This window comes from Mustelus asterias, chromosome 9 (assembly GCF_964213995.1).
Source record: "Mustelus asterias chromosome 9, sMusAst1.hap1.1, whole genome shotgun sequence".
Lineage (NCBI taxonomy): Eukaryota > Metazoa > Chordata > Chondrichthyes > Carcharhiniformes > Triakidae > Mustelus > Mustelus asterias.
The window spans coordinates 87378585-87439532 of NC_135809.1; the positions used below are offsets into that span (position 1 = coordinate 87378585).

The window sequence follows — 60948 nt, forward strand, 5'->3', positions numbered from 1 at the left end:
GTACACAAGAGCTGCACAGCGCACAAAATGGTGCCGTTTACCAGTTAGAGCAGGAGCCTGCAGCCAGCCATGGTGCCAAAACTGCCGAAGCAGCTGCAAAGTGTGAATCAATTTCAGCCACCAACAAAACAAAAAAGGTACAGAATAGGCAAACAGTTAGTAACTTAAAGTGGAATGTTACTGATGGGAAAGTAACTACACTCCTGAATCATAGCAGTTTAAGGTAGTTTAGTGCTTTTGTCACAAAAAAGGACATTTGATAAAGCAGTGCAGAGCGAAGTCAAAATCACTGAGTAATCAATCCACCAGATGTTCCAAGTACACAATGTGGAAGAGCCTAGCACCCATCACTCTGACTAATCTAAAAACAGGCAATCTAAAAATAGACCTATTGCTGCAATGCTCCAGGTAAATGGGAAGCCTTTAAAGATGGAGGTAAATACAGGGGCATCGGCCACTGTGATGGGATGGATTTATGTGGATCCAGAGGGGCTTTCCGATTTTTTAGGGCAAGGCTGGTACCATATGCTTTGCAAAAGAAAGCAGGTACTGAGTTAAACAGGTTGAAAGAACGAGGCATTATCCAGCCAGTTCAGTTCTTGGAATGGGCAGCACCTATAGTACCCGTATTGAAACCGGACAATCTGCATTTGCAGCTATTATAAGCTAACAGCTAATCAGGTCACCAAGCTGGATAAATATCCAATCCCAAGAATTGATGACTTGTATGCAAAGCTGGTAGGAGGTCAATCTTACACAAAGCTGGATACGAGTCATATGTGCTAGCAACTCAAATTAGATGATGCTTCCCAGTGGTATGTCACAATAAACATAGACAACAGCCTATTCCAGTAGGCACACCTGCCTTTTTGACATGTGCAATATTCCAAAGAACAATAGAGAAACTGTTACAGGGACTACCACGGATTGTAGCATACCATGATGAAGTCCTTATAACTGGATCAATTGCAGCCGAGCATCTAGCAGACTTAGAGGAGGTGTTAAAGAGATTTCAGAGGGTTAAAGTTTGCTTCAAGAAAGAGAAATGCACCTTTCAAGCCACTGAGATGACCTACCTGGTACGCCATGTAGATGCACAAGGAATAGACCCTGTGGTAAAGGTCAAAGCACTAAAGGAGGCACCTGCCCCACAAACACAACTGAATTCAAATTCATGCCACAGATTAACCTATCCTGTAACATGCCATTTCGGCTCCAAGATCACATGCAACGTTGGGAGTTCACCAGCAGCACTACTAATGAGACGTCATCTCAGAACAAGACTGAGCCTCACATTTCCAAACTTGACAGGGACGGTAGATACTAGCCAAAGTAATCAGAAAGCAAGCCATGATTCACATCATACAGCATGATCATTTATGGTAAATAAAGCCGTATACATGAGAAACTTCGGTAGTGGATCAAGTTGGATTCTTGGAATTATTGTCTCTAAGACCGGGCCCCTTTCATACCAAGTGGACGTGGAGGGATGGATCATTCATAAACACGAGGACCACTTGAGGAGTAGAGAGAGGCTCCAGCAGTCAGTGTTGCTATCAAGAAATATTTTCGAACACATAAACACCAAAGTACCTGATCAACCTGTTATTGACGTAACTAATGTCTCCGTGGAAACAAATAGTGATGAATCGCCTGTGCCAGAAGAGGTACCCATTATTGTAGTTCCTGTTAACGCCGATCCTGCGGAAACATCTCTGACAACAGAATTACTCCACTCTACAATCAACAGAACACCACCTCAAAAACTCAGTTTATAATTGTCCAACTCATGTGCGTAATTTTTAGTTAATATTTAGGACTGAGTGGATTAGTTATTGAAGATTGTATAAAGGACTTAAATGGGGAGAGATGTGGGGATTGTCCCTTTCAGAGCAACACAGCTGAGTAAGGGTCTCATGGCCTGTGCAACCAATGAGGACCCAGAATGTGGTACCACTCCATGGTGATAGAGGCTCCTCGGCAGAGATATTTTGGGAACTAGCTACAGCCATGAGACTGCTGTACAATTCTTATTCATAAATACCTTTTGTGTGTTCACCAATGAAGTTTGTGAAAGTGCATCTTTACAGTCTGGACTGACACTCAAGTTACAAGCGAATGAAATATAAAGCTTAGCCTGTCCTCTCAGGTGGATGCTGAAGATTCTGGGGGTAAAAGCTAAATTAAACATTCCCATTTGTTGCAACAAACTAAACATGAATAATTCAGTCTACACCCTGATGGGTCAGCAATTTTATCCAGAGAGCAGTTAAGCAATATGGAACCAGGAAGTGCCCCGGTTTGATCCCTAGATCCTACTGAATTCGTGGATTTTGACTAGCCCAACTTAAGGGATGTTAAAATTAGTCTAAGTTAGGAAGAGGAAGACATTCCAGCTTCTGAACGCTAAAAGCAAGCCCTGCAGAACATGCACCCCAGTTAAGTCAAGCAATCAGACTTGGCTGTGATGCCTCTTGTAGTCAATTGGACCATTGGCATTCATTGCCACCTGGCTAGGTGGTGCAAGCTGATAGGTGCCTGTGGAACCTGGGCAAGCAGTTAGAATCTTTGAGAGGTGATGAGAAAGTTTGGAAGAAACAGAAACTTAGCTGAATATCTTTTTATGTTTTAAATGCGCTCACAGCATTAGATTTTTGAATTTTACATAAGCAACCCATACAGTGACCAAAATCCATACAGTTACAAACATCGTATAGGAATAAATAGCATTTTACTTCAAATTAAAATTTTAAAATTTAAATTGGTGTGAGGCACCATACAGTCAGAGGTATAAGATTCTGCAGTGCAGAGAAAAGCTCAGAGTGCAAGTGGAGGTGATGTAAAATGACAAAATAGAAAGGACAATCACTTTTGTTTTTGTTATGGTTAAATATATCAGATAAGGGCAGGTTATTTCACAATCTCTGCCTAGACTTGTTTTGACTTGAAGGAGTTTAACAATCCTGAGACCATTATTTTCCTTTCTTGCTATGGGTGAATATGGTTGTGGCACATTCCATCACTTCAAGGACCAGTGCACTGAATCCTGTGCACAGCTATGTATCAGGTTATCCTATTTAATAACTGGGGAGAGGCAATCGCTCCAGGCTGTGCTGTTTAGTCTCAGTGTAAGTTTATGTAAATATAGCCAAGCGTCAGCTAGAGAGGGGAAGTGTTTTTTGCATCTCCAGCAAGCTGCAGCTTGCCGAGGCAGCTTTTCACGCAAGGATTAAGGGAGCGAAAGTACAAAGACAGCCATCTTTTACAAAACATTTCGGGTTTTTTTCGCTCGCCGGCTGAGATACTTACTTATACTCCGGGTTACAAGGTGCAGTGTTGTTTCAGTGCTACATTGTGTCAAAGGTCTTTGGTCTTTGACCTTTTTAGCATATATTAAATAGTGGTTATTACTAAGTACTGTGTTGTTTTTCTCCCAAAAATATGCGCTCTGCATAATTCCTGAAAACATTAGCAAGTATATCCAGTGATCCCAGGATCAAGTTTCTTTTAGGATGGTGAGTTGGAGTTGAGGCTAGAACATCCTCTTGCCTATTTTCTGATAACATAAGAACATAGAAAATAGGTACTGAGTTGCTCTATGAGGCACCCAAGACTGCTCTGCCATTTATAATTCCGTCACATCTGATGATGGCCTTAACTTCACGCTCCTGTGGTCTCCTCCCCCATCACCCTTCATTCCCTTGTAGATCGAAAATCTGTCTAACATAGTGTTGCCTATTTTCAATGACCCAGCCTCCACTGCTCTCTGTGGAAGAGAATTCTCAACACTAACAATCCACAGTCCTCCCCTGGGAATGTGTGGATTATTGAATTTATCCACAAGTCGCATTCTTCGAAGGACAGGAGAGTCCCCCTGGCCAATGTTTATCGCTCAACCAACACGTAAAGCAGGCAATCTGGTCACTAATTTTGCTGTTGTTTGTGGGGCCTTGCTATGTGCAAGTTGGCAACTGCATTTCTTACATTACCAAAGAAATACACTTCAAAAATACTTCATTAGTTGTAAAGCATTTTGTGACATCCTGAAGCCATGAAAGAAACAACAGAAATGAAAGTCTTTCTTTGATTCTTCTTTTTCTTGATGATCTTCTTCCTTTAGACAAGCTATAACACACTTACCCCCAGCCAAACAATGTGCCGAGCCACAGAAACCAAGCATCAATTACTGGTATGTATTGACATAGCTGATCCCAGTCAGGAAAGTGATGGGGGTGCAATAATTTGTCTCAGCACTCCCAGTGAAGGAAAGGAAATTCAATCAAGTTTGGACATTTGCTGAGGACTGAATCAGGGTCAGATGTGATAGAAACATAGAAACTAGAAGCAGGAGTAGGCCATTTGGCCCTTTGAAACTGTTCCACCAATCATTTTGATCATGGCTGATCATCAAATTCGAAATCCTGATCCTGCCCCCCCCACTCCCCCCCCCACCCCCCCCCCCCCTCCCCCCGATATCCCTTGATCCTTTCAGCTCCAAGAGCTATATCTAATTTCTTCTTGAAATCAGACAATGTTTTGGCCTCAACTACCTTCATGGTAATGAATTCCACTCATTCACCACCCTCCTCACCTCAGTTCTAAAAGGTTTACCCTTTATCCTCAAACTATGACCTCAAGTTCTGGACTCCCCTGCCATTGGGAACATTCTTTCTGAATCTCCCTTGTATAACCCTGTTAGAATTTTATAAGTTTCAATGAGATCACCTCTCACTCTTACATACTCCAGTGAATATAATCCTAACCGACTTAATCTCCCCTCATATGTCAGACCTGCCATCCCAGGAATCAGCCTGGTAAACCTTCGCTGCACTCCCTCTATAGCAAGGACATCCTTCCTCAGATAAGGACACCAAAACTGCACACAATACTCCAGGTGTGGCCTCACCAACGCCCTATACAATTGCAGCAAAACATCTCTATCTCTATACTCAAATCCTCTCGCTATGAAGGCCAACATACCATTTGCCTTCTTTACTGCCTGCTGAACCTGCGTGCTTACTTTCAGCGACTGATGCACGAGGTCACCAAGGTCTCGCTGAGTATCCACCTCTTTCAATTTACATCCATTCAAATTTATCCACATTATACTGCATCCATCATGCATTTGCCCACACACTCAGCCTGTCCAAATCATACTGAAGCATCTTTGCATCCTCCTCAAAGCACACCCTCCCACCCAACTTTATATCATCAGCAAATTTGGAGATAATACATTCAGTTCCCTCTTCCAAATCATTAATATATAATCTGAACAGCTGGGGTTCTAGCACAGATCCCTGCAGAATTCCACTAGTCACTGACTGCCAATCAGAAAAAGACCCAATCATGCCAACTCTTTGCTTCCTATCTGCTCACCAGCTTTCTGTCCATCTCAAGACATTACCCACAATCCCATGTGCTTTAACTTTGCATAGTAGTCTGTTATGTGAGACCTTGTTGAAAGCCATCTGAAAGTCTAAATAAACTACATCCACTGGTTCTCCTCAGTCAATTCTACTAGTTACATCCTCAAAGAATTCCAGTAGATTCGTCAAGCATGATTTCCCCTTTGTAAATCTATGCTGGCTTCATCTAATTATACCACTGCCTTTCAAACGCTGAGTAATGAAATCCTTGATAATGTACTCTAGCAACTTCCTCAGTACCAACATTAGGCTCACTGGTCTATAGTTCCTTGATTACTCTCTACTTCCCTTTTGAATAGTGGGCTTACATTAGCTACCCTCCAATCTGTAGGAACCAGTCCAGAGTCCAAAGAATTATGGAAAATGACCACCAATGGATCTACTATTTCCAGGGCCACTTCCTTAAGTGCTCTGGGATGAAGATTATCAGGACCTGGAGATTTATCCACCTTCAATCCCATCAATTTCCCCAAAACCATTTCTCTACTAATACTGATTTCCTTCGGCTACTCATTAAAACTTGTTTCTCTCAGAACGCCTGGTACATTATTCTAGTCTTCCTTTGTGAAGACTGAAGCAAAGTAAGAATTTAATTCCTTGGCCATTTCTTTATTCCCTGTTATGAATTCTCCCTTTTCTGACTGTAAAGGGACCTACATTCATTTTTGTCAATCTTTTTCTCTTACATACCGATATAAATTTTTATAGTCAATGTTTATGTTCCCCGCTAGCTTACTTTCATACTCTATTTTCCCCTTCTTAATCAATCCCTTGGTCCTCCTTTGCTGAATTTTAAACTGCTCCCAATCCTCAGGCCTATTGCTTTTCTTGCCAATTCGTATGCTTCTTCCTTGAATCCGATAGAATCTCTAATTTCCCTTGTGAGCCATGGTTTGGCCACAATTTCCTCACCACTCTTGTGCTAAACAGGAATAAACAACTTCTAGAGTTCACCTATTCACTCTTTAAATGCCTGCCATTGCCTGTCCACGTCTTTCCTTTCAGTAATGTTTCCCAGTCCATCATGGCCAATTCATGCCTCATACCATCATCTCCCACATCTGACTTTCCCATAAAACCTCACTGTTTTGGCCAGACTCTTGAAGAATGGCCACCATGGACAAAGTTCAAGAGTATTTGGAGCAGACCCTCAGGCCTGTGCCTTGCCCTGTGAGCCCCACCCAAAATTTAGATCCACAACAGTTCGCCTATCGCCGCAACAGACCCACCGCAGACGCCATCTCTCTGGCCTTATACTTAACCCTGGAATACCTGGATAACAAAGACATTTATGTCAGACTCCTATTTATTGACTGCAGCTCAGCCTTCAACACCATTATTCCTCCAAAACTCATCTCCGAACTCCATGACCTGGGGCTCGGCTCCTCTCTCTGCGACTGGATCCTGAACGTCCTAACCCACAGATCACAATCAGTAAGGATAGGCAACAACATCTCCTCCAGAATCATCCTCATCATTGGTGCCCCACAAGGCTGTGTCCTCAGCCCTTTAGTATACATGAGACGGCATACAGGAAGGAGATAGAGAATCTTGTGAACTAATGCGACGAAAATAATCTGTCCCTCAATGTTAGCAAAACAAAGGTGATAGTCATCGACTACAGGAAACGTAGTGGAGGACATGCCCCTGTCTACATCAATGGGGACGAAGTGAAAATGATCGAGAGCTTCAAGTTTCTAGGTGTCCAGATCACCAACAACCTGTCCTGGTCCCTCCATTGCGACGCTATAATTAAGAAAGCTCACCAATGCCTCTACTTTCTCAGGAGGCTAAGGAAATTTCGCATGTCCACTACAACTCTCACCAAATTTTACAGATGCAACATAGAAAGCATTCTTTCTGGTTGTATCACAGCTTGGTATGGCTCCTGCTCTGTCCAAGACCACAAGAAACTACAAAGAGTCGTGAACGAAGCCTAGTCCATCATTCAAACTAGCCTCCCATCCACTGACTCTATCCACACTTCCCACTATCTCAGAAAAGCAGCCAGCATTATCAATTACCCCATGCACTCTGGACATACTTCCTTCCATCTTCTTCCGTCAGGGAAAAGATAGAAAAGTCTGAGGTCATGTCCCAACCGACTCAAGAACAGCTTCTTCCCTGCTGTCATCAGACTTTTGAATGGACCTACCTCGCACTAAGTTGATCTTAGTGCCAAAGTTTTGATCTTAAATGCCAAAGCATTTTTAAGCATCTGTAACTGAGGGAGCCTTTTTTCAATTTATTTCCCATGTTACTTTCTTTCTTTTAACAATCTCTGAGAATCTCTTCTCTCATCCTGCTTCTCCATTCTCAGGTACTCTGCTCTTTCAATTCCCTATCCCAATCCTTCAATACTCCTTAACCTTGCTGTTCTTTTGCTGCCATCCCAGGCTTTGCTTCCTGTTAAATAATCTTCCAGCTTCCCTCTGTGCCTTTCTTGGCACCTTTGACAAAATGTGGAGATGCCAGCGTTGGACTGGGGTAAGCACAGTAAAAAGTCTCACAACACCAGGTTAAAGTCCAACAGGTTTATTTGGTAGCAAATACCATAAGCTTTCAGAGCAATGCTCCTTCGTCAGATGGAGTGGTCTCTCCATCTGACCACTCCATCTGACGAAGGAGCATTGCTCCGAAAGCTTATGGTATTTGCTACCAAATAAACCTGTTGGACTTTAACCTGGTGTTGTGAGACTTTTTACTGTACTTACCTTTGACAAACCCATTGAGGCATTCAGCACTGGCTCACTACAAACAGCAACTCCAATGCTCCATCCCAATTTCTTCTTGACTATCCTGTCCATTGTACCCTCTGGGGGTGAATCTTGTTGATCTTCTTCCTGTCCTACTCACCCTTTCCACTACTGGAGTTCTCCTAATGGAGAGCCCATTGCCCCTCAAAGAACAAAGAACAAAGAACAATACAGCACAGGAACAGGCCCTTCGGCCCTCCAAGCCCGCGCCGCTCCCCGGTCCAGGATTGAATCCTGAATCCAGGATCCCCGCCCAATTTTCCAGCCTATCTACATACCAATATCCTATCCACCGAGCTGTCCCCCACAGCTACGATGCTTTGTTCATTACAACCTATTAACTCACCCCCACCCCCCCATTCCAGACCATGTGATCTCCAGGGAGAGGCGAAAACCCAGAGTGAAAAACCCCAGGGCCAATATGGGGAAAAAAAAATCTGGGAAATTCCTCTCCGACCCCCTGAGGCGATCGAAACGAGTCCAGGAGATCACAATGGCCCTGATCGGAAAATGCTTCCCAACCCTAGTCATTTCCACTTCCACGAGAAACAAGGAACAATTAGCCCGCGCCGCTCCCTGGTCCAAACTAGACCACTCTTTTGTATCCCTCCATTCCCACTCCGTTCATATAGCTGTCTAGATAAGTCTTAAACGTTCCCAGTGTGTCCGCCTCCACCACCTTGCCCGGCAACACATTCCAGGCCCCCACGACCCTCTGTGTGAAATATGTCCTTCTGATATCTGTGTTAAACCTCCCCCCCTTCACCTTGAACCTATGACCCCTCGTGAACGGCACCACCGACCCAGGGAAAAGCTACCCACCGTTCACCCTATCTATGCCTTTCATAATTTTATACACCTCTATTAAGTCTCCCCTCATCCTCGACACATCTTCCCATATATCAGTTTGTTTGTGACAAAGCGCATGTCATCCATGAACATATTGTGGATGATTGCATCATGGCCTTAACAAAAATCTGGCTGAGTGATTCACCTTCAATTAAACTGCCAAGCCTGGCTATATCTACCACCATTTGCCCCATCAAAACTGTCAAAGCGGCAATGTGGTACTTATCACAAGGTCACAACTTGGTCAAACCCGCCTACTCCTCTGGCACATTCTCCTTTTCCAGGCATCTCATCTTGATCTACCCCTTTTTCAGAATCCTCAATCTGTGTGGGAGAAGGAGAATGGTGCCCATCAGTTTGAAGGAGGGAGAAGAGTTTAGAGTCAGGAGAGACAGGGAGGAGTGCCAACATGAACTGGCTCATTCATTCTTCCTCTAATAAATCTCCTTCGAACCCAAGCTTGGCATCTCCTAGTCAATTCATCCTCATTGATCTTGTCTTCAGTCCTACCCTTTCCCACATTTGTCACATCCTCAAACAATTTGAACAAATGTCATAAAATCTGCTGCATTGGTCCCATCTTGGCATCGATATTTGCAACGTGGACACTAAGGGAGATAACTTATGCAGTGGTCAGTTACTGAGCAGTCAGTTTGTCATCCTGCAAACAATACCATTGATTTTGTGGGATATTCTCATCCACTCTTTTGCCAACTGGGGAATTCATCCGTGCATATGTTGCTTCACTCCAAACTACACATCTTTCTAAGCCTCCAATGTTCCCTCTCTTTATTCTTTCTTGGTCCTATTCTTGAGGGTTTCTTGGAAATCCATTAAGCACAAAGGTAATTTACCTTCTACTAAAGTAATTAAGTTGCACTAGCTTGATTACACTGGGTGTTAAACTCTTAAAACCTTACCCTTGGTTTAATTAACACTAACATACATCACCAGGTTGCACCATTTAATCCCACAAGGTTACTAACATTCTTATTATGTACTAGTATTCATGTTTATGACAGGAAAAGAGATAAATCACCAGAGTATACCCCAGATCAAAGGCAGATGTTGAGATAAGCCAGTCTCATTATCTTCCATTCCAATGAGTCGCTACCCTTCTCATGTTTTTTACAACCTCTTTCTATTGTTTGATCTCCTAACTCCTAATATGTCAATGATATCAAAGTATTTTAACTCCTAATATTATCTTAACTATATTACTTGGCCATTTCTGATATCCATTCAATGGGGCAGTTTTTTGCAGTTGCTCAGCATAGAACAACGGGAAGAAGAAGTCATAGAAGAACATCACAACAACAATATTAGTAGCTCCTTGTTAAATATGCCATGCTGTTCAAACCTGCCCACGTCAGCAAGGATGAACCACAGCCAGAAAATGTAAGCTCCAATTAGAACTTTTAAACAACCACATAAACTTGAGAATTACTTCCTAGGCTACTGCAGCACAGTAGCACAGTGGTTAACACTGCTGCCTCACAGTGCCAGGGACCCAGATTCAATTCTGGCCTTGGGTAATTGTCTGTGTAGAGATTGTGTGTTGCCTGCGTGGGTTTCCTCCGGGTGCTCCGGTTTCCTCCTACAGTCCAAAGATGTGCAAATTAGATGGATTGGTCATGGTAAATTGCCCCTTATTGGCCAATGAAATGTAGGACAGGTGGATTAGCCATGGTAAAATACGTGGGGTTACAGTGATAGGGTGGAGGGCAGAGCCTGGTGAGGGTCAGGGGCACTACGTGCAGTCCAATGCCCCAGGTGGGGGAGGGCGCAGGAAGAGGTGGGCCAAGCCTAGTGTCAGATAGGTGATGAGGTTGCCATCCCAGGCTGCTGGTCCATGTAACGTTCATGCCCCTCACTTCTGGGACTGCTTGAGGGCCTGGTGGGAATTGCACCAGAGTATTACAATACCTCAATAACCTCTCTAGTGTGGCTGCACTAGAGGGGGTATTGAGTGGGCCACCAGGCTGTGGCCTGGTGGAGTATTTGTGCTGTCAGGGGAGATGGGATAGGTTTGAATTGTTTTCCATAGAGCAGAGAAGGCTGAGAGAGACATGGTTGAAAAGTAGTTGTTTGAGGACTGACCAGTGGAGGCAGAGCGGAAAGAGTGAAAAACCAGAAATAGACTAGTGCTGGAGCAGCCAAAGATAGACAAAAGACCATATAGTTACATTCTGACATTGGGATAGGCAAAGCCTGAGAGATTTGACAATGAGAATGAGGATTTTAGTGTCAATTCACTAAGGTACCGGGTACAGTCACTGGAGCTTAGGGATGGGAATGATGAGGATATGCTCTTTGCACGAGTGGGATCACAGGTTTCGCCCTCCTGGATGACTCACAATTTAAGGCGAGAGATTGTGGGAAGACTAACAAGGGAATCATTAAATAAATCCAATTTCAATATAATAAATGCATGGATTAATGTTTCAGCACTAAAGGCGAAGAGATACAGCTGGAGGTGGACAATGATTTAAGGATGGAGGAAAATGCTATGGTTAAAGAGTTGCAGGTGGAAGAGGACGCTGAACTCAACACTGAGAATTACAACAAGAGGCCATGCTTGTGGTTTTAACACAAGGTGGTGGAAGGGGTTAGGGGAACATGGATAGAACTAGGTCTGGAAATGATTAGATGCTTGCAGAAACCAAAGGGATAGTTTCATTTTTACTGGCCTTTAGCTGAAGGCAGATTTAGCTCATAGAACCATAGAATCAGAGAATCTCTACAATGCAGGACGTCTTAATGTCAGATGAATAGTTAGAAGAATATTAACAACAGGAGAAGGTGAAATGGAATATCTGGGTGTCATTGATGCAAAATATTTAGAACGTAAAATACAGGCTATGTGATAAATCAGAAAAGCAAAATATGAATATTCTTGTATTCCAGGACTGGATCATTTTAATCCACAAGGGATATCATTGATATCAATGGCTAAACCTTGGGATGTGCCCACCAGTTCCCTACAGTTTTTTTCTAAGAATTTGGGAGCCATACCAGACCCTGAATTTATCATCTATTCTTAATTGCCCTTGGGAAGGTGGTGGCGAGTCTTCTTCAATCACTGTTGTCCATGTGGTGAAGGTTTATATTTTGCCAACATTATCATATGTCCCAAGTTGAGATGAATCAGTCCTTCCTTGCAATGCCTCTCAGGTTCTATGGCTGGGATCTTGAGCCTGCACTCTTCGCCTGCAAGATTGCCGGTAGAGGCTCCACATCTGGCAAATATAGGAAATCACGAATCTTGCTGGCAAGATAATGGGCATGAACCTGATTTTAATACATTTCAATAAATTTAAAAGTAATTAAATAATTAAACACCTCCCTTGCCAGATCTTCCCCTCACTAAATTTTCATACTTTGCCGATGTGATGTCACATTGACGAGGTTTACAACAGATTCACCCAGTTATGAACCCATCATGGGGATTCCGCAAGGATGCAAAGGTCACTCTAGCCCCTCCCCCCACCCCCCCGCCCCAGGGAAGAGGGACATAGCCGGCAGTGCCCTGGCACTGCTCTACTGCACAACCCAGTTCTGCCAACCTGCAGGGACCCATTTATCTGTGGTATCAGGGAGGAGCAGACATGCGAGTGATGGGGATGCCAGCGATGTTCGGGGGAAAGGTGCCAATGCCAGGATGATCGAAGATCGAAACGACAAATATCAATCCTTATGTGTTCTGAATGTAGTGACGCAACAGTGGTCAGATTTTGTCCTGGCAACCAACATCTCACACAGTGAAACTGACATTTTTATATTGGTGGTGAGTGTATGGAACAAGTTTCAGAGGTAGTAGTAGAGGCGGGTACAATTTTATCTTTTAAAAAGCATTTAGATAGTTACATGGGTACGATGGGTATAGAGGGATATGGGCCAAATGCGGGCAATTGGGATTAGTTTAGGGTTTTTTTTTAAAAAGGGCGGCATGGGCAAGTTGGGCCGAAGGGCCTGTTTGCATGCTGTAAACCTCTATGACTCTATATTCCACAGTTGGCTGATGCCAGGATGATCAGGGCGAAAGGGGCTGATACTGGCATTGATCAGAGGGGGTGGGGGGAAATGCCAGCAATGATCGGGGAGACTGGGGAGGTGGTGGAGGGTGGGGAGGACCACAGATATCTCTGCAGTGGAGAGGCAAGGGTGAAGATTAGTTTTTGTTTCAGTGATTCCCCCTTGAAAAGAGCACCCCGATCTCAATGGGGCCTGTTCTGGTCTCTAAGCATGCCCGCCTAGCCAAAATAACAGAGCAAACACCGCCCACTCTTTTTTCTTTTGGCAGTTAAAGTGACAAAATCTGGAGAGGAAACTGGCCAGGGGAACTGGAGAGTTCCACGTTTTTTTTTCACAGAACCTACACACTGCCAAATTTTGGTTAGATTTCCTCCAATATTTTTTGCTGTCCTGAGCCTGAGGTTGCTTTGTCCCCACAACCACACTGTGCACCACCCCAGCCCCCGAATAAACATTCATTTCTGTTCTACAATTTAGGGTTGTTCAATAGGGAGTTCCATTGGCCCAGCAATTAAAAAGGAACAGCATTACATGTCCAAGTCTGGATGTGTAGTATGACTTGGAGCAAAATTGGAGTCTTAACCTTCTTGCGCATTTACTCTTGTCCTCATTGGTGTAGAGGTGGCAGACAAATATATTGTAAATTTGGCTGTATTTTCTTTGTTCTTTAGACAGAGTGGATAGTCAAAGCTTTTTCCCAGGGTGGAAGAGTCAATTACTAGGGGGCATAGGTTTAAGGTGCGAGGGGCAAGGTTTAAAGGAGATGTAAGAGGCAAGTTTTTTTACACAGAGGGTGGTGGGTGCCTGGAACTCGTTGCCAGGGGAGGTGGTGGAAGCGGATACGGTAGTGACTTTTAAGGGGTGTCTTGACAAATACATGATTGGATGGGAATAGAGGGATATGGTCCCCGGAAGGGTAGGGGGTTTTAGTTCAGATGGGCAACATGGTCAGTGCAGGCTTGGAGGGCCAAAGGGCCTGTTCCTGTGGAGTTGTCGGCGTTGGACTGGGGTAGGCACAATAAGTAGACTCACAACACCAGGTTAAAGTCCAACAGGTTTATTTGGTAGCACGAGCTTTCGGAGCGCTGCTCACCTGCTCACCAGGTGAGTCACCTGATGAAGGGGCAACACTCCGAGAGCTCGTGCTACTAAATAAATCTGTTGGACTTTAACCTGGTATTGTGAGTCTACTTACTGTTCCTGTGCTGTAATTTTCTTTGTCCTTTGTTTTTTGTACTAATTGGGGGCAATTTTCACCTTGCCAACCCATCAGAATACTGATGAAATTAGATGTAATTCTGATTTTAAACCCATTTGATGTTACTCTCCATTCAGCACAATGTAGGACAATAGTGGCCAGATTTCCAACCAATCCAGTTGGTTTTCTATCCACTGAGTTGGGTTCAAATTCTCCAGCTTGGTTTTCTATTTCAGACTACTTGTCCCTTTTTACATACATGATTCGTAAATCTTAGCCTGAGTTTCCTAGGATCAATTTATATTCTTCGGCTATTGGAGAAGCAAGGCTGAGAAGCATGGCCGATTTTAGCTTTTCCAGTAAGCTTATCACAGTTCTGAGGAAACACGACAGTACTGGATATTGTAAAGTTAGCATTACATTTCAATTTGTAAGGAGCTTTGAGTTTACTTGTGTGAGGTGACTTTGATGCAAGGCTACGCCAAAAATGTCACAATAATGGGGATAAAACTGGCACAGCAATTGATCATCCCATCTACAATGTTCTCGATTTTTATTTCTACTGAAATCATTGGAGATTGAGGTGTTTCTACAATGAAGGGCCAATCAGCAATATTGGTTTTAAGCCCAGATGACCAGCTCAGATCACTTCCATTATTTGGAGATGAGGTGTGAGAACATGCTTCCATTTATCCAGGATTCAGGAACTACTGTAATTGGGCTTTCCAGACGTAAACATCTGTTTTTTTGAGTTACATTCCTTCAAAAGTGGAGCCACTTTTCCACAGGCTACGTGATTGACATCATGATAATGGTGGCAATTGACTTACATATTTTGCCATGAACTCTACTTCTGATCATGTCACTTGTGAGATACAACTTGGACCTCATGAATGTAGCCCAGTCCATCACGCAAACCTGCCTCCCATCCATTAACTCTGTCTACACTTCCCGCTACCTCGGAAAAGCAGCCAGCATAGTCAAGGACCCCACGCACCCCGGACATACTCTCTTCCACCTTCTTCAGGTGGGAAAAAGACACAAACGTCTGAAGTCACATACCAACCGACTCAAGAACAGCTTCTTCCCTGTTGCCATCAGACTTTTGAATGGACCGCACTAAGTTGATCTTTCTCTACATCTAAGCAATGACTGTAACACTACATTCTGCACTCTCTCCTTTCCTTCTCTATGAACGGTATGCCTTGTCTGTATAACATGCAAGAAACAATACTTTTCACTATATACTAATACATGTGACAATAATAAATCAAATAAATCAAATCAAAATCAAATTCTCATTTTGTCACATGTCTAATCCTCAACTAGTGACCAGCTTCCTTCAAAATAAAGTGGGTATTCGCTGAGGCGAAGTGGCCCTAAGACAACACAGTGATGGAATTTTGGAACTAAAATACTGTAGTGTGGAAGACTCGGAGACCTGATACCTGAACCAGAGGGGTCCACACTAGTCCAGGGCACTGTTAACAGTAAATCAGCCAAGTTGGCTGATTAATGAATGCTGAAACATTGACTCTGTCACTGAGAGTTGGGATTCTTCTCCCTCAGTTCCAGATAATCGTTCACCGCAGTAGCCTAAAGAATAACTTGGAGCGGGAGCCAGACAATGCTTTATACTGGTAGGCTGCCCAGTTTTAGCTGACTAAACTCCAGCATTACTGCAGTGTACCTTTGATAACAGAACCATGACTCCGTCAGCATGAGCCCAAACCTTTTGCTTGTAGTTCTATCTCAAAGGGGAGATAATATTCATTTATATTGAGAAAAGAAAAATTCCACAGGTATAGATTCCCCAGTAGCTTGATTGATAGATACATTAATTATCTCTGCACATTAGTTTAGTTTATTTATTAGTGTCACAAGTAGGCTTTCATTAACACTGCAATGAAGTTACTGTGAAAATTCCCTGGCACATGTTGGATGGCTGAACAAAAGTAAATGTCCTGTGAACTTTCTCTCGATTGCCTGAGATTCAAATCTCATTCAAGGTACTTGTTATATTTTGACAGTCTTGTTTTGTAATATATGTACTGTATTGGAAATCATTTGAGTTGCCTTTTTGTATTCTTTTTTTATTCCTGTTACCACTAGATGGCATTCACTTATCCAGTAAGTCTGGTTTCTCATAAGTGCAGCAACCTGTACAATATCTAAATATTAATATAAGTTTGGCATGTAACATTTACTTCCTGTCAGCATCACAGTCACTTCCTACAGATTCTTCTATCATTTTATTGCCATCAGATGATTTCCATCACACCTGGTTATAACACCTGCTTGCAACACCTGTCTGTAACAACTGCTTGCACCACCTGTCTGGAACTCCTGCTTACAAAACCTGCCTGTAACTTTGTGCTCACCTATCCTTAAGAGGCACTGTCTCCCAGTTTTCCATGGTTTATGGCACTTTGATGCCATTGTCTATGGTATTACATGTCCCAGGCCGAGATAAATCAGTACTATGGCTCTCACATTTTATAACCTCTAGTGTCCTGAGCCTGAGGTCGATCTTTCCTCATAATTACACTCTGTGCACTGTCTCACCACACTATCCCCCAACTCCCACATATACACTAATTCCTATTCCACTAATTAGTCTACTCTCATTCAGAATCCCCAGGCTCTTCATGTTGATGCAAATGTGAAAATAATGTATAAGCAGCATTCGGCACAACAGGAAGCCAGGTTTATGGAACACTAATCATAGAATTTACAGCACAGAAACAGGCCATTCAGCCCAACTGGTCTATGCTGGTGGTATCCTACATGCAGGCTTCCTCCTACCCTAATTCATCTCAGCTTACCAACATAAATTTCTAACCCCTTCTCCCATACATACCTATTTTGTTCCCCCTTAAATACATCATCAGCAACTTCCACATTCTCACCACTCACTGGATAACAAGGGCCAGAATCTTACAGCCCTGCTATAGCGTGTCTGACCCCCAGCGATGCGACAAGCCATTTCAATCTCAATCCAGTTCGACAGGACTATAATATCTCAGGGGGCGGGAGAGGCTGAAAATTCCTGGCCAAGATTTCTCCTGAATTCTCGATGGGAATTATTAGAGATTGCCTGATGATCCTGAGTTTTGGATTTTTTGTTTAGAATCTGAAAGCATACACAGTGGAAATCTTGCAGTATTGGCAAAGTGCATCCTTGCTGCATTCAGAACTGAACCCTGTTATAGCCAGGTCTGGAGGAGTCAAATTTTACCCTTCCTCACTTGGCTGTAATAATTGCAGGTGAAATTTTGGAGACAGTGGGCCTATTTTACCATTTTAATTCTAAGTGCTGAGCAGACTTGAACTGGGAGTGTTTCAGATCCAACTTTTAGGCCCGTTCTGAGGCACTCTGCCTGCAAAACCATCAGTGATTCCGAATCGCGCTGTGGAAGCCTGTGGGTGGGGCTCATCGCGCCCAAAATCCTGCAGCTCTGATTGGAGCCTTCAAATGTGCATGTGCAGTAAAAAAATAGAAAAACACTCTCCTGCCACATCACTGGGGGCTGGATAATGCCTCCCCCTGGCCCCCACAGACATTGCCCCACCCCCACAACATTACTGTCCCCCTTATCCCTCCATCCCTCCAGTACCCAGATCGATCGCAGCCCCCTGCCCCCCTTCCCCCCCATGGATTGCACGGAGAGTGACTGCGGACCCCCCCTGCCCCCCTCACCACCCCTCACCAGAGAGCCATCTGACCCATCTTCCTCCCCCCCACCAGAGAATGATCTGACCCGCCTCCCTCCCCCCCACCAGAGAATGATCTGACCCACCTCCCTCCCCCCCCACCAGAGAGCGATCTGACCCGCTTCCTTCTCCCCCCACCAGAGAGCGATCTGACCCACCTCCCTCCCCCCCCACCAGAGAGCGATCTGACCCGCTTCCTTCTCCCCCCACCAGAGAATGATCTGACCCACCTCCCTCCCCCCCACCAGAGAGCGATCTGTCCCACCTCCCTCCCCCCCACCAGAGAATGATCTGACCCACCTCCCTCCCCCCCACCAGAGAGCGATCTGACCCACCTCCCTCCCCCCCACCAGAGAGCGATCTGACCCGCCTCCCTCCCCCCCACCAGAGAGCGATCTGACCCACCTCCCTCCCCCCCACCAGAGAGCGATCTGACCCGCCTCCCTCCCCCCCACCAGAGAATGATCTGACCCACCTCCCTCCCCCCCACCAGAGAGCGATCTGACCCACCTCCCTCCCCCCCACCAGAGAGCGATCTGACCCACCTCCCTCCCCCCCACCAGAGAGCGATCTGACCCGCCTCCCTCCCCCCCACCAGAGAGCGATCTGACCCACCTCCCTCCCCCCCACCAGAGAGCGATCTGACCCGCCTCCCTCCCCCCCACCAGAGAGCGATCTGACCCACCTCCCTCCCCCCCACCAGAGAGCCTTCTACTCGCCTCACGCCCGATTTAACCAAGTTTTCGCACCCAAAAACAGGTGCAACCTGATGGTAAAATTGGGCCCCGTGATTCTAAATAGACTCTACAATAGTTGAAGAAAGCTCCACAAAGTCAATGTGGATTCAGACCCAATAGGGGAACTACAGACATCGTACTGAGGCAGATCCACGAGAAATTTAGAGAACAGAACATGGACCAGTATGCTATTTTTATAGATCTCACCAAGGTGTTCAATGTAGTCAACTGGGACAGAATTTGAATGATACTATCTAGATTGTAATGTCCTCCACAGTTAATTCCTCCCCATTCTCCATCACCAGCAACAACATCAGAACAGTCAGGTCAAGGAGAATGGAGCCCTTTCAGAAAGCTTCCCTCTCCAATGGACTTAAGTAACATTGACCCTTTTCTCTATTTTCTTCAAGAGGCAAAGGCGGGTTTGACAACAAGCACATATATCTGCTACCAAACAGGTGGCAGTTCTCCTCAACCTGTGACAACTACTGGCACATAACAAAACCAAAGGAAGCTTATTGTGTAGCTTCTGTTTGCTGGCGATTGTGGCCTTCTGGTACTCATGGCAGAGGCAATGCAGCCCTTGCAAAAAGTTTCTCTAAGGCAGCAACTGCTATTGGCCTTATTATTAGCCAAAAGGAAAGAGAAGTGCTGTGCCAACCGGAGCCCTGGGGAATTTGCAATGCACTGCAGATCAGCATTGATAGTAGCAAGCTCAATGTAGTAGAACAATTTAGCTATCTAGATGGTAGTATCTCAAATGTCACTGTCAAGAAGGACACTGACAATTGACCGTCCAAGGCCAACCACATTTTTAACCGCCTCTCGAAGCGTGCCTGTTGAAACCATCCATGCATCTCTTCCAAAATTCAAGTATAATGTCATCACCATCTTCTCGTATGGTTCACAATCATGGATTCTGTACAGAAAACAATTGTGAGAGCTGGACTGCTCCTATCAATGCTGTCTTCAATCTTTCATGAACATCAGGTAGCAAAACTACATCACAAACAATGAAGTCTTCAACAGAGCCCAACTGCCCAGCATTGAATGCATTCTCTTACAACATCAATTACTCTGGGCAGGACATGTGTCATGGACAGAGGATTGCAGAATGGCAGACACAGTGCTCTATGGTGAACTATTCCAGAGTAAGCGAGGCAAAAGTGCACATTCAAAGACCAGCTGAAAAGACAGCTCTCTGTTGCTGATGTTGACCAATGAGTTTAGGAGCAGGAAATTGCCGCCAGAGATGACTAACGCACAAAAACCCATGAAGCGATCTGCAAGTTTGAAACAAGCAGTCACAATACAGCTGACAAGAAATGACAGCTGTTTTTCTAGAGCCTCCCCAAACCAGGAGTTGCTGTTTCCCAACTGCTCAAGAGCCCGCAGATCTAGAATTGACTATTTCACTCACCAGTAATCATGCCAAATGGTACAGAGACAGATCTTCTCATATTGTTTACCTGCAAAGAATTTGCCACCATCATCACCACCCTGCAACTTGAGCAATGAATGTCACTCCCAGTGCTGCTGTTGAGGCTGCTGAGTTGTCAGCCCTTTAAAATTTAAGTTTAAAGTTTATTTATTAGTCACAAGTAGACTTACATTAATACTGCAATGAAGTTACTGTGAAAATCCCCGAGTTGCCACACTGCGGCGCCTGTTCAGGTACACTGAGGGAGAATTTAGCATAGCCAATCCACCTAACCAGCATGTCTTGGACTGTGGGAGGAAACCGGAGCACCCAGAGGAACCCACGCAGACACAGGGAGAACGTGCAGACTCCACACAGACACTGACCCAAGCCAGGAATCGAACCAGAGTTCTTGGCGCTGTGAGGCAGCAGTGCTAATCACTGTGCCACCGTGCTGCCCCACTGGACATTAACTGGACAGCTTAGTGTCCTTAACTAAACAGCGGCCCCAGATGTGGCCACCTAAATGGTTGCCGCTGGCAATATGCCTCCCTAGGTTCTGCTATCTCCTGTTTAAGCTCCAGTGATAGGACTTCTACTACCTCCACAAATTTCAGCCCATTTACTTCTGTGTCAGAAGTGTATGGGTTGAAGCCTAGCCCTAGGTTTGGAGTATAAGATATAGGTTCGCATGGCAATTAGATTCCTGAGAGTGTGCTCCGCAGTCAGAAGTGCGAGCTAACCATGGGAACATTAGCAATGATGGTAATATTAAAGGTCTAGTAATCGTGAAGTCTGGATCCGGGTTCAATTTTGGCCTTGAGTCACTGCCTGTGTGGTGTTTGCACGTTCTCTCTGTGTCTGTGTGGTTTTCCTCCAGGTGCTCCAGTTTCCTCCCACAGTCCAAAGATGTGTGGGATAGATTGATTGGCCATGCTAAATTGCCTCTTAGTGTCAGGGAGACTAGCAGGGTAAATACGTAGGGTTAAAGGGAGAGGGCCTGGGTGGGATTATTGTCGGTGCAGGCTCGATGGGCCAAATGGCTTCTGTACTGTTGGGATTCTATGATTCTGTGATTCTACGATCAATGCTCTGGAGAAATGAGTTTATATTCCACTGTGGCAGAGAAAGAAATTTAAATGCAATTCATTATTAAAAATCTGGAATTTAAAAGCAAGTCTCAGATGGGCAGGAAGTTACCAGATTGTTGTAAAGCCTACCTGGTTCACTAATATCCAGTCGAGCCTATATGTGACTCTAGACCCACAGCAATCTGCTTAACTCTTATCTGCTCTTTAATATAGACTAGTGAGTGCTAGTGTTGAACCTAACTGCGACAAAAAAATTGGACATGAATAAAACCAGACAGACCACCAGGCATCAAGCTAAGTATCGAAAGTGATAGAACTCCCTGCACAGTTGGCCATGCAAAGTCCCCCTCAATAACATGTGCGATCTTGTGCCAAAGTTGGGAGCACTTCCCCACTGACTGGTCAAGAACTGACGAAAGGTCATTAGCTCTAAACATTAATTCTGTCTCTTTCTCCACAGATGCTGCCAAATCTGCTGAGTGTTTCCAGCTTTTCTTGAAGAATCCATACCTCTGCCTGAAGAAAAGCAAATGTTCCTGGGGCCTTGATGTTCCTGGTGTCTTGATTTTACTGGTATCCTGATGTTCCTGGTGTCCTGATGTCCCTGATGTCCTAATGTTCCTGGAGTCTGATGGTCCTCCGTCAACCAAAACCACCAAACGCAGATTGACGGGTCATTCAACTCATTGTTGACTGTGGAATTGTAACTGCACCAAATACCTGCCACATACTGCACTTCACAGTAATTATTCTGCTCAAAATACATGTGAGGCATTGCAATAAGGTGTTTTTTTATATTCATTCATCGGATGTGGATGTCACTGGTTGGCCAGCATTTATTGTCCATCCCTGAGAGCATTTAAAAGTGAACCACATTGCTGTGGATCTGGAATGACATATAGGCTAGACCAGGTAAGGACAACAGATTTCCTACCCTAAAGGGCATTAATGAACCATATATTATTCCAGATTCTCTTCTTCCATCTGTCTGAAAAACATATGAAAGGTTTTAGCTGAAATAGACACAGAAGATGCAGAAAATTAACAGGTTATTCTGCACATGATAGAGAAAGATAGGTAAACATTTCAGGTGGGAACGCCATCATAGCTCAGCTATCCCTGAATGTTCATCTGTTCTGATTTTACTGTAATTACTTTCTAATTAAAGTATGTAATGAACAATGTTATTACTGTATAAAAGTACATTCCCTATGGAAAAATGAGATATTGCTCAGAAAGTTCATTCTCTCCCTTTAGCATTGAACTATTTGCTTTATGCTTATCCCATCACCCTTATTCAAAATAATTAATTATCCTCCACAAAGCATGGGGCACGATAAGGGTCTAATGACTAATGTTATAAAAGGCAAAGAAAGACCAGTGCTATATTTAATTTAGCTGTTTATCGTTAGCACCCTAGAGTATGCATTTGCAAAAGAAAAAACTGATCTTGGCAGGAATAAAATCATTCTTTTACTTTAAAAGCCTGAACTTCAAGGTGGGTGTTTAGGACACAATATGAAATTAACATGATATCATGTACATTACAGTGGTACATGTCTAAACTTCATCACCACTTTATGATTATTGTAAATATGTTTTAATGTACAGTTTTAAGTGGTACGTATTATTGAAAGGTCTGAATTTATCACAAGTTGTATGAAGTAATTCCACAAAATCAGTGGGTGAGCTCGCTTGTAGAGGGAAATTAAACTTATATTCTGTGAAAAACAAGGAAAACTTATCTTATTCACAGATGAAAATAGTTGAATACATTGATGAATTTCCACAAATGGTGAAAAATCTGGGATATTTTGCCAGTATTATTGGGTTTACATGTTGAATGAGAAAGTCAGTGATCACCACAAAATTATTAAATTGTGAAGAGCTTCCATTTATAGATTCACAAAGGTCATTGGAGACAGGTAAGGCCATTCGGCCCATTCATCTCATGCTCTAGAACCTACAATTTCTGTATCATTTTATTAAACTGTCATGGAATGGTTCCAGAATTTATGCCTCCATCAAAAATATTGCAGACTCTAATCTGTTAACTGTAATTATCCATGTGATTTTATTTCAGCATTCTTATATGGAATGAAATAGCACATTTTAGATGTGTTATTTTCAGTTCATTTGTAGATTTGTATTCAGTGTTTCAGTTTTGAAAAGAGCACACTATATTACAATTCTCTTCAGTTATCTGTCTGTTAAGTCACCATTTTGTAACACACAGCAGCTGTTTACATGTCACTAGGACTTGTATTATGGAGCAGACCAATGGATGTTTTACTGAATGTAAAGGATTTTTAAACTTAGATCCTTGTCCTAAACATCCCTGGGCCTGAATTTTGCACATACCATCAGCGGGCCCAGAAACATCCCGCTCAGCCTAGCTGGCTTGCTCTATCTGGTAATGAATGAACGTGCAGACCCACAGTATGTCAGTTGCAAGCTTGACGCTACTATGGACAGCTGGTTGGGACTCTCCGTACTGATCTCTCATGGACCCGTGGAATGATCTAGATGAGTAAAAATTGAGGGAAACTGTGATCTTCAGAGCCACTGGCATTGGGTGCCTGCCCACACAGCTGGAGGCGATCTTTGGCCCAATCATGTGACACAATTATGTCGTGGTATGCCTAGAAAGATGGAACCTCCAGCGGCACTGGACCTCGGACGTATTGAGATGGCTGGACCACTGCCTGTACTCTTTGGCAGCAGGATAATGGTGTCTTCTGCAGTGCTGTCTGCCTTGCTCTCCATGCTGGCCCTGCACCCCCAATGCCTGCACCTCTCCTCCCACAAGTCTCTCCCTGTGAAGTTGCCTGCGGGCACCTGGTCTCCGCTCCCTTCGGCTCCTCTCTTCCTCCTCAGAGGAGGTGCCTCCAGTGGAGTATTCAATCCCCATCTGCTGAAATACCACTGGCACTGCCCTGTCCACTGGAGGCTGCAATGGGCAGAAATGCTCCAACCGAGTTGACAAAACAAAAGAGTTCTCAGAACAAGGTCAACAAAGCAATTACTTCAGGAGAAAACAAGAGAAAAAGGTTTGAAATCGCAACGCAAAAGCAACAGCAAACTCACAACTGAACTCTTGGCAACTCACACAGCCAATGTTCCTGGTGCCTCTTATCCCAGCCTTGGATGAGAAAAGTGAAAAAATGGGATCGTTACCTGCCCATGTCACCTGCTCGCCACTCTAAAACTCACATGGGCAACATAAAGTTCCAATCAGTTGTCAATGTACTATTAATCACAGTGTATGGCAATTACCCTGTTAAGTGAATTGCTGCTTAAACATGTGACATTGATTATCCTATAAATAGAGACAGCTGGAACACTTTGGGTAGAGAGAGCTTCTTGTAGGGTAATAGTACTAAGGAAGTGTCTGACAATAAACCAGCTTGAACCTTAAAAAACCAGTCTGGATTGATTCTTCCATCACTGCCACTTATTGTGAATAACATCACTTACCCTTTTAATTGCCTTAACTGCTGATTAATTGTCGGTGGACATGCTGCAGACTCCCGCGCATGCCCACCAACCAAATTATCTTGCGAGTGCGCAATGGCATAGGAACACATGCCCGACGTCTTCATGCACAATTTCACATTCTGTCAGGTTGGCTGCGCGCCTAAAAATAATGCATAAAATTCTGATCCTAGAGTCGAAAGTAGAAAATTCTACGAGGATTCACACACCTGATTACTAACCAATGATTGCTGTGTGAAAATACTGTGTGGTAAGGACAAGATCAGGCTAAACATTGATGTCTTCCAGAGCTAAACAGCTTTCCAATACTCACCACCCAAGCACAGATGGAAAGAATGATCATCTAGATTACCTAAGCAACCAAACCCCCCACCCCACCACAACACCCAGGTCTCGGCCTCTCCACGAACTTGGGTGATGTCATCGTCTGCAAGAAGAGATATTAGAGAACAATGAGTTACAATGACTTGTGTAGATAGGAGGGAAGGACAACATTTATGGAGGGTAACTGTGAGGCATGGGTCAAGATGACAATAAGATGAGGGTAAATGTACGTGGGTGGCTCGAGGGAGAGGAGTGAGTGGAGCTGCAAGATGTGCTGTTCTGGGGTGTGCTATCTAGGAGAAAATCAGAGTATGGGGCTTGGCATCTGATATTGTTATGCCACTCACCTTTACTGCTCTCTTGAGGTACACCTGTACACGGTGCACTTGGAGATTGGGGCACCTGCACAATGGTGCCCATAGAGTTCAACAGCCGGCTTCCCAGCATGAATAGGCTCCTCTTGGTGTATTGTCTCCAGTTTGGAGAGAGGACCACAAATATGCTGCTGACATCTTCGGCCACTTCCATGCCTGTTTGATTGGAGAGGTCATGTTCTTCCTCCTATCGTGAGAGCTCTCACTTCATTATCGCCCCTCAGATCCCACAGCAGGGCCTCCAGCCAAGTGCGAGAGAAACAGGAAGCAGTCTTCCCCAGGTCCTCCTTCCTTTCTGTGGTGGCTGCAGCCACTCGGGCCCTTGAGCCAACTCCACCATGCAGTAAGATCATGGCTAATCTGATTGTAGCTTCAAGTGCGCATTACTGCATATCCCCCGATAACCTTTCATCCCCTTGCTTATCAAGAATCCATTTACGTCTGCTTTAATGATGTCCAAGGATTCTGCCTCAACCACCCTTTGAAGAAGAGAATTCCAAAATCTCACAACCTCCTGAGAAAAAAAAATGTTTCCTCAAATCTGTCCTAAATGGGGACTCCTTATTTTGAAACATTGGCTCTCAGTTCTAGAATGGGTGGTTACATAGAGCAGGAGGGGAAAATAGTTTCAGGTTGGATAACTGATCTATGTCACATTAACAGATATTACCCAGGTCAGTGCTCAGGCGATGTTACGGGCCTCACCTACCCTGGATAAGGACAGTAAAATTGGCTAATGCTCCTGCTGTGAATTGCTGTCCAGTGGTCCCTGCTGACAGTAATGTCTGTGAGTATCAGGGGATTACAGGTTCAGAATTGACTGTGATGAGCCTTCATGATCAAGTATCCTGTCCACACTCACTGTCAAGGCTGACAATGAATACCGCACTAGCCACTTGGGAGAGGTATATATGGAAACATAACAGAATAGGATTCAATGCCTTCAGAAAAGGGTGAGAGGCGAGGGTAAGAAATTACTGCCTGGTAAACTTCAGAAATAGGTAAGGTGAATTTGCAAAATAGCAATTACATGGCATCATATTACTTTTGGTGAAAGTTCTATCAACTTGGCAGCTTTACAAAATACGTTATAATTAGCCCTGGTTTGCGACCTGTTCATCAATGCAGACAGATATAAGCAAATTTTCATTGGAAACACTGGCCCGCCTTTCTTTCAGCAATAAAGATAAACAGCCTTATTGTGCAGTAACCCTGACTGGAGATTGCTAAACACCATCCTTGCTGATGGATAACATTGTAATGATGATTAATGACAATAATGAGTTCTGCCTTTATGCATAATGGCCTCTTTAATTTGACTGGTACCTTTAATAATTTAAGCTGCTGTAAGAATTCATCTTCTTCATTTTTCTATTTCATTCTGCATCAATTTGTGACATATGCAAATCGCTTTTCCCAAAGGCAAAATATTACATTTCAGTGTGCAGAATAATAATCATACATCACAGATCCAAAAAGATGAAAATAGTTTGATCTCTTCGCTGATAACCCCAGGTTGTGTAGAGATCACATACGTAGTATTGTATTGAGATTGAGCTTCATGTACAAATAAAATATATATGCGTGTTTTATATATATATAAATGGTAAAGGAAATTCAAAGATAGGTGCTCCTGCATTGCAATCGTTTCAAGAAGTACTTAATTGGCTGTAAATCACTTTGACAATCCTAAGATTGTCAAAGGTGCTACTTAAATACAAACTTTTCTTTTTCTGTGCTGGCGTTAAGTCACTTTTTTAATGCTGAGCCATACCTGGATGAATTTTCACTTTTAGCTTTAGTTATGTAGGTCAGACAACTCCTACTTATGCTGATGGCTGCTTCTGGGAGGTTATGAAATTGTGCTGTGGCGATTTATAGCGTTGCAGCAGCCAGTTTAGAGGAGAGCACAGCCTATACCAAAAAGTCTATTGTGGAAGCAAAAGAAATGCCAGATTTGCTGATGGGAGTTGTGAAGGATGCGGCTTGCAGGAAGTAGGCACAGGAAGTGCTGTCATATGGTAGTGTTTGGCATTCCAAGCCTTCTCAAGGGTACCTCGGAATGGGAAATATAAGCTGACCTAACAGCAATGCCTACATCTCATGAACAAATATAAAAATAAGATGGCCAAAGAATGCAAGCCACAGGTTTTTCCCCTTCAGCCTGAGTTTACAGCTGCCCCAGAATGGAAACAATTACTTCTTTATCTTCTTAGTTATAGCCAAAGCAGTAGCAAAGTCAACTCAGCACGACACAGGGAGATGCGGAGCCATTTCAATCCTAAGGAATTCTCCACAGAGACACAACAGCTAACACTTACTCCTTTCATTAGGAAATCAATTAAATGAAGTATTAACTTAGCTTTCATCATACTTATGTCCTTCTCTATCATCATCTAAAAGTATATATTATGGTCACTATTGCCTAAATGTTCCCCTACTTTTACTTTGCATACCTGTTCTGGTTCATTCCCCATTATTAGATTCTCATGGAATCTTCCCTTGTTGGATATTTCACACATTGGATTAGAAAGTAGTCCAATACGCATTGTAAGACCTACGTTCCCTTAACCCTTTGTCGACCTATTCTGTCCAATTGATGTCAGGTAGTTGAAATCCCTTATGTTCATTATTTCATGCTTTTCACTTAATTCTCTAATTTGTCTCCATATTTCATATCCACATTATACATCTTTGCCTAAAATAAGTGTGGCACAAATGATTGTCTTAAAACAAAAGCAACATAAGTATTAGCCAGAAAATGGACATTGTGATGGGTGAGATTTTAACTCAATCAAAACCCATCCACTTGCACAGAGATAAAATTGGGCTTGCTATTTCTGGTCACTTAACTGTACAAAAGTGCAAAAAGACCCCTTTTCAGACAATTTAGATTATTGAAGTAAACGTAAATGGGTCTTTTTCTGGTTGCCAGGATGAACAAATGTGTGCCATGGGGATCAATGCTGAGGCTTCAAGCTTTTACAATTTGTGTTGGATGAAGGGACTGAAGGTATGATTGCAAAGTTAGCTGACAGTGCAAGGATAGGTAGGAAAGTAAATTGTGAAGGGGACTTAAGGAAGTTACAGAGGGACATAGGGAGGTTAAGTGAATGGGCAAAGATCTAACAAATGGGCTATGATGTGGGAAAATGTGAAATGGTCCATTTTAGCAGGAAGAATAAAAAATAAATTTATTACCTAAATGGTAATTGCAGATTGCAAAGATCTGGGTGTCCTCATGCAGGAATCACAAAAGGCTAGCATGCAGGTATAGAAAGCTTGTAGAATGCTATCGTTCATTGCGAGGGGAATTGATTACAAAAGTCAGGAGGTTATGCTTTAATTGTTTTGGCACTGGTGAGACCACATCTGGAGTACTGTGTATCGTATTGGTCTCCTTATTTAAGGAAAAATGTAAATGTGTTAGAAGCAGTTCAGAGAATGTTTACTAGACTAATAGCTGGAATGGGCAGGTTGTTTTATGACAAAAGGTTAGACAGGTTAGGCTTGGTACTCACTGGAGTTTAGAAAAGTAAGAGGTGACTTAATTGAAATATTTATGACCCAGAGGGGCCTTAATAGGGTGGATGTGGAGAGGATGTTTCCTCTTGTGCGAGAATCCAGAACTAGGGGTCACTGTTTAAAACTAAGGGGCTACTCATTTAAAATCAAAATGAGGAGAATTTTTTTCTCTGAGGGTGATGAGTCTCTGGAACTCTCTCCCTCAAAAGGCCACTGTGAAAGAATGACCTATTCCAGGCAGGCAGAGAAGGCCTTTAGGCCTGCCTGGAACCCTGGCCTCCTGATCTACATGATGTGGAGATGCCAGCGTTGGACGGGGGTAAACACAGTAAGAAGTTTAACAACACCAGGTTAAAGTCCAACAGGTTTATTTGGTAGCAAAAGCCACAAGCTTTCGGAGCCTTAAGCCCCTTCTTCAGGTGAGTGGGAATTCTGTTCACAAACAGGGCATATAAAGGCACAAACTCAATTTACAGAATAATGGTTGGAATGCGAATACTTACAACTAATCAAGTCTTTAAGATACAAACAATGTGAGTGGAGAGAGCATTAAGACAGGTTAAAGAGCTGTGTATTGTCTCCAGACAGGACAGCCAGATCTGCCACAAAGAAGCTACATTCAAGTACCTAAACTGGTCTCTGACCACCTTTGATCCCAGCCACAGCGGGGGCTAAATATCAAGCTCCCTCTTAACCATGAACTTTTCTAATATGTAGGAGTCAGTGCCACAGCATGGAGACCAAAAGACAGTAGAAGCAGTGTCTTTGAATATTTTTAAGGCACAGCTGGGTAGATTCTTGACTAACAAGGGGGTGAAAAGCTATCAGGGATAGGCAAGTATTTTAGGGGTGTGGTTACAATCAGGACGGCCATGATCTTATTTAATGACTGAGCAGGCTCAAAGGGCTGAGTGGCCTACTCCTGCTTTTAATTCATATGTTCATAGGTTCATTTTAATCGAAGGCTCAGGCTAACTAGGAAAGTGTTATATATGACCTTCTGTTTCTTGGAAAGTATCGTATTTTCATGACATTTGGTAGATCTATCATGATGCAGTTATTTTAAATGTGAAAAAAGAAGCAAGTATTGGCCTTGTCAAAAACATTTTATCATTTCACAATATGTGGATGTTGCTGGCTAGCCAAACATATATTGCCCATCCCTAATTGTCCTTGAGGAGGTCACGATCCAATTTCTTGAACTGCTGCAGTCCATGTGGTACAGATTATATATCATGTTATTAGGAAGGGAGTTCCAGGATTTTGAGCCAATGACAGTGAAGGAACAGCGACATAGTTACAAATCAGAATGGTGAGTGACCTGGAGCGGAGCATGCAGCTGGTGGTATTCCTATGTCTGCTGCCCTTATCCTTCTAGCTGGTAGTTGTCATGGGTTTGACATATGCTGTTTAAGGAGCCTTGGTGAGTTACTGCAATGCAACTTGTAGACATTGTGTTTGGTACAAGTGTAAATATTAAGTTAGCATGGGAGGCACGGGGGGCATAGTAGTTAGTACTGCTGCCTCACAGCGCCAGGTTCGATTCCCAGATTGGGTCACTGTCTGTGAGGAGTCTACACGTTCTCCCCGTGTCCGCGTGGGTTTCCTCCGGGTGCTCTGGTTTCCTCCCACTGTCCAAAGGTTGTGCTGGTTAGGTGCATTGGCCATGCTAAATTCTCCCTCAGTTTACCCAAACAGGCAACGGGGCGTGGCGACTAGGGGATTTTTACAGCAATGTAAGCCTACTTGTGACACGAATAAATAAACTTTGCAACTGACTTGGAGACTGATGGCCTAACGCGGTTATAGAAATGATGAGGAACTTGGTCAAGATGCTTGCCAACAGTAATTCATACAGTGGAAGTCAACCCCAGGTATATTTGCAATTGATGCTGCATAACAGGAGGTATGGGTACAGCTGATTTCCTTTGTGTGCCTCTTTTCATCTCCTCCTTCCTCTGATATGAATGGGAAATGTTGAAAGTAATTTCCATATCTTGTTCTGAAATTACCATTTAAACAGAATGACAGCATAACTATCTCATTAAGTAGTAATGTTCATAGCCTTTAACATGCAATTTAAATGGGTGTCAGTACTGGGTGGTTCTGTGTCTGCAACACAGAAAATTCAAGCTTCATCATAAAACCCTCATTAGCATGAAATATGAATGTTTTTTTTTCTCTATCCAAACAGATTAGCCCTCTCTCTCTGAGGCATTGTCACCATTTAACAATACAATTATTTGTTACAGTCCTGTTTACTTCAAACTCAAAACATTTAGATGTCCCTTGAGTGTTAGCTAATAAACCAAACTGCCACCCGTAGTTACATTTGTGGGATATAATGTTATAAATTCTACCCAGACTCATTTTGACTGAGCACTCATCTTTCCTACAACCCAGAATGTGCCAAATATTGAGGTAAACAATAAGTAGACCCAGAAAAAACAGAGGACCCCTGCCGTTAACTCCATCTTATTACTATTCTTCAAATGATTCTACTTAGCTTCAGTGTGTGAATTGAAAATACTCTCAGATCAAGTCTCTGGCTGTAAACGAAGCAACTTAACTCAGAACAATCAGAAGAATCTTACTCCTCTCTATTCCCTGCAAAATCTTTGCCACAATCTTTCTGAACCATTTAGTGCAAAGTTTTGACCAGGATCTGCTGCCAAAGAGTCAGTGCAGTTTCAGAAAAGCCGTGAAACCATTGATATGGTGCTTGCAGTTTAGACAGCTCCAGGCGAAATGCCAAGAACGGAACATGGACCTCTAGAGCATGTTTGTTAACCTGACCAAGGCCTTTGACACAGTCAAACATGAATGCTTATAGAACGTAATTGAGAAATTTGGCTGCTTTGAGAAATTCATCCCAGTGATTCAACAAAGCCATGAATGCTTGTGCATACCCAGGATGATGGGTCTTCCGACCCATTTCCAACCATTCGTGGAACAGGGCTGCATGCTAGCATCAATCCTCTTCAGCATGTTGATCTCTGCTATGAACTCCAATGCTTTCCATGATGGTGATTGTAGAATGTGCCCACTCACCTTCGATGAGAACATCCCTGACAATTGGATTAAGTTCGAAAAGGAATGGCATGTATACTGCCAGCCAGTCTCACTAATAAATCAATGAAGTAGAAACACACATGCTGTTGAATCTAGCAGGCCCGAGGTAGTCGAAAAATCTATATCCTTCATCTTTAAGAGAAAAGGAAGACCATGAAGGCCCTGAGATACTACTAAAAAAAATTTAATGATTTCATCCGTGAAAAATGTCATCATGGACAGACATGTTGTTAACACCACGAACCAGAAATTCAATAACTCGGTGCAATGATATGCCCAAAATTGAAAATTCTAGCAAAAAAGTGCAAACTCAGCACGCTCACCAATAAATTCATAAGAGACCATATAGTGTGTGGAATACACAGCATTGCTGTGTGCAAAAAGTTGCTCTATGAAAAACACCTTACATTAGAATCTGCCATTAGTATCTGCAGTTGAAGGGAAGCACTAAGGAATTAAGGATAGAAATGGCAGCTTTCTAGGTACAGAACACACTCTGCCCAAACGGCAGTGATGATGTGGAGATGCCGGCACTACAACAGCAGTGGACAGCACCCACTAACAAGAAGCACATGCATCACATTTAATAAGCATTGAAATAACTGCAGGAAATGGAATCACTTTGCCAAGTGTTGCATGTCAAAGACACAGCAACTTGCCACCACAAGTCACATCACAGCTGGCTACCCCTCTGTGAATAAGCTGGAAGTAAATCCAAACAACCAGAGCATCAAACCCATTGAGATATTCTACTGCAAAAGTGTAGATTTCATCACAAGGTAGTGTCCTAGGCCCAAACATCTTCAGCTGCTTTATCAATGATCTTCCATTCTAAGGTCAAGAGTGGGATATTTGTAAATGACTGCACAAAGTTCAGCACCATTCGTGACTCCACAAATACTGAAGCAGTCCAAATGCAGCAAGACCTGGACAATATCCAGGTCTGGGCTGACAAGTGGCAAGTAACACTTGCGCCACACAAGTGATAGGCAATGACCATCTCAAACAAAAGAGGATCTAACCCTTGACATTCAATGGCATTATCATTGCTGAATCCCTCACTTTCAACATCTTGGGGGTTCCATTGACCAAAGACGTGCAGGTTAGGTGAATTGGCCATGCTAAATTTCCCCTTCATGTCCCAAGATGTTTCAATTTGATTTGATTTCATTTCATTTATTATTGTCACATGTAATGGGATACAATGAAAAGTATTGTTTCTTGCATGACAATACAGACAAAACATACCGTTCATAGAGAAGGAAAGAAGAGGGTGCAGAATGTAGTGTTACAATCATAGCTATGGTGTAGAGAATGAGGTAGGTCCATTCAAAAGTTTTTTGGCAGTAGGTTGTTCATGAGTCGATTGGTATATGTTCTCAGACTTCAGTATCTTTTTCCCAATGGAAGAAGGTGGAAGAGAGAATGTCCAGGGTACGTCGGGTCCTTGGTTATGCTGGCTGCTTTTCTGAGGCAATGGGATGTGTAGACAGAGTCAATGGATGGGAGGCTGGTTTGCCTGATGGACTGAGCTGCATTCACGATTCTTTGTAGTTTCTTGCAGTCTTCGCCAGAACAGGAGCCATACCAAGCTATGATACATCCGGAAAGGATACTTTCTATGGTGCATCTATAAAAATTGGTGAGAGATGTTGTGGACATGCCAAATTTCCTTAGCCTCCTAAGAAAGCAGAGGCATTAGTGGGCTTTCTTATCTATAGCATCAGCATGGAGGGATCAGGACAAGTTGTTGGTGATCTGGCACCTAAAAACTTGAAGCTCTCAAACATTTCCACTTTCATCACTGTTGATATAGACTGGGGCATTTCCTCCACTACACTTCCTGAGGTTGATGATTATCTGTGTAGGTTAGATGGCTTCGCCATAAATGTGTGGGGTTACATGGATAGGGCAGGGGAGAGGGCCTAGGTAAAATACCCTGTCAGAGAATTTGTGCAGACCTGATGGGCTGAATGACCACCTTCTGCACTGTAGGGATTCTATGATTCTATGAAACTGAACTGGACTAGCCATATAAATACTGTGGCTACCAGAGCAGGTCAAAGGCTAGGAATCCTGCAGCGAGTAATTCACCTCCTGACCCTGCAAAGCCTGCCCACCATTTACAAGGCACAAGTCAGGAATGCAGTGGAGCACTCTCCACTTGCTTGGATGAGTGCAACGCTAACAACACTCTGCAAGCTCAACACCATCCAGGACAAACCAACCCATTTGATTGCTACCCCATCCACAAACATTCAATCCCTCCACCAGAACAGTGGCAGCCTTGCATACCATCTATAAGATACACTGCAAGAACTCACCAACGTTCCTTAGGCAGCATCTTCCAAACCCATGACCACTATCATCTAGAGGGACAAGAGCAGCAGATACTTGGAACACCACCACCCGAGGCTCCCCTCCATGTCACTCACCATCCTTCCTTGGAAATATATCACCATTCCTTCACTGTCATTGGGTCAAAATCCTAGAACTTCCTCCCTGAGAGCACTTTGGTGTACCTGCACCTCAGAGACTACAACAGTTCATGAAGGCAGTTGACCACCACCTTCTGAAGAGCAACTAGGGATAGGCAATAAATACTGTACTAGCCAGCGACACTCACAACCCATAAATAAATGTTTTTTAAAAATCACAGGGAAAGGTGAAATATATATGGGTGGCACAGTGGTTAGCACTGCTGCCTCACAGTGCCCGGGACCCAGGTTCAATTCCGGTGTCGGGTCACTGTGTGGAATTTGCACTTTCTCCTGTGTCTGTGTGGTTTTCCTCCGGGTGCTCCGGTTTCCTCCTGCAATCCAAAGATGTGCGGGTTAGGTTGATTGGCCATGCTAAATTGATTCTAGTTTCACGGGGATTTGCAGGGAAAATGTGCAGGGTTACGGGAATAGGGCCTGGGGAGGATTGTGGTTGGTATAGACTAGATGGGCCGAATGACCTCCTTCTGTACTGACGGGATTCTTTGATTCTATGATACACAATGTTAAACATTGCTCACGGCAATGCCAAACTTAAAGTCAAAATTGACACAGAATCAAAATGCAATGTATTATCGAAGCTGCTTCTGCAGGAAGTCGAGTCCAGTGTTGCACTAGATTCCACCAACAAAATAAATCTCTTAGCAAATGGTGGACAAACCATATGCATGGTAGGCATAGTCATCCTGCCCTGCACTCAGGGCAAGTTCCAGTTCCACGTCGTCGATCAGGATGTCAAACCACTGCTGGGTCACCAGGACAGCTTTGCACTGGGATTAATCCACCTTGAGCCATATGTACACATTCTACAGCACCAAGCCCCAGAGATGCTAGAGTATAAAGACCTGTTCAACTATGATATGATTGGAAAGTTGCCCGTTATATATCACATGAGGCTGGATAACTCAGTTAAGCTCGCTGTCTGTACTCTATGAAGTGTATTCCTTGCTAAGAAACAGAAGGTAGTCAATGACTTGGATCAACTGACAAGACTGGTGGCAGTTGATACTCCAGCTCCAACACTACAACCTCACTGTGATCTACAAGTGTGGTAAGGAACTATACCTCACCAATGCCTTCTCTAGGGCTTACCTACCCACCACTGAGCATGCAAATCGTGAGGAGAACATTGATATTATGAAGATTCAAGTGCTGTCATCCCACAGAATTGAGGAACTCAAAGCTATCCTACAAGCTGATCACATATGCAGGCAGATCCGTGACATCATCATGAAAGTGTGGCTCATGATGCCAAGAGAGCTTCCTTACATGAATTTTTATACATTGAGGGAGGATTTAACCAGGCAGGATAGACTGATACTGCATGGCCAGGGGTTCATCATCCCCAGCTCTCTGCAGAAGTACTACACTTAGCAATGCCATCAAGGACACTCAGGGGTGGAAGCGACAAAGTGTGGGGCAAAAGAAACCATGTACTGTCCCTCAATGTACAGTGACATTGAGAGGGAAATGTCCAGATGTGCACCATGCAACGTGCTCAAACCTCATCAAAACAAAGAATCACTGCACCTCCATGATGTCCCAGATCTCACTGCAGCAGAGTGAAATGCGAGACAACATCTGATCCTTGTTGATTAATTCTCAGGGTGGTTTGAAGTTGAGTACTTACCAAACATGAAGAGAACCAAAGTAATTGGACAGCTGAAGAGACACTTTGCCATGGCATGCCACAAAGGCTAATGAAGGACAACACCTGGGAGCTTGTCTCCAGGGAGTTCAAGGACTTTGCACACAGATGGGACTTTGAACATATTACAAGCAGCCCCTAAACCCACAATCAAATGGTTTAGTGGAACATGCATTCAGCAAAGCACCTCTTCGAAAAATGCCTCAGTGACAACACAGACTTCTACACCACACTATTTAGTCTGTGTAATCTGCCAAGGGAGGGTCTGCCCTCGCCAGTACAGAGAATGTTCTCCAGATGCACGAGAACCATGATCCTTGTTGCCAAAGCCCTGTTGCAATCCAAAGTGGAAACAAACATGAGGGAAAGCCCTCGCGAAACGGCGACAAAGAGGGAAAGCATATAACTGCAACGCCCTCAGACTCTGCACTCTGGAGCCGAGCCAGGCAGTCAGAATGCAAACCACACACAACTGTGACAAACTGGCAGTGATCCACAGCATGCCCCCCAACCAAACAGTTACGTGGTCACCTCAGATGGTGCCCTACATGTCAGGAACTGACATCATCTGTTACAGGTACCTGAACCACCACTGCAAACTGCCATGGAGGTTGACACATTGAGTCCACAATCTGTGTCCCTTTCACCAGTGAAGATGGAATCCCCTCCGTCTACCAATGCAGCAAACCCTGACGCCATTGTGCACACTCCAGGCATGCCTGAAGGCAAATGCTATGTAGACAAAAACCCTGGAGCATCCCAGGCACAGCCACTGGTGTAATTACACTCTCGGGTGGCTTAGCAGACAAAACCTCAATTTCAAGGACTATATGTTGACTCAGATGGGTACATGTTGTGATGATACTGTGCCTTTAAGAAATATATTTTAATCATGTTTCTCTGAAGGTTTTTCAAACAGGTCCAAGCATTTTATTGGCACCATTTTGTCTCTAACCAGTGTCCTCTAATTGTTACTTAAGCTAAGGCAGTGTCCTGGGGTTTTATGATTCTTTGGGAATTGCTGAGTGGAGCTTGATTTGGGATGGTTGACTGGTCAGGTGATGCCTGGGGACAGTCTTTTTCCACAGAAAAATCCAAGGTTTTGGTTTAATTTTTCTCGGATGCTGTTTGGACTTGAGACAGAAAGCAATGTCTCAGTCTCTCTCTCTCTCTCTCCAAATGTTCCAGGGAAACCTTCGAGTTTTAATTCAATATTGAGAGGACCAATTCACAGCAGGTATTAGAAAGCTGCAAAATCCAGCACGGTAGCACAGTGGTTAGCACTGCTGCTTCACAGCTCCAGGGACCTGGGTTCGATTCCCGGCTTGGGTCACTGTCTGTGTGAAGTTTGCACATTCTCCTCGTGTCTGCGTGGGTTTCCTCCGGGTGCTCCGGTTTCCTCCCTCAGTCCAAAGATGTGCGGGTTAGGTTGATTGGCCATGCTAAAATTGCCCCTTAGTGTCCTGGGATGCATAGATTAGAGGGATTAGCGGGTAAATTATGTAGGGATATGGGGGTAGGGCCTGGGTGGGATTGTGGTCGGTGCAGACTCGATGGGCCGAATGGCCTCTTTCTGTACTGTAGGGTTTCTATGATTTCTATCACATGAGCACATGCCAAATTCAAATGAAAAACTTAGGGTCCAGGCTAACTTCACAAAACATCTTGGAGTTTCTGGCTTGGGTCTTAACAACGTACTTTTTTAAGAAAAGCGGGGGGGAGAAGGAACACGCTTGGGCTTTGTGCCAGGTTTGTTACCCGCGCTCATGTTGTATGTAATTTAAATATTCAATGTTTTGTTATTGCATTCAACATTGTTCTTTGCATGCGAGTATGGATTGTCCCAACTAAAATAGGGAAGATATAGAATGTGTATTCAGGTATATATTGCCATGACCTGTACACAGTAAGTGACGTGTTGGTAGCGCGGGTGTTCTCACCAGTGTGGCTACAGGCACACAACATATAAGAGCTGCTGAAGATCTTTTAGTGAGCCATTCAAATTGTATCCTTTACTCCTATACAACCCAGCAACTTTTCAGCGATCCTAGCATCAAAATCGGATATTGCATGGACAAGAAGCTTCTCAGTTTGAGGTAACTCTGGGCAAAGATCTAAGGACTTACTTTGCAATTTCATGTTTGCTGATGACTGTCCACCAGCTGACAATTCAAAGCTGGACATGCAATGTACAATGGACTTTTTCTCCAATGCATGCAACAACTTTGGCCGTAGAATCAGTGCAAAGAAAACTAAAGTAATATACTGGCTTACTCCAGGAAAGCCCTTTCTCGAACCCAAGGCTTCAATCCATGACCAGAACCTGTCGGCTATGGATAAGTTCGCTTATCTTGGCTGTGCACTCTCACAAGTTGTGTATATTAATGTCAAGCCACATGCAAGAATTGCCAAATGGATATAACCAGTGGCAGACTTCGAACATCAGTCTCAGAATGAAGAGGAGTAAGCTTATCTACCAAATTGAAAGCCTATTGAGCAATAATCCTGCCCACTCTGCGCCACATGAGAGACTTGGGCTGTGCACTAGCCACTTCCACTTGAGCTGCCTTCACAGGTTTCTGAAGATCAGAGCACAAGACAAAATACAAAACACTAAGATGATTACCTGAGCTGGCATGTCACACACACATCCACAGCATATTGAGACAGTCACATCTGAGTTTGGCTGGTCATGTAGCCAAAATGCCTGACACTCACAAAAGCAAATCTTCTGTGGAGGTCTTCGCTGGGATTCTCTGGCCTCCCCACAGCATTTTTCTTGGCAGCGGGAGGTGGCGTGCCATGGGCCTGTGGGGGAATCTTCATGTCTCGCCGCTGTCAATTAATTTTTCATTGATTCCATCCCACGCCGCTGGGAAACATGCGGCGGGGGTGCACCATCAACAAGACCAGAAAATCCCGCTGGTTTAAAGAGCCAGAAGATTTCACCCGATGAGTCTGCTGTGCGCTCTCATGGCAGTCAAAGGAAATGCTATAAGGACACTCTGAAGGTTTCACATAGGAGTTTTGACATCAATCCCATGTCCAAGGAGTAACTCCCACACCATCATTGTACCTGATGCAACCAAACTAAAGGCAATGCGACCTTCTTTGAAAGCAAGTGCATATCAGAAGCAGAGAGAAAACTCAAGGAGAGGAAATCCCAAACCAACAACTCGCAGAAAACACAATCATTTGCAGTATCCTGTACTATTTGCAGCAGAACATTCTAGGAGCAAATCAGCCTTGTAAACATTTACATACCCACTGGAATCTTACCAAACATCACAATGATGAAAATAAAATAAATTAAACACATTTACTTTGCACTGTATTTAATATGTAACATATCAAATAATTATGTTGCAGATGAATCCAGAGTAGTTAAAATTCTGGGATGTCCCCTTAGGGCAGACAGATGATCCATAATGCTGTACTTCTACCAAGGTAATGCCTGAGTAGCATATCTCTTTGTGGTTGCATGAGGTTTGTGAATCTGTGTTCGGCTGCTAGGAAAGTTCGACATTGTACCTCATTGCAATTGATTTAAATTTTCTGATCTAAGACAGAAAAAAAGACATTTAAAAAATGTTCTTGGAACGTGGGCATCGCTACTATGGGCAGCATTTATTTCTGACCTCTACTTGTACTTTAAAAGGGGATAGTGAGCCTTTCTCTTGAATGGTCACAGTCCATGCTGAAATCACACAAAGACATTGTGGCATTTGCCATTTCCATGCAACAGGTGTTGGCACCTCCCCATAGGAGTACAACAAATCTAACATTTGTGAAATACATGCTAACCTGCACTCAATTTTATGATTCTTGGAATTTGCATTAGTTTAAGTTTAGCTTTCTTTACTGCTATGGCTGAAGAAAAGTATCATGTCACACCCTACCCTTTGTCCTGCTGAAACAGATGTAATTCAGTGCAATGACATTTTCTAATAGGATCAAAATAACCTCAAAGACTTGTTTCTGGTAAGTTCAGAAGTTGCAAAGAAATGAGGTTATTAGTCATAGATAGAATGTTATGTAGAAACATGTTGTGATTTCAAATACAGAGACCAAATCAATCATAATAACCATCTGATGTTATGTTATTTCAGGGAACCTATTATGAAGAAAATCCATTTACATTCCAAATTGAAATAATACAGACCACTTTCAAGTTAAATTCTCAACCATCCTAAATGCCTTACAATTGGTTATTTATCCTTGAATTGGTACAATTGATGTTGAGGTTATTGCACATGTAATTTCATCAAAATAGCCCTTGTTTTGGTATCAGCATTATTTATATGTAGTACCTCTCCCCCTTACCACATTGTAATATATCACACAATATCCAATTAAGTGTGTTCACCATACACTCCTTTCTATTCTGAAATGTGCTAAAAACTAGACTGAAATTTAAAATAATGTTTATTTACATGCAAGCTAATTACAAAGAAGCAGAATAATACAAAAAAGTAGCAAAATATCTGACTTACATGTCATAAAATATTTACAAAGAAAAAAGTTAAAAACCTTAATGCATTATCTTCAATATCTTTGATTGAGTCCGTTGAAAAATATTAGATAATTGCACACACAGATGTATCTTGTTTGTCTCCATATGCAAGGGACAGTATAAAGTAGGGAATGAATGCACGTTAGATATCTTGAGGGCAAAATTGTGCTTAATAGCGCTGATCTTGGGAGCTACAAAACCTCTTAAAATATCAAAATGGCACCTTCAAATACATATCCAATGGAAAGTGTGCCAGTAACCATCTTCTTAAGAAGCAGACCTTGATGTTAATCATCTGACTTGGGACCAGCACTACCATTTTGGAACTCCCCTGTAATAACTCCACCAATGCCAGTCTTCCATCACCAAAACGCTTTAATGATAACACAAGAAAGAGCCACACCTGCAGGTTATTGTATGCAAGTCAATACCCGGGGACCTCCAGCACACCAGTCCCATTTGAAGCAATGGGTTTCAATAGCTCTCCCACACCACCCACCACCATCCCCCCAACCCCTCCCCCATGCCCCCTCCCCCATGCCTTCCCCCCCCCCCCCCCCCCCCCCGCCCCCAACCAGCTGATTACTTCCCATTGGGCAAGCCTCCACTCAGATAGTGCTTCATGAAGCCCACTGGGAGATATACTGACGATCCTCCAGATACTTTGTGGCCATCATAACATCCCCGCTCTATATTATGTTCTTTCTCAAACAAACACAGCTGAACACAACATTAAAAGGTCTGAAGGACACAACTCCACCACCCGGAATATTATAAAGGATTGTCAACTACTTTCAGATTAGTTACTGAATTATTTCTTCTGATTCTTGCTGCAATTCTATGCATTATAAGTGCTTTTCCATATTTCTTCAAAATGTCTATATTCTACAGAATGGTGCATTTAGTCCTGAAGTCCATTTTTGGTGACTTTTAAAGGCTTTGAAAAAAGCAGTTGCTTCCATACATGGGTGGCCCAGTAAAGTTTCTCTCAGCGTGACTAGAAGATTGAGCAGAGACTTCATCAAAAAATGCTGCATGTCTTTCAGGATTCTCTTTGCAAAGACACATTCCAGAAGGAGGTGGGGGACAGTATCATCCCCACCATAATGCCTTGAGGGCAGTGTGGAGAGCACGTAAGACTCAAGGTGAACAGAAAGGATCTGATGAAGAGGGCCCACTCACCATCAGCCAAGTTATGTCTCGGTGCTTGTTCAGACAATGAGGCATTCAGCCAAATGACTATGACAGTTTGCTCAGGGAGCCATCTGGCAGGATCCATCTCCTTCTCCTGCAGCACCACAAGGAACATTATGTGTGGACAGAAGCCTGATCGACTTGTGATCAAAGGTGATTTTCTGCAAAAATCTCTCCATGACGGACAGGTCGTTGCCATGATCCAACTGAATGGAGTGCGCCAGGAACATGGCCAGACCCATTCTTTTGAACACTACATCAGCATGTAGTGACACTTTTGCGTACCAAGGGATTTATAGATTATGTATACAAATCATGCAAGGACAAAGTAAATAGGCTCCCTGGGACAGCATAGGATAATATAGATACACGCCAAACAAGTGATGAATGACAAAGCAAGATTGAGAAACGTGGATAGCTGTAGGTGCACGAGGTAACAGTAAAAATGATTTCAATATTATAATCTCAAGTTAAGAGTTGAGAACATTTAAAGATGCAGAGGCTTGAAACTGTGGTGAACATGAACAGTGAATATTCTGAATAATTCCTTCCTCAAAATATTCACAAAGCGTGTTATCAATGATCTGCAATCCCAACTAAAAAGAGGCAACAAACTGAGCATAAATTAGATTAATTTCCAGACAAGGTGAAAGGGCTCAAAACAAATAAATCTTGGTGTTAGATGGTATTTATATCAGAGTTGATATGAACTTGGGAAAAGACATATTGCATTTACCGCTGTAATGAAGGAGCAAACAGATATTGGAGATGTACTAATAAATTGTGAATCAGGCTAATGTGGTGCAAATGGTTGCAAAAGAAAGACAGGTCATTTCATATCCAGTTGTCTACTCAATACTATGTAAAATAATATAATTGATCATCAGGAGTGAAGATGCCTGGTAAATAGCAATCACAATATCATTGACGAACTCTGATTTCTCTGAGGGAATGCAAACCTGAGTGGATTGTGCCAATCCCTAGGGCACGGTATACTTCCAAAACAGATTTGATTAAGTTCTACATGGAAAGCTATTAGTTAAGGTCAAATATTGGAGAGTCAGGATAAATCTCAGAAGTGAATATGAAATTAACTGAAGGCTAGAGGAATGTCAAGGTGGGGGGAAAGGAATTACTGAGTCAACTGCACCAGGGATCACTACTCTTTTCAATTTACATCTACGACTTGGATTCAGAAACTCCACGCAGGTTGCTCAGATTTTTAGACAATATTGAACCAGAAGAGCCAGTGCAAGTGAAAGAGGCAGAATGAGGTCAACAAAATATATATGTGAGCAGCATAATGTCAGATTAATTTCAATGCAGTAAAGCGCAGAGTGCTTTACAAAGGAAGATAAAATGGATGACATGCATCGTCATGATGTTGGAAAAGATAAGAATGATTTGAATGAGACCCAAAAGCTTACATAGATTTGGCACACAAAATGCAGACAAATTCAAGAACTACAAGTGAGGAGCTCCACAGCAGATTTCTAGTGTGAAATTTAATGTATTTTCCTGTGGTAGGTTTGGTGGCAAGAATCATTTAATAGGGCAGGAGGGTGGTGGGTATGAATCGTCCACCCTACTGCCAATTGAGGCTCTTAAGTGAGCAATTAATGCCTATTAAATGGCTTCATCCCACCACCACTGATATTCACTAAGCATCAGGAAGGGGGGTCCTGATGAGAATACTGCATGTGTCTGACTCAGATGCAGGGGCATTGGGAGTCCAAAGGACATTGTGCACAATCCCTGCCAACGTGCAATAAAGGAAGCACTGATAACTTAGATGCTTCACACCAGTTTTATAAAGCAGGCTCGAGGGTAAGGCATCAGGGCAACTCACCATGGCAGAGTGCAATGGGGACTGAATTGTCATACTTGACTACTTTGCCTTGGAGAAATTTTAGATAAAACTATAGAAAGTTGTTTCAGAATGTGGGAAAGCCTCTATTTGTGATACTTCCAAAGGTATCATTAACCATTACTCCAGATGGTATCAAGGGCCTATTAGCTGCCAGCCTTCAATGTTTCCTTCTTCTTCAAATAATGGAGGCACCAGGGGGATCAAGGGAGCATTAATTTGTCTGTATTATTCTACGCTTGTGTCCAATACCAACTGCATTGTGATAGAATAAAAACCCTTGCAGTTCATATAGCAGCATTCATTGTGCCCATGGATCAATGCATATTGACACAAAGGAAAGCAACAGATCCTTGGAACTATGCTGCCCTAACCAACTGAGTGATTGACTTATTTGAAATAAATGTAATTGGTGGACCTAGAAACTATGGCACACAATGTTATCTCCTCAGTATACTTGTGCACAAATTGACTAACATTCCATTATCATCCATGTTTGCCTTACATAACCTCAAGGCATGGAAAATAATTAGGGACTGGGTTGATTTTTACTCCATTTACTCTGCCTCCCACATGGTAAATTTGGCTTGCATATCTTAATTGGGTAAGTTACACAGCTCTGTTATCATTACTTTCTTTTAGCCACTGGAAGTTTCTCCTCCAAAGTAATTTCCAGGTAACTCTGAGGGCTAATGTTTACAGCTGCTAAAGAGAAGATAATTGGCAAGGAAATTTTGACATCTTTAAACTACTTTGTGCATGTATACAATTCAAAATGAACACAGGAGATTTTCTTTGATGTACTTAGATGTGATTTTCAAAATATTATTTAATTGCAGAGAAAATACTTCATGATTTTGTTAACTTTCCCAAACACTCCCTCCACCCATCATATCTAAGCAACCTATTTCCCTGAAGGTGCTGAGCAATCTCTGGACAAGGCTGCCACAAAGCCATTTGAACTTAATACATCAGCATAGTGCTCAGTCTTCATCTCTGACTGTTAATGAGAACTATATCCTGGTGATTATTCCCATTGATTCAATATCTAGGCAAAATACTGGTAGCATCCAGAATATAAAACACAGTTTATATGGAATATTTTCATGGGATTCATCTTATCTTTGAAGGGTGAAAGACTAGCTCCAGCACTGAACCTTATTTTAGGCTTTAAATATAAAATTAGAGTCACAGAGTCATAGAGCAATACAGCACAGAAACAGAAACATAGATCGGTTGGGCCAAAGGCCCAACCGATCTATGCCATCAATGGTGCCCTCCCAGCTCGTCCCAATTGCCTGTGTTTGGCCCAAATCCCTCTAATCCTTTCCCATCAAAGAACAATGAACAAAGAACAATACAGCACAGGAACAGGCCCTTTGGCCCTCCAAGCCCGCGCCGCTCCCCGGTCCAGGATTGAATCCTGAATCCAGATCCCCGCCCAATTTTCCAGCCTATCTACATCCTAATAACCTATCCACCGAGCTGTCCCTCACAGCTACGATGCTTTGTTCATCACAACCTATTAACTCACCCCCACCCCCCCATTCCAGACCATGTGATCTCCAGGGAGAGGCGAAAACCCAGAGTGAAAACCCCAGGGCCAATATGGGGAGAAAAAAAATCTGGGAAATTCCTCTCCGACCCCCTGAGGCGATCGAAACGAGTCCAGGAGATCACACTGGCCCTGATCAGAAAATGCTTCCCAACCCTATTCATTTCCACTTCTGCTTTACGAACACCCTCTGAATTCCCTGCCCCCGAGACAGGTTCCCAACTATCCGCAGTCTCGCTCTGTACTGGCACCAGCAAGATGATCATAGAATGAAGCCTTGAAACGAGAAACAAAGAACAATTAGCCCGCGCCGCTCCCTGGTCCAAACTAGACCACTCTTTTGTATCCCTCCATTCCCACTCCATTCATATAGCTGTCTAGATAAGTCTTAAACGTTCCCAGTGTGTCCGCCTCCACCACCTTGCCCGGCAACACATTCCAGGCCCCCACGACCCTCTGTGTAAAATATGTCCTTCTGATATCTGTGTTAAAGCCCCCCCCCCTTCACCTTGAACCTATGACCCCTCGTGAACGTCACCACCGACCCGGGGAAAAGCTTCCCACCGTTCACCCTATCTATGCCTTTCATAATTTTATACACCTCTATTAAGTCTCCCCTCATCCTCCGTCTTTCCAAGGAGAACAACCCCAGTTTCCCCAATCTCTCCTCATAACCAAGCCCCTCCATACCAGGCAACATCCTGGTAAACCTCCTCTGTACTCTCTCCAAAGCCTCCACGTCCTTCTGGTAGTGTGGCGACCAGAACTGGACGCAGTATTCCAAATGCGGCCGAACCAACGTTCTATACATCTGCAACATCAGACCCCAACTTTTATACTCTATGCCCCGTCCTATAAAGGCAAGCATGCCATATGCCTTCTTCACCACCTTCTCCACCTGTGACGTCACCTTCAAAGATCTGTGGACTTGCACACCCAGGTCCCTCTGCGTCTCTACACCCTTTATGGTTCTTCCATTTATCGTGTAGCTCCTCCCTACATTATTCCCACCAAAATGCATCACTTCGCATTTATCAGGATTGAACTCCATCTGCCATTTCTTTGCCCAAATTTCCAGCCTATCTATATCCTTCTGTAGCCTCTGACAATGTTCCTCACTATCTGCAAGTCCTGCCAGTTTTGTGTCGTCCGCAAACTTACTGATCACCCCAGTTACTCCTTCTTCCAGATCATTTATATAAATCACAAACAGCAGAGGTCCCAATACAGAGCCCTGCGGAACACCACTAGTCACAGGCCTCCAGCCGGAAAAAGACCCTTCCACTACCACCCTCTGTCTTCTATGACCAAGCCAGTTCTCCACCCATCTAGCCACCTCCCCCTCTATCCCATGAGATCCAACCTTTTTCACTAGCCTACCATGAGGGACTTTGTCAAACGCTTTACTAAAGTCCATATAGACAACATCCACGGCCCTTCCTTCGTCAACCATTCTGGTCACTTCTTCAAAAAAACCACCAGGTTAGTGAGGCATGACCTCCCTCTCACAAAACCATGCTATCGTTAATGAGTTTATTCCTTTCTAAATGCGCATACATCCTATCTCTAAGAATCTTCTCCAACAACTTCCCCACCACGGACGTCAAGCTCACCGACCTATAATTACCCGGGTTATCCTTCCTACCCTTCTTAAATAACGGGACCACATTAGCTATCCTCCAATCCTCTGGGACCTCACCTGCGTCCAGTGACGAGACAAAGATTTGCGTCAGAGGCCCAACGATTTCACCTCTCGTCTCCCAGAGCAGCCTTGGATAGATTCCATCAGGCCCTGGGGATTTGTCAGTCTTTATATTCTCTAACAAACCTAACACTTCCTCCTTTGTAATGGAGATTTTCTCCAACGGTTCAACACTCCCCTCCGAGACACTCCCAGTCAACATATCCCTCTCCTTTGTGAATACCGACGCAAAGTATTCATTGAGGATCTCCCCTACTTCTTTGGGCTCCAAGCATAAGTCCCCACTTTTGTCCCTGAGAGGTCCGATTTTTTCCCTAACAACCCTTTTGTTCCTAACGTATGAATAAAATGCCTTGGGATTCTCCTTAATCCTGTCTGCCAAGAACATTTCGTGACCCCTTTTTGCTCTTCTAATTCCCCGTTTGAGTACTTTCCTACTTTCTTTGTACTCCTCCAGAGCTCCCTCCGTTTTTAGCTGCTTGGACCTAACATACGCCTCTCTTTTCTTTTTGACCAGTCCCTCAATTTCCCTGGTTATCCACGGTTCTCTAATCCTACCCTTCCTATCCTTCTTTTTTACAGGCACATGCTTGTCCTGTAGCCCTAACAACCGTTCCTTAAAAGACTGCCACATACCAGATGTGTATTTACCCTCAAACAGCCTCTCCCAATCAAGAGCTGCCAATTTCTGCCTGATCCCACTAAAGTTAGCCTTCCCCCAATCCAACACCTTACCCTTGGGACACCACTCATCCTTTTCCATCACTATCCTAAAGCTAACAGAATTGTGGTCACTATTTGCCACATGTTCCCCTACCAAAACTTTGAAGACCTGACCGGGCTCATTCCCCAGTACCAGGTCCAGTATAGCCCCCTCTCTCGTCGGGCTGTCTACATATTGTTCCAACGAGCCCCCCTGTACACATTTTACAAATTCCTCCCCATCCACAGTCCCTGCCCTCAGCGATTTCCAGTCTATACCAGGGAAATTGAAGTCTCCCACTACAACAACCCTATTTTTCCTGCACCTATCCAGTATCTCCTGACATATCCATTCTTCCACTTCCCTCGGGCTGTTGGGGGGCCTGTAGTACACCCCCAACATAGTGACTGCGCCTTTCCTGTTTCTAAGCTCCACCCAGAGTGACTCGTTACACGACCCCTCTGAATTGTGCTTACCCAAATGCTTTACAAATGTTGCTATTGTACCTGCCTCAACCACTTTATCTGACAGCTCATTCCAAATACGCACCACCCTCTGCATGAAAAAGTTACCCTTCAGGTCCCTTTTAAATCTTTCCCTTCCCGCCTTAAACCTATGCCCTCTAGTTTTCAATTCCCCTTCCCTGTGTTCATCCTATCTATGCCCCTTATGATTTAATAATTAAGTTTAGGAAAACAGCAAATGTACAAAGGAGTAATAGAAACAACATATATATATATATATAAAACTTTATAAGTGTTTTGTGGAGTAAAAAAAATCGTTTTCTCATTAGAGATTTGATTCCAATAACTTAGTGCTCCAATATTTCAGATAAACTGTATTTCGTAAAAAAATGACTGAAATATTAAGTGAAGTTTCGTGAGTTAAATAACTCTGTTCAGTTAAAAAGCTGGGTATCTAACATCTATCTGAACAAATCATGTAGAATGTTTGTATCTGAATTGAATAATTTAGCTCCTCTCTTTAAGGAACAGCACAAAAAACAAACAATATTTACATATTTTATTTAGAAAAGTTCATCTTAAGGTTTCCATACATGGTCATCGAATTAAAAAGAAGATTTTAAATTAAAATGCTTATTTGGCATATTTTTTCAAAATATCATTTCCATGTTCAAACAAATGTACATTTGGGAGGTTGAAGTCAAAGTATTTTGGCTTCCTTTTAGCATTAATAGCTACCAAGTTAATGTGAGGTCCATCCAGCCAGTACACAGGTTACTTGCTATTTTTAAACGAAATTGCTTCACCAAAGACAGAGAATTAATACCAATGTGAATTATACTTAAAGAGAGGTAACAGATCACCTGTAAAAAGTAACTCTGCTTGTTGACGGTATGACTGGCCTTACTTTGTAATTATGTCATTTTTTAGGATCTATTATTGAATCACGGTCATTGGAATAACCTTGCTGAAGTGTTGATTGTTAATTGAATGTACAATAATTTGTTACCGCTTATCCTAAAGTGCTCCCAATTGCCAGACTATTTAATCTTGTGATAACCATTATTTTCCATGTTTTACCCATTCTTATGAGAATATGAGTAACCTATTAAGCTGAAGCATTACGGGAGCATCGTATGGGGTACACCTCACAGAAGCTAAATATCCATCTCGGTCTAAAGGGGCAAACATAAACGTGATACCTATTTTCAAAATTATCATGCGAAACTCTGTCCATTTCTAAACAATGCACAGCCTTTCTACATTCCAAGAAGCATGGAGAACCATTTTATTTTCTGGTCTTGAAGAACATCCGGGCACATATTCTATTCTGAATGAATCGACATTCTACTCTTTACCCATTTGAATAGAAAGCATTGGATTCCCCTACAATTTTGGAAGGTGACCTATTCACAGTTAAACAGCTAATCAAACTGTGATTCATTGAGAAAGTAAACTTTACTAAATGTAGTTTTAAAATTACACGATGGATCTTAAATCTTTCACCTCATGCATTATCTGCAAGCGTAAACCTCTACATACATTAATGTGACACCATTGTAGGCAATCTTTAGCATGATTTCATTGCAAAAACCAAACCATGTTACTTTTGCTATTTACATCAACATGACCTTAAATAGGTAACGGGAACATCACAATATATGACTTCAGAGCAAGAGCAGGTCATTCAGCCCGTCAAACGTATTCCACCATTTCTTAAAATCTGTTTGAGGTCTCAATTCCACTTTCTTTTTTGATCCCATAAGCCTTGAACTCCCGTATCTATCAAGAATTTAACGCTGACTTGAATAAATTCAATGGCCCATCCTCCACTGCCTTCTGGAATAGAGAATTCCACATGCTCATGACCCTCTGAGAGAAAAAATCCTCATCTCCTTTTCCAATGGGAAACCATTCTTAAACCCTGTCCCCTAATTCTAGTATCCCCTAGGTGAGAACACACCTTCCTGGTATCCACCCCATCCAGTCCCTACAGGATCTTATATGTTTCAGTAAAATCACCCCTTCTTCTTCTAAACTCCAATGAATATAGGCCCAACCTGTTCAACCTTTCTTCATAAGGTGGAATTGCCGGCTTTGGACTGGGGTAGGCACAGTAAATAGTCTCACAACACCAGGTTAAAGTCCAACAGGTTTATATGGTAGCACGAGCTTTCGGAGCATTGCCCCTTCATCAAGTGAGTCATCTGATGTGAGACTACTTACTGTTGCTTCATAAGTTAAGCGCTTCATCACGAATTAGTTGAGTGAACTTTTTCTCACACAATTATATCCTTTTTTTCAAATAATGAGATGAAAATTGTACACGAATTCCAGATGGCTATGTGGATTGCCTATATTCCAAATGTTTGTTTAGAATCAAGTTACTTTAATTGCACGAAAGCTGTCCTGAAACCCAATTTAAGTAGTCTTCAGTGAAATGTGATTTTCTCTCATTATTGAATGACAATTATTAAGGGGCTAGTATTATAAATTCCCACCTTTATGCATTGAAAGTTCTATGGAACAAAGGAACCTTTGTGTGTTTATCCACAGATCTCTGAAGGCAGAAGGGCATGTAGTAGGGTGGTAAAAAAAAAAGGCAGATGGGACACTTGCCTTTATCAATTGAGGCTTAAATTACAAAAGCGGGGAAGTCATTTTGGAGTTGTAGAGAACTTTGGTGAGGCCACAGCTAGAATATTGTGTGCAGTTCTGGTCACCACATTTGCCAAACCTCTGCCACCTCGCGCGCCATGGAATTGGAGAGGGCGAGGGTCTGACAATAGAAATCTCCGTTGACCTGAGGTGGGAATTCCGGTCTCGCCTGAGCAAGGCCATAAAATCCCACACATTGTAGGAAGGTTATGATTGGGGATGCAGAGGAAGTCCACCAGGATGCTGCCTGGGATGCAACATTTAAGTTATGAAGAGAGGTTGGGTAGTCTTGTTTTTTGTTGGAGCAGAGAAGACTGAGGAACGACTTCATAGAGGTGTACAAGATTATGAGGGATGTGGACAGAATGGGTAAGGAACAGCTGTTCCCCTTAGTTGAAGGGTCAGTCACAAGGGGACATAGGTTCAAAGGTGAGGGTCAGGAAGTTTAGTGGGGTTCTGAGGAAAAACGTTTTTACTCAGTGTGTGGCATCGGTCTGGAATTCACTGCCTGGGAGGGTGGTAGAGGCGGGTTGTCTCACATCCTTTAAAGAGTACCTGGATGGGCACTTGGCACATCATAACATTCAGGGCTAAGGGCCACGTGCTGGCAGATGGGATTAGGTGAGAGGTCAGGTATTTCTAATGTGTCGGTGCGGTCTGGATGGGCCGAAGGGCCTCTGCTGCTCTCTATGATTCGATGAAAGCCCATAGATTGATTCCCCAAAATTAGCATTTCAGCTGTGTTTCCTGTTGGTGAAATAAATGTTTAATTCCCAAAGTGAGTGTCCCACGAAGGTTTATGGTCTATGTACTGTGATTGATAAACTGTGGGGAGCGGGTCCCTGAGACTTGGCCAAGCGCTGTATAAATGTATATTGTATTACTCAGGATACTCGCTCCAGCTTTAGAGTATAGTTCAAACATGGCACAGGAGTTGCTAATCTGAGATGGCCAACGACTCGTAAGGATTGATTACAGTTGGGCCGTGTAACTTCAAGTATCTAATAAATCTCCAAAGGGAGAGAGGGGATTCTAAACTGAACCACGTTCTTCCTAAAAGGCACGCAGGAAGCCGATGGCAATATATTGGTTCGCGGTTTGAACAGTAAGACCCTGGCTTTACTGAAAGCAATTTAACAAGACGATTGTGTGTCCCAGGGAGTTCACTATGGAGTCCCTGCTGGGAGTGATCTTTGGTCACAATATGTAATCTGAAGTGTTCCGACACCTCTTGTCCCATGAATACTCAATACTAAAACGAATGAACAAATGAGAGAGCCTGCACCTGGCTGTGAATCCATACCGTAACCCCCTTTTCAAATTAAACCGAGGGGACCGATTGCTTGGACCCAATGACCAAACTGTGTGGCGCTCACACAGGGGCGAGCTGGAGCTGCCCTTTGACACACGCCCAATAGAACAGCGAGGAGTGCTCTGAAGCCGTTTTTGTGCGAGGACTTTACCATCAGCCCCGCTTATCGGATCCGCAGAGTTTAATATACAATTCTCCCAATTGTTATCTGGTTTCTTAGCGAGAGCAGTGATCAGCCGATTAGAACTGACGGCTCAAAGAGACGTGTGTTTGCAACATGTGAGACAGTGTATTGGCGAGGGCGCATCCCCCCATTGGTTGCACCAATGTTTACATACTGCTGGTGTTGAAAGGAGAATTTCAGCACGATGTTGCCTTGGAAGTGGCGGATAGTCGGAATTCCATTCAGAGCTATGTTGGGCAGGTGCATGCAGGCTATAATCTTATTGGACCTAAAAATGACCCACAGCCCCATTAAGTCGGTGCCTGAAGAATATACACTCCCTGAGGTCAGTGTTGCGCAGGGTGGTATCAGTTGCTCGACCTGTTCTCTCGTTTTATTTTCCCTAATTGTCTATTTGGGAGCGTTTGTCGGACACGTTTTGTTCCAGATTTCTCTCCCACCCCCACGCTTTCCCCCTCAACTAAAAAGAAACCTTTGTAGACTATTGTAATATATATATATATATATATATAGAATTGCTATAATCAGCGCCTGCACAATGCGTTTGGGAGGCTTTATTATTTGGGAAATGATTGATGGTCATACAGCGAGTGTGTAACAATCGGATTGAAAAGTTGCTGGCGGAATACACTGGGGTCTTTGCAAAAGGGGAACAGTAAAGCCGGGGGGGAACGGGCCCCGAGTTAGATAAGGAAGGGTTCACAGCATTTGACCCCAGGAAATTACAGCGTGTAAACATCAAACCCGAGAAACGCTTCCACTTCCCAGCAAGAGCGCCGCCTCACAATGCGCCCATGCGATTGTGTGTGCATGATAGCAAAACAGCGAACGAAGGTCTATTCTTTGGAGCGCACGGCGGGAAGCCGATGGGGCGCAATCACAGGGCCGTTTGTCCTGAGGCAGCCCATGAGTAATTGCCCTCATTAATCACCGCTTTAAACTCATTCTTCGGAGGGAGGGAGGCGGCGGGGAGCGGGCGGACGTGCGCCGCCGACCAATGCGCTCGCCGGGAGGCGGCTGAGTGACAGGCGACACGTGGCCGCCCTCCAGCTGCACTATTGACTCCAGCCAAGGGCTCCCAGTGAGTCTTTCTGTGAAACTCTCTTTCTCCAGCCATACATTCAGCCGACAGGTGAAAGTGAAATCAGCATTTTGCGTGTGTGTTCCTGTCCCGAGTCTCAGTGTTTATTTACAATAATAATAATGATGCCACACAATAAGAATAATGAGATGAAAGAACCTTGCAATGGTCCCAAACAATAGCCATCTCGAAACAGGCTCACCCTCCCCCCTCCCCCTTGGTGGGGCACGGAGATTTTTGGACAGACCTCGTCTTATCCAGAAAGTGTGCCGGAGGTGCGATTTATCGAAAGCCATTAAACCACTTTGGAAGCCCTGCTGAAACTTCAACTTGGATGATGTTCCAGAATGCAGTCGCCTCTGTGTAATGCTTTGATACAATAGATGAGTAAATGTGCATCATTCTGCCCCTATTGAACAGGGAGAATGAGACAAGTTTCCAGCGCTTGGTGGGGTAAAGAGTTATAAACACAACTTGACGAGTGAATTGGATGATGGGCTACTAGATCTGTTCGAATGAACTATTACACACAGAGTGATGGAAAAGTGGTCTAGTGATTTGAGCTTTCATTTCGATATTGCTAAATTCGTTTCATTTTCTGCCGCATGGCTGATGAGTTCCAAATAAAACAAGCGCTAATTTCATTGACCCATCTGAGCATTGTTTTAATTCACAATTCTCTTTATTCATTTTGTTTGGTGGGTGGAGGTCACGCTCTCCTGAAGCGTCTTGGGAATTTTCCCACTCTATGTAAATACAAATTGTTGGATTATTGCTGCTCATACTGTGGGCAATGTGTCCTCAGAGACACACACAACCTGTAAACCATGCAATGAACTCCTGCATCCCAGAATTCTCACTCAAAGGCAATCGGCGTAGGCGCTTAATTTTATTTATCGATTGTTCTGTTTATTTCGTGGAATTAATAAGTGGAGGGTGGAACAGATGAATTAATAGTGTGCCCCCACAGCACAAGAGATATCCATCACCTCCCCATCACTCCCTCTCCAACCTCACTTGGACTGAAACGACGTGTATGGTTCGAATTACTTGCTGGTAACTCGCTCAGGACGCTGGCTAAAGCTTTACGTGGAAACTGTCTTCAGAAAGCAACCAGAAGACTACAATCTTGTCCTCTGATGTCTCACAATATGAACTGAAGTTCGTTCTCATCGGATTTTCTTTTGCCATTTTAATAAATTCATGCGCAAAATCAGACAGTTTGGTCACCACAAAGCCACGCTGCTTCATTTAACGAAACGAACAACGCGCATTAATTTGCTTGGACATTCTAACCCACTCCTTGCTTTCACAAATGCACACCGCTGTAAGTAGTGATAGGAGATGCACAGTCCGATAAATGCCGGATAATAGTTTTTGTGTCAAGGTATAAGGGTATATATAGGTAGTTTAGCTGACACCACAACCAACGAGCAAAACTTATAAGCAACCATTTGAAAATGTTGATGTCCACTATCTTCATAAGCTACACCAGCATTACTTTTGTTCTTCGTTACGTGTACGAATCACAACTGCAAAAAGAATAAACTTAGCAGCAATTGAGGAGACAGTGTATCCCATGGCGTTCGATTTGACCTAATTTAAAATGCATTATTTCCTATCAATAGAATGGTGAATATGTATATGGTCTAATTTGCATCTAACATAATAGATCCTGCTTTCAATGAATGCATAAGAAGCAAACTTGAAATTAAGTAACAATTTGCATATGTCAAGGCCATTGCCATGGATGTACTTATCTCGTGATTGCAAATACGTGAGCTGCACAAGGTTTAGACATTGCAATGTGATGATCGTATTGATCGATATGCAAACGTTATTCGAGGTTACAAATTATTTTTCTATAATTTTCACATAACTATTGAACTCTGTGGATATGTCGTTCTACTCCAGGCTATTTCTCAAATTTATGCCAGAATCATCAATCTGTGTGTACTTTTGTCTTTCCTCTCTCCATTATGCTTCCTTAGACATTATTCCCACCTACCGAATGCACTGTATGTAGTGTTTTTTCTCCTGATGTGTAAATCACACAAGGTGCAGTGACAGTTATTTCACACATTGGCGCAGCTTTGATTTAAAATTGCAAGAAGTGTATATCAAAAGAAATACATCAAATAATGTATAAATAGAACATCTTTATTTATAGACTATTTCACATAAAATATACTTCTTTTAAAAAAATGCGTATGTACAAGTTTAGTAAAAACAAACAAGGTAACCCACAGCAAGTGCACATACATGGGAATTCCATGTATCAAAACAACCTTCAATCAGACCGGAAAGGGTTTGGGGGTTAATTTCGCAGAATCAGATTACAACAAATGAAATTCAAGGCACACCGTAGATAAGCATAATTAACAATATGTAACTGTTCTTTTCAAATGGAGAAAAGGATTGTTTTGTTCTTGCACTCTTTGATACTGTGCTAGTGGCAGTGATACAGTAAGTCATGTTAAGATCTTGCGTTTGTTGGACAGCTCATTTTATTCTGCTTTCATTTATATACAAAAATAAGTCTTCATATAATCCTTGTAGTAAGAATAGATACAAAATAGAAATGTTTACATCAATTCGATTCAAAAAATTCTTTCAAAGTAGGGAAGCATCAAGTTTTTCTCCACTCTAAAACCCAGTATAAAGTTAGTTTTTCTATTAACTGATCCCCAAAAGACGACAGGGTATATAAGTATGTGACAGACGGGTAGCATTAATGCCACTGAGATATTCCCTATTAACACCACACCCTTTAACAGCTATATTAGCTATACAGAAATGTTGGATACCCCTTTCAGATAAGCATCACAAGGACTGTACCCTGTCAGTCCGCTCTCCATGGTCCCCTCCATTAACAGGGGAGGGCTATTTACATAATTGCACTTCAGTTATCATTGTTCGTGGCTTTCTCTTGGAAGCATCTTCAGAAAAAGAAAGTGTGTCCTGAGTAGTTTGCGGTCTCCGATGTTCAGCACTCAGGAGGCTGGCAGTGAAAACGAAGGTCTTGGTAAACAGCAACGCGTCATCCTTCTCCCCTTTACTTTCCTCTTTTGTAACATGGAAATGATGACGCCGAGGTATTGGTATGCTTCCCTTCAAACATCTGCAACAGAGGCAAGAAGAGGTGTATCAGCAACTCAAAAAACACATTTTCTATTGCACAAAAAAGAAATCCAGGTACATTTAAGTCTAAACTCTCTCCTTCCCTCCATTATTAAACTCCCTCCTTCCCAAACTTATGAAACTCCCTCCTGCCCAACTTTATTAAACTCTCTCCTTCCCTCCATTATGAAACTCCATAAAGATTAAATTGCAGAGAGGAAATGGCAGTGGAGCCCATGCTGAAGATAGATAGATAGTACAGATCCAATGCGATGGGTGCAATGGATAGGATGGAGAGATCACCCCGCCTGCCTACCTGTCTCAGTATCTGTCAAACCAGCTGGTGAAGTCGAGAAGTTCCTGCTCCTCCGGACTCAGAGCCTCGTAGCTGCCTTCGTCCGAGGAGTAGGTGGAGAGCGGCGATGCGGGGATGGAGTTGAGGTCGGTGGAGTAGCTGGGGGAGAGTGTGGGCGAGGGCAGGCCGCACTGGAAGGCGGCAGACACGGCGTCGTGCTCGTCCAGCAGCTGCTGCAGCGCTCGGATGTACTCGACGGCGGAGCGCAGCGTCTCCACCTTGCTCATCTTCTTATTGGCCGCCCCGTTGGGCACGTGCTGCCGCAGGGTCTGGAAGCCCAGGTTCACCAGCTTGACCCGGTTCCGCTCGCGCTCGTTGCGCCGGGCCACGGCCGCCGGCTGCTGCTGGGGTAGCGAGTAGCCCAGCCCCGTGAAGCTCAGGCGCCGCTTGCAGCGCAGCAGCTCGGGCGAGCTCGACCTGGGCCGCTTGAGCGGCTTGGCGCCGCCTTTCCCGCCGCCGCCGCCGCTGTCCGGGGAGGAGGCCGGCGAGCCACCGTCGCTGTTGTAAGGGAGCGGCCGGCTCTCCAACAGGTACTGACAGGAGGATTGCATGAGCTGCGAGGCCGCTGTCCGCTCCATGGACCAGGGGTTGTGGGAGAGGGAGGGGGGATGAGGGAGGGAGGGAAGGAAGGAGGGGGAATAAAGGGAAGGAGAATGAGAGGGTGGCGGGGGGGGGGGGGGGGGGCGGGGGGAAGAAAAGGTGAAGAAAAAGTTGGCAGTTGGCGGTGTGCAGCGCTCGTGGCGCTCGCGTGGGGCTCGCGCTTTACCGCAAGGAGCAGGTCCTGACCCGCACCTCTCCGGGAGCCGCTCTGCTGCAGACTTTGCAGGCACTCGCCCTTTTCAACACGCGCCCCCTCCTCCCCCCCGCACGCTCCGGAGCCAGGCCCCGCCCACTCCCCCATTGGCTTTGCCTTTTCTCTCGCTCGCGCTCACTCTCCTATTGACATTCCGCGCGCGTCGCCCCCTCCATTCGTGCGCCCGGCGCGTGCCGGCCCGCTCTCCATAAACAAATGGAGCTTTTCAGCTGCGGCCGGCCGGCCCGCCCGGGAGCACGCGCTGCCCCTCATTTACATAGCAGCAGCCTGCCTTTCCCCATTGGCCCGCTCGCCTCTCGGCCCCTCTCCGTGGGCAGCAAAGCCCTTGTTGCTGAGAAGCCGCCTGGGCATTGACACAGTGGCAGCGGCTGCGGCGCAGCGCGCTTCCCTCCACTATCCATACCCTCCACCCATATCAAAATCAGACATTTCTATCAGCCCCGAAGAAAACGCACTTGTTTCACAACTGGCCCCGAAAGGATTGTGCAACTTCCACAGGTTTAACACCTCCCTTTTCCAACTCTCCCTCCCCCCCCCCCGCCCCAAATAACTCGGCAAAATCCATTGATATAACACAAATAAAAATCCATTTGTTTTACTTTCTTCGTTCGCACTCTGCCCAACTTTTATTTGTTTGCAAAGTCTTGCAAGGTGCCCTGCATGCTACATATTGCAGACAATGTTTAAGGATTTTAAATTCCTTTCTCTCTCTCTGGATCTTATTCATCATCACGGCATAATTGACCCCTCGCTTATTTTGGGGAAATGCGAAGACCGTCATATGTATATCTCGTCTGCAAGTGAGGGGAAAGAAATGGACCGGGGAGGAGGTGGTTGGGAGGAGGTGCAGGCATCCTTAACGTCTTGACAAGTGAGATGCCAACCCGACATGGAGAGAGTAGCTATAGTACGAGCGGTCTTTGCGCGCACAATACTCTGCACTCCGCCCTTCAACGAAGGAGCAGGACCAGAATGAAATGTTTGATAAAGTTCTACTTTTTTCATGTGAGGGATCCATATGTGTAAACACATCGATTCTGGTCTTTTTTGTGCGCGCTTGTGTTCCTGAACTCAAGTAGAAACGCCCCTTATATTGCTTCCATAGCCCAACACAAACAGCAACCTCTGCAAGTACCGACTAACCCATGCGAAAGGGAACAGCCTATTCTTACACTTTAAATTGTTTATTCGGACAAGGCGTTGTGCAACTGGCGAATGGAATGGGGCCGGGGGGGGGGGGGGGATCTGAACGTCGAAGTGAAATTAACTTGGAAACTGAAAGCTTGTTTCAAAGTGAACAGTTTCTAAACGTCTTTTGTACCAAACAAAACATTGTTAAATAAAGTCAATAAATATCAACGAGATGGTTTGGGAGTGTGCTATAAACTGCCATTTGCACATGCAGTGATATCGACTGCACAGAGAGGGAGAAAGGAAATCGATGTGGATGCGTGCAGTTTGTCCTTTCATCGAGACGGTTGCGAAGACAGCAGTATGCAAGGCGATCGATCACTTTCTGACACAAAATGGCAAAATAACATTCAACGCCAGCCTAATTTCTGAAGCTTAACCATTCCCTCAATATACAGCGACGTGTCTGTAATGCATGTCTTAGACCGTACAAAATGGCATTATTTCTGTTTCGAGTTTGTAGCTACAGATTTTTAGCACAAAAGCCTTTAGAATATACAACTTGTCCCACTGCCGCAAATATCAGGCGGCGAGGCGGCGGAGAGCCAGACACTTACACTTTCAGTGTACTGTCTACAAGTGGCAGTGAGAGAGAATAGAGAGCCAGTACCATTCATGCCGCAGACAGATAGCCTAAATGGAAAGCTTTAGACTGAACGATTTCGTGGAACAGAGTGACGCCCCGTTAAATAAAGCAAGCATTTCACTTCGATCCCTCTCTTTCGCTGTTCGTAGATGAAACTGTAAAATGCATCAACACTTTCCGATGGTTTCCATCACCAAAACATATTGTTCCTGTCGAGCCACAATTCATTATTATTAGGACAGAGAAGGTAATATTTTTATTGCAAACTTCGCACAAGTTTAGGAGGTGACCGGAGCTTTTGGATGTTGGTGTGTCGGTTGGATTCATTTTATTACACATGGGTGCTGCTCCCTGAACTAGGCACAGTTATTGTTCATTTATTGTTTTAAGGCTGGTAATGCCGCCTAAAGCAACAAGTAACATTTATAGCCTTGATATCATTATTTGCATTGCGAAGATGAAAGAAAAATACCATTGAAGTAACACGAAACAAAGTCCAGGAAGATCAAACGATTTAAGATATATTTACACTGCAGTCCCACTAAAGTTCAACCCTAACCAGAGCATTCATATAAAACAAAAAGTGCTCTGTTCAAATTTAACAAGACACACCAAATTTCGCCAAAATCAGTCACTTATATTCGCGTAAATTGAAGGCACGATGCTAAAAAATGATTGTCCAAAGATGCAACCCAGAAGTTTGCCAAACAGTGGACGGGCATTCCATAAAATAACTTTCAAAACCACTGGTCATACATTCAATGTGGGCGAAGGATTGACAAGACATCTCACTACAGATGGAAACAATGACACCTAGTGAAGCTAAGGTGAAACACAGGTTTCAGCGTATTTTGTTCCTTTGCAGAAGTTTTTTTTAATGCTGCACTGTTTTTGCTGTCAAGTTATTTACTTTCGCTAACATCGTTACCTTTAATATTGGGAATACTTATTTTCCATTATTGGTGACCCCAATTCCACTATTGGCGATTCTCAATCATATTACTGATAATTCTAATTGCGCTATTCCTCTATTATTGATTCCGATTCCACCATTATTCTTGTTACAGATTCCTTTATTACTGATTCTGTTTCCTCTAGTATCGGCGATACTGATTACTCTTTGATTTCTATATTGGTGAATTTCTATATTGGGAACTATGATGTTGCTATTACAGAACTTGATTAAGGGAAGGACAGGATTGGCAGCTTAACATTCCAGGATACAGATGTTTCAGGCGGGATAGAGGAGGATGTAAAAGGGTTGGGGGATTTGCACTACTGGGTAAGGAGAATATCACAGCTGTACTGCAGGAGGACACCAGCGAGGCAATATGGGTAGAGCTCAGGAATAGGAAGGGTGTAGTCACAATGTTGGGGGTTTACTATAGGCCGCCTAACAGCCAGCGAGAGATAGAGGAACAGATATGTAGGCAGATTTTGGCACGGTGTAAAAGCAACAGGGTTGTTGTGGTGGGAGATTTTAACTT

General features: G+C 43.6%; 1 protein-coding gene across 1 annotated transcript; it reads right to left on the reverse strand.

Moving 5' to 3' along the window:
* Positions 1–55535: 55535 nt before the first annotated feature.
* LOC144499154 (achaete-scute homolog 1-like) lies at positions 55536–57667 on the reverse strand. Its single transcript, XM_078221234.1, has 2 exons — positions 56832–57667; positions 55536–56516 (listed from the first exon to the last, which is right to left on the reverse strand). Exon 1 carries the CDS (start codon positions 57446–57448, stop codon positions 56837–56839), a length of 612 nt encoding a protein of 203 aa, XP_078077360.1. The 5' UTR covers positions 57449–57667; the 3' UTR covers positions 55536–56516; positions 56832–56836.
* Between the last annotated feature and the right edge of the window lie 3281 nt (positions 57668–60948).

Excerpts from the sequence above, each read along its gene's own strand:
- LOC144499154 (XM_078221234.1), bottom strand. The coding sequence starts at position 57,448 with ATGGAGCGGACAGCGGCCTCGCAGCTCATGCAATCCTCCTGTCAGTAC.